The 70,561-nt window shown below is 31.8% G+C and overlaps 9 protein-coding genes across 13 annotated transcripts in view; 3 read left to right on the top strand and 6 right to left on the bottom strand.

The window, feature by feature from the left end:
• Positions 1-5,552: 5,552 nt before the first annotated feature.
• LOC113873178 (biotin--protein ligase 2-like) lies at positions 5,553-11,411 on the bottom strand. Of its 2 annotated transcripts, none has more exons than XM_027511197.1 (10): positions 11,241-11,411; positions 10,797-11,055; positions 10,514-10,575; positions 10,265-10,413; positions 9,567-9,687; positions 9,210-9,365; positions 7,418-7,463; positions 6,396-6,462; positions 6,046-6,122; positions 5,553-5,806 (listed from the first exon to the last, which is right to left on the bottom strand). In XM_027511197.1, the coding sequence occupies exons 1-10, from the start codon at positions 11,341-11,343 to the stop codon at positions 5,764-5,766; spliced, it is 1,083 nt and encodes a 360-aa protein (XP_027366998.1). In that variant the 5' UTR covers positions 11,344-11,411; the 3' UTR covers positions 5,553-5,763. The 2 variants fall into 2 exon arrangements, 1 of the variants encoding a protein (XP_027366998.1); XR_003505930.1 differs by having other exon boundaries at positions 5,582-5,806; positions 7,394-7,463.
• A 304-nt stretch (positions 11,412-11,715) lies between these two features.
• Positions 11,716-18,205, top strand: LOC113845927 (histone-lysine N-methyltransferase ASHR1). Of its 2 annotated transcripts, none has more exons than XM_027473650.1 (14): positions 11,716-11,933; positions 12,010-12,152; positions 12,281-12,415; positions 13,169-13,223; positions 13,336-13,454; positions 13,540-13,628; positions 13,719-13,800; positions 14,477-14,581; positions 14,697-14,787; positions 15,002-15,121; positions 15,295-15,401; positions 16,283-16,362; positions 17,429-17,492; positions 17,944-18,205. In XM_027473650.1, exons 1-14 carry the CDS (start codon positions 11,834-11,836, stop codon positions 17,971-17,973), a joined length of 1,320 nt encoding a protein of 439 aa, XP_027329451.1. In that variant the 5' UTR covers positions 11,716-11,833; the 3' UTR covers positions 17,974-18,205. The 2 variants fall into 2 exon arrangements, with proteins under 2 accessions (XP_027329451.1, XP_027329441.1); XM_027473640.1 differs by having other exon boundaries at positions 16,283-16,352; positions 17,944-18,184.
• Positions 18,206-18,545: 340 nt separating this feature from the next.
• On the bottom strand, positions 18,546-25,602 carry LOC113873584 (probable serine/threonine-protein kinase mps1). 2 transcript variants are annotated; one of them, XM_027511779.1, is made up of 6 exons: positions 25,459-25,602; positions 25,179-25,382; positions 24,088-25,046; positions 23,430-23,630; positions 20,427-20,588; positions 18,546-20,017 (listed from the first exon to the last, which is right to left on the bottom strand). In XM_027511779.1, exons 1-6 carry the CDS (start codon positions 25,541-25,543, stop codon positions 19,442-19,444), a joined length of 2,187 nt encoding a protein of 728 aa, XP_027367580.1. In that variant the 5' UTR covers positions 25,544-25,602; the 3' UTR covers positions 18,546-19,441. The 2 variants fall into 2 exon arrangements, with proteins under 2 accessions (XP_027367580.1, XP_027367571.1); XM_027511770.1 differs by having other exon boundaries at positions 19,024-20,017; positions 24,088-25,106; positions 25,459-25,593.
• Positions 25,603-31,396: 5,794 nt separating this feature from the next.
• LOC113852749 lies at positions 31,397-33,542 on the top strand. The gene is made up of 2 exons (XM_027483110.1): positions 31,397-32,397; positions 32,549-33,542. The coding sequence occupies exons 1-2, from the start codon at positions 31,725-31,727 to the stop codon at positions 33,157-33,159; spliced, it is 1,284 nt and encodes a 427-aa protein (XP_027338911.1). The 5' UTR covers positions 31,397-31,724; the 3' UTR covers positions 33,160-33,542.
• Positions 33,543-36,386: 2,844 nt separating this feature from the next.
• Positions 36,387-39,911, bottom strand: LOC113853275 (pentatricopeptide repeat-containing protein At4g08210). Its single transcript, XM_027483826.1, has 2 exons — positions 37,181-39,911; positions 36,387-36,787 (listed from the first exon to the last, which is right to left on the bottom strand). Exon 1 carries the CDS (start codon positions 39,583-39,585, stop codon positions 37,516-37,518), a length of 2,070 nt encoding a protein of 689 aa, XP_027339627.1. The 5' UTR covers positions 39,586-39,911; the 3' UTR covers positions 36,387-36,787; positions 37,181-37,515.
• Positions 39,912-40,479: 568 nt separating this feature from the next.
• LOC113852884 (O-fucosyltransferase 10-like) lies at positions 40,480-45,099 on the bottom strand. The gene is made up of 10 exons (XM_027483279.1): positions 44,661-45,099; positions 43,962-44,046; positions 43,660-43,727; positions 43,455-43,543; positions 43,128-43,325; positions 42,708-42,912; positions 42,293-42,460; positions 41,855-42,022; positions 41,374-41,564; positions 40,480-41,008 (listed from the first exon to the last, which is right to left on the bottom strand). The coding sequence occupies exons 1-10, from the start codon at positions 44,994-44,996 to the stop codon at positions 40,837-40,839; spliced, it is 1,680 nt and encodes a 559-aa protein (XP_027339080.1). The 5' UTR covers positions 44,997-45,099; the 3' UTR covers positions 40,480-40,836.
• A 3,610-nt stretch (positions 45,100-48,709) lies between these two features.
• Positions 48,710-51,197, bottom strand: LOC113852627 (ubiquitin-fold modifier 1-like). 2 transcript variants are annotated; one of them, XM_027482944.1, is made up of 4 exons: positions 51,048-51,197; positions 50,870-50,967; positions 49,280-49,312; positions 48,719-48,945 (listed from the first exon to the last, which is right to left on the bottom strand). In XM_027482944.1, the coding sequence occupies exons 1-4, from the start codon at positions 51,113-51,115 to the stop codon at positions 48,878-48,880; spliced, it is 267 nt and encodes an 88-aa protein (XP_027338745.1). In that variant the 5' UTR covers positions 51,116-51,197; the 3' UTR covers positions 48,719-48,877. The 2 variants fall into 2 exon arrangements, with proteins under 2 accessions (XP_027338746.1, XP_027338745.1); XM_027482945.1 differs by lacking the exon at positions 49,280-49,312 and having other exon boundaries at positions 48,710-48,945.
• An 8,961-nt stretch (positions 51,198-60,158) lies between these two features.
• Positions 60,159-63,367, top strand: LOC113863493 (auxin transporter-like protein 3). The gene is made up of 8 exons (XM_027497097.1): positions 60,159-60,402; positions 60,513-60,698; positions 60,815-60,927; positions 61,018-61,201; positions 61,327-61,424; positions 61,668-61,875; positions 62,036-62,293; positions 62,947-63,367. Exons 1-8 carry the CDS (start codon positions 60,247-60,249, stop codon positions 63,139-63,141), a joined length of 1,398 nt encoding a protein of 465 aa, XP_027352898.1. The 5' UTR covers positions 60,159-60,246; the 3' UTR covers positions 63,142-63,367.
• Positions 63,368-70,477: 7,110 nt separating this feature from the next.
• Positions 70,478-70,561, bottom strand: part of LOC113863504 (glycine-rich protein 2-like) — a 1,774-nt gene continuing 1,690 nt past the window's right edge. The window contains exon 2 of the mRNA XM_027497109.1: positions 70,478-70,561. This exon is cut by the window's right edge and continues 418 nt beyond it. The gene's annotated coding sequence lies outside the window, so the exon portion shown is untranslated.

The following is a 70,561-nucleotide window of genomic DNA, read 5'->3' on the forward strand; positions in this document are numbered from 1 at the left end:
ACAGGCTAACTTGTTTAACTATAGATACATGGGAGTCAAACTACGGATGAGCATGTTAGCATGGTCACAGTTTTATAATCTTAATTGTGAACTGAGACGGTTAAGTCACGAAGTTTGAATTAATGGTGACATTGATGAGTATTGTCAATAATTAACACAAGGTAGTAAGGCAGTTAAATCTTTAAACTCCATTATTTAGGGACAAAGCTCTTCAAATAATGGAAATTCTGTGGATTAATTAGTACATAGCCTTCACATATTCTTTATTCTGCCTGAGAGAATTAGTAATCAAAGTTTGATTTATTAGTTCGGATACCTCCAAATCGAATAAAAAAAATAGATCGTATGTTTGAATTATACTAACTTTTATATATTTTTATAAAATCCCTTAAAAGAATTTGATTATAAACTATTTTGAATGAGAAAATGAAGTAATTAGAATACACAATAGAATTTTAGGATTTAAAGGGAAAATGAAAGCTTAGCATGTTAAACTGGCTAAACTATTGGGGTTCATATGAGGTCCACCGCTACTCTAGGTTGTTTCTAGAAAATGTACGATCTCAGATAAAATTTATGTTTGAGCTCTCTTTTAATATAACTTGTTAATCTTCATGTTACTTTTTTTAGTTTTAAGTTGTAAAATTATTGATTAAATTATGTATTTTTTTCATTTTTCTCTTAATAAATGATATAATTAAATGCTTTATAATATAATTAAATTTAAATAAAAAGTTAAATAATTTTCATTTTGAATAACTTTTTTCAATTGTAGTATAATTATAAAATTTTTCAATAATGTTCTATAAGTAATACACTTTTTTAAAAATAATCTTTTGATGTTATTTAATACTTTTAATATAGTATATTAATTAGTTTCTTTTGTTAATATTTCTTTTAATACCTTTGATTTTAAAAGTAAATAAAAAAAATTCAATTTTAGAATGTCCACAAATTAAACACTAAAACTTAAGATCAAGACAATTTATTAAATGCATCTTCATCCAAACGTTTATCTTCGTGAGATTCAAATAAAAACTAAAGCATGGTGCAATTTCAAAATTGATAAAAGTGATTTTCAAAAGAAGAAATATATCATTCTAATAAGTATATAAAATATTTTAAGAAGGTCACGTAATAAGTGCTATAAAAATGACAATATTTCTTAGACACGTCTCCTCTATGTATTTGCATTTATATAAAAAGGAATCCACTTAGTCCGAAAATAAAATTGAATAATTTATTCTATCTAATAACTTTTTTAAACATTAAACTAAGAATTCAATTAAGATAATAAAATTTTATATAATTTTAAAAGTATTTGATACTTCATCAAACAACAAATATAATTCATATTGACATAAATTAATTTCCATATATAATAAAATAGTAACATAATTAACGGACAACATAATACCATAATAAAAAATGTGAAACATATAATAAAATTTTGAAGATAGGATGACATATAATGGTGATGACCAAACATAGATAGATACCATATATCTGATGCAATACCAAAATGATGAAGAATATGAAGCAAATAAAATCACAGGTAAAAAAGAAGGCACGATATTATACAGAGTGGCTTTCTGTCTTCTTCCAATATTGCCTCACAAGAAGCCCCGCTAGTGCCCAGAAACAATAGTTTCATGTGACCGAATGGTCCAAAATGGTGCAAAGAGCAAAAGCCTGTCACCGTCCATCTTCCAAATATAACTGCACATTTCAATTCTTTTATCACACAAAGGACCCACAACCAGCTTTTCATTAGTAACGTTCATAATAATCACTTTGCCCCAATCTTCAAATTCCATATGCCCAACAAGTTTTCCACTACCCTTCTTTTTAAAGCTCTTCCCTCGGTCGTTGCTTACTTGGGAGCATGTCTATGCCAAACGCAACGCGCCTATACTAAAGAAGAAATAAAGTTAAAAATAAAGTAGTTGACGAAACACCCATTTCCACATTTCATGCGTAGAAATTAAATATATTGTACCTTTTTTAGCTACTACTATTATTTTGGCCCTGGCTTATCCGATTCTGATTATTTCACTTTAATGATTCAGTTAATCATATCTACTTCGATAATAGCAAGATTATCATTGGCTTCCATTGTACATGATGTGGAATATATTAGGAAAATTACATTAGTCATGTATCGAAACCATGCTTAATATATAAATAAAGCTAAAGCTTGAATGGGAATTAAAATAACATATTTTATATGTATGTATATAATTAAGCTTGGTGATGAGCAGTGTCTTATTCGGCCTCCAACTTCTTACCATCAACTTTTTCTCTCTGTTAGTCACAACTAGTTTGGCCCACCAAGCCTGCTTCCCCATGTGATCATCCAAAGGATCTTTGACTAATCTTCTTTTCGTTTCTTTTTCCATTAATCATATGTAATTATGATTCACGAATTTACATACACACTGCAGGCCCTGTCTATGATCTCAACCAATATCCCATCCCTGTTGTTTGTCTTCGAGTCAGATGCTTCTTAACCCTTTTACTTTATTTCATTCATCATTTGTCGTCACTCACAATCATCAATTGCAAGCTAGAAATTTAAGTAGTTGTACGTACCGGGTGAAATTCATGCTTTCTATTATTCCATAATGTTGAAGAATATTATTTGCACAAACTTGTGAAAATTTGTATACAGTTACTCGTTCTCTTTTTATCTTCCTGTTTAGGAGAATAAAGTGTACATGTTGAAAAGGTGTAATTAATATCTTTATTTATATCAAGATTATTCTTAACTTCTTAATATAATCTCTTCTATTACTATTCTCTCATTAATAATAAGTATGTAAAGTATTTTAATATTAAATTAAAATAAGGTAATAAACAATTATAATATTGTATTGATCTTTAAGTGGATGCATACATAGAAACGAGATTTTGTTTTAGGAGTGGATAGATAAATAAAAGAAAAACAGAATAAATAACTCGTTCAAATTTTTAAGTGAAATTTAGTTATTAACTATATCTATCTATACGAAAGTTGTGAAGAAGAGATTAAAAAAAAAAAAAACTTAGATAAATATATCATTATGTTACACAGGTAATTGAAAAACAGTAGGTAGGCAATTTTCAATTGTGATTTTTTCACTTTGACAACTGTTTAACCCTTTTTTATTCATATAATGATTGTCGAAGACATCATCCACATTCAACATCTTAGGTGTGTTTATAGACTAATTATTCGAAAATAAGACCAACCTGGAAAGCACAACACCATCTTCACTATTTTGAGTATTTTCACGTAAGTTTTCTTTTGTCCACATACTGAAGATTTACTGTATACATATTCTTTTGTACAGTTAGAAGCCTCTAGTAACAAACTAAAATACGGTTCTGTCTCAATTCCGAACCTTTGGAATTGCGCCAAGAACCTTATTCTGTGGACAGCTAGATTAATTTAGGACATTCCAATTATTAAATACTAATAATTTTTGGTATAAACATGATCAATATTTCAGATGGATGTTTGATCGTGACGTATACCAAATTACCAACTATTTTCCTTAATTGGTGATGATTAAAAGAATTCTATGGGGCTCGAGACATGGTGACATGCAATAGATGCCAGCAATAGCATGTCACAAGGGCATTGTCTTCTCTAGAGACCAACACCCATTCACCTAATTAAATGTTAAATAAATAAATCACATTTAGCGGAAGAATTCAGCTTTGCTGCTAATTGGGTGTGTTGGCATATCCAGTTTTCAAAAAGAGAACAAATAAAAGGCTAGAAGCTCTCACTAGCCTTTCACCAATGACCGAAGAGATGAAAACTGCCCATTGAGAATGACTCAACCACCAATGATTACACATTATGATGTAGACATTGGGTGTTGCATGGACATGCTTCATGCCTTTATGGCCTTAACTCTCATACAACTAAGGCATTTTTTGAATGTAAAGATAGCTGTCCATGTGTTGTGGGTGGTGTGGTGTCTTTCGTTCTGCTACAGAAATACAAGCATATAATGCCACGGATCCTGAAAGAGAAATAGCAACAAGTACCCCTCTACCATTCAACATGCCACTTCTAAGGTTTTCCTTCAAACGAGTCCCTTCCTCTCCAAACATTAATTATAATTCACAAAATGAATTGATCCAACTGTGATAGCCTAATTGTGCTAATTTAGAAGAAGAAAAAAAGAAAGATAAAATCTTCATCCATTCATGCTGATTCTTTAGTGGCCAATTTGACATGTGGTCTATCTTTCTTTTTAGACTTTTGCTAATCTTGAAATAGATAAAATAAAAAAGAAGAAAGCCTTTTTTCAATGGCAAGAGAGATTATGCTTACTGTGTCGAATTTTGAAGTTTTAAGAATGCTAAATTAATCTAGATACTGGTATGGATGCTTAGTTTTTTGCGTACATATCGTCCATTGTTGTAATACTCTCTTTATTTAGCATTCTTGATAGTAAAGTGTTATAAACATTTTATGTGTGAACTTTTAACAAAAAACTAGGATAGCTTAATATATACTATTTATATTTTTAAAATTTTTGATCTGTATCGATTTCAAATTTTTTTAACTTGGTCTATCCAAATTTTTCTTTGATTAGATTTGAACAATACTGATCTATTTAAATTTAAATGCAAATTTGAATGTTTTTCTTTTCAAATTTCTTTTCTTTTTTAAAAATGGGAGTTTGATTTAAATTTAAAATTTTATTTTTTGTGATTAGAATAAAATGTGGACGTTTTAACCCAACCCAATAAAACTCAAAATCTCAATCGAGTCACGTAATCTATTTTGACAAAAGACAAATCATATATCATTAAGATAATGCTCTAATTTTAATTAATAAACAACACCTAATTCTTTTTTTGACAAACTTAAGAAAATGCTGAATAAGTGTTGATCACTAACTAGCACAAAACCACCGTCTGTGGAATAAATGCAAATTCTCAGCTAATTATGGGAAAAACAAAGTAAAACGTAGAGTATAAATAAGTGCAACTAATATCTTGTTATTTGATACTGAGAAAGATGTGTCAACATGGGTAAGAATTAGTACTATTTAAAGCCACATGGCAAAAAAGCAGTGCATGTTTATGACGAAATCAGATTTGTCATAATGGAGGATAAGTCCAATTTCAAAAAAGCGACAGGCCCTCGAACTCGCAGAATATATATGACACCTCGGTCATGATGAAGTGGTAGATGGATGACAGACAGTCAACACAATCTGATTAAGCATCTAATTCGAGCACACTTTATTTGGAACCAAAGATGATTATTGAACACAACAATGAATCATAGTAACGTTTTTTTCAAATCATTTCATAGCTGGCCAGGAAGGACCACCATATTCCTTACAAATGATTGAATATAGCAATCATGAACTAGGTCCTATCCAGAGGAAAAAAAACATTTATTTTGGACGCAGCAGCATGATGTTTTTTACATGCCATAATGCAGAGGATCTTGCTTGACCAGACAAGGAAAGACCATTATTAGTTTGACGGAAATGCATAAATGGCATACAAAAGCTCAAATTTTCTAATGTCAAAATATATTAAACATATTTGATTTATTGGATAAAATTTAGCTTTGAAGTCAAAACCTTGAAAATATATACAAAGTTTGTTAAAAGTTAGTTTGTGTTTAGAAACACATTAAAAAAATCTCTAAACGTGAATTTAATGAAAAAATTTAAACTAATAGCATTGAAATAAGTGTGGATAAATGGCCATTCCAACTTGGATCCAACAAGGGTAAAGGAATCTGCTTCAGTCCAGTTTCCTTCGGACCAGTCCTTTGAAAAAGTCAAAGCTGTCACACAGTAGAAAATTATTTTGAATTTCAGTTTATTATAATCATCATGTCACGCAATAACATAATTTGAAATGTTTATTTCGTTTATAAATGTAGCAGATGAGATTGTTGACTGTTTCTGATGACTACATGCGTGCTTCAAATTTCAAAAGTTCAAACTAAAGTTGATTGTTTTTACAAGTATTTTGTCACAACTTAATCATGCAGTTAGAAGAAAAGATATCTTGTTCCATTACCTATTACCATCAGGGTGGAGCTCACACATTTGATTATCATCACCGACAGCCAACAAATATCCAGAGGATGTCAAACCCTACACATTTTAATAACAAAAAAAATAAAAATTTCAGCAATAAAGACAACTTAAGTTAAACCATCAAATTGGAAATGATTGACACACATTTTACTTTTTCTTTCACTTGATGTAACAACTTCAGTTTTGAAAACTAATAACCTCATCACCGATAATCAATAGCATTTTATTGCCTATTCAGTCATACTATAAATTTTAAATTTAGTGTAAACTTTATCAGTTCTCTATCCAAATTTACAGTAAGTCAGGAGAAATAGTTTTCATCTGCCAAACCTGAATAGTAACCACATGTTCAATCATTTTGTCATCATTCTTTTCCTGTACAATAACTCTCTGTCCACTGCATGACATTTGAATATATTAATGACTGTACAAATAAACCATTCCACATACATGCATAAACAGGATTTGTTTAGTCCATATAAAAGGATGATGAATGGAACATTATGTTTCAAACTTCAGTTAAACTGCTAATTAAAACCAATGAATTTAAGTTCAGTTATTAGTATTATGAAAACATGTTTGGAATTCAGAATCGACTCCTTCATGAATCAAATTATCGATTATTAAGGGTAAAAGGAGGTAAACGATTTGCCAGTTTTGGTGATTTAGCTTTCAAAGTGAAAAAGGATAAGAATAAAAGGATGATAAAGAGGACAAACACACATATTTTGGTCCTTTTTTTACAGGGACAGGTGGCAAATGCGAGTTGGAGGCCCAAAAATGAAAAAAAGCAGGAAGTAGCCAGAATGGAAGAGGTCCCGCTTAGTTTAATCATGTAGAAATCAGTTCTCTCGGACAAAGAATAAACAGAACCTTTATTTAAAGCTAGGATGTGATGGAGTCAAGGGCGCTCTTCTATGTCAAAATATTAATGATAATGACTTACAACATATTATGGCGCCACACAAGATTGAAATTTATTCACTGAATGATACATTAGTCACCAAAAAATAAGGGAAAAATAGTCTCCACTGTAACAAGGATTCCTGATTTTAGGTAGGCAAAGTAAGAGGAAATTCAATCACCTTGTTGTTTGTATGAGGAAATTCAATCACCTTATGTTAGAGAGTGTGTTCCTAGCATTACTCTTGTTTGTATACTTCAAGTTTACAATTACAATCATGAACCCTCATTTGTCCTTCAACTTTACCCATGCCATAGGTTCACATTCTTTGTTCATTCAGAATGCATGTCAATGTGTCTTATAATTCAAGACCCCCCCTCCCCAAAAAAAATGAATCCTTGCCAAATATGTATAAATTACATACTAGAGTTTTTGAAAATCAAGTCACCTGTGCAACCATGTCTTACAATATAGCTCCTCTAGTGTTTGAAATCCTGCATTCAAAAGAATAGGGGAAGCACAAAATTACCTTACTCATAATCGACATATACGGTGATGTAGAGTATAGGGTGCCATTGTAACTAATAAACATAAAATACCGTAAGTTTAAGAAAACTTTGAAGTGTGGAAACAAATTAATTGCAAAGTTTTAACTGAAAACTATGTCATTTTGGTTGATTTATTTATTTATTTTTAATAAGTGTCCGATTTTTTCTCAAAAGATGTATGTATCATCACATTGGTCATCTGTTATCAGAAACATTTAAATTGGTCTTTCGTCATGTGAGTGTCTATCACCCTTTTCATAGATATATATTATTTAACGTTGATGAAGAGAGAGATAGATCATAGATAGATAGATAGATAGAGAGAGAGAGAGAGAGAGAGAGAGAGAGTCATGTGAAAATCTAAGATGGAGGGGTCCCATTCCTATTCGTTTTGTTCTTCTAGGGACCAATTTGATGTCACTTCAAGAACCAATGTGATGAATAAGTTGACATTGAATTTGATGTATCTATAAATGGATGTTAAATCTAAGGACATATATTTTTGGAGGACCAAAATACACAGATTTTTTGTTTCTTTTTGAGTTCCTAACTGACAGAGCAAAGGCAAAGAATTTATAAGAGATAAAAAAAAAAGAGTCAGTTGTAAGGGGAAAACTGGGAATCACTATTATTCCAATGAACCATAAAGAGAGATATCTTCTTACAAGGGATTCCCCTTCTCACACAGCCTTTGCTCAGTTACAACAAATCTGACTTTTTCTATCTTTCTTTCAACCCCTTTCCCAATATTTAAGCTAGGACCCTTGTAAGTGTCTTAACGGACTAGCTCTCTGAAAGATGTTCCTCTAACTAACTAAAATAACCTCTAAAATCTCACTAATTCTGAGTTTTTCTCTGCGTCTTCCTCCTGGAGTACACCTTCCAAATCTTTGGATCCAGCTGGGTCCCATAAAAAAATGTATATGATTCTGATCTTAAAAGCCAAGAGAGTCTTTTCTTCTTCTTCTTCAGTCTTCACTTGGATACAAACCAAGGTACAGGCAGCCTACACTAGGCTCCTTTCATTGTAGGGTTTGTGGAGAGTTGATTGTACTAAACCTTGCCTTGTAGGCAGAGAGGCTATAACCGAGAGTATTAAGATTAAAAGTAAGCAACCTTACCATTATGACAGGTCTCACTCAGTAAGTTATCAGTACATGCCCTTAAAAGAAACAGTAAATCCTTACAAAGGGGAAAAGAATCACCTTGATAAAAGGAATAGAGGCTAATGGAGTTTTGCACTTGCAATGGTAAACAAGCAAACCACTTTCAAGGTCAATTATACACATCATTGGTGCACCATATGCTTTATAGTGATATCCCTCTCTCCTTCCTTGCCTGTTTCTCCCCTTCCCCAAATTTCCATCTCTATATACAACAAGTAGCTCCATCAATTTTAGATATAAAAAGGGTAGGTTTCCAAGCATCATCCGTACTCAAACAAGACATTTCTTTGTAAGGCAACCGTACTCTTGCAATGTGAGTGATACACCAGGCTGACAGAAGCATATGTTTCAGAAGTTGATTTAACATGTTTGAAGGTTTTATTTATCCATGAGTTTTTCAGAGAAAGAGAGAGGGATGGAGGAATGAACAAAGGTACAAGATGTTGAGATGATAATCAGAACTGGGGTATGATGTTAGAGATGATGCTAACAAGTAATGTCAACTAATGAGATAACAGAACAGTACCTTGATTCACAAATAAACCATAAAATTTCTCAAATTTGTTAAAAAAGGCAGCCAGAACGTCTTCCCTTTGAAATTGGTAAGCTCCCATAGATAACTCTCTCAGAATTGTGTTTAAGGATGTAGTTGGCTTCTCATTATTGACATTCAGGCCTATTCCTGTGAAAGCATGGGATTTGTTATGACCTTCATCATGAGCATAAACTTGAAAATCATTTTACTCTTACTTTGACAGCAAGGAAAATTAAATTCTCTACAGAGAACAGCGATTTGATAGACAAGTTTAGCAATAAAGTACAAGGAATGGAAGAGCTATCAGTCACTATTGAATGGCATAGCTACCCAAGAATAATTTATTACCTGCACTAACATTGAACTTCTTTGATTTATAGGTTGAGGTGCAAAGAATGCCTCCGACTTTAGAGCCATTTAAGTAAAGATCATTTGGCCACTTGATTCTAACATCTATACAGGGTAATCCCTGGAAAGGAAAGTGTTGGAATAAAATGTGCTTTGGGCCCAAACAATCAAAGAATAAATAATATCAAAACAAATCTTGCATGTTGGTTTGGAATAAACCAAATTCAAAGAAAACATCTTCATTTAACAATACAAAGTAAACTATTCAGTTTTTTAACTCTATGATGATGGAGGTTGTCTTATGTTCCTCTTCCTTTCAGAAAATTTGCTGCCATATATCCTCAATGCTTAACAGGTTAATGATCCCATTTTTAATATCCGTAGCAGCAATACTTGACCAAACAATTTTTCTATTTAGCAAGCCAAAATGCATTTTTTTCCTTCGTACACCATTCTTACTGCTGCCTACAATTTCACAGTTATTACAAGAATCACATAAAGCACCATTAGTTTCCACGAAAGTATTACTTTTCAGCTTATTTAGTTGATAACTTCTGCACATATGCATTGTGTAAATAGAAAAAAATAAAATTATATATATATATATACTTAAATCTGTTAACCTCACTACAACTTTGCCTTATCAAAATCACAAGCAAGCTAGGTATCAAGCCAAATCTTCAAAACAAAGCACTTACATTTTTGTCACAGATATCCTTGATTGCTTCTGTGATAGCCAAGGAAACCACGTACTGAACTAAAGGAACGATTCGTCCATCCTCCATTTGCAGAGTAAAAGAAAACATGAGGCATCCTAACGGAGACTCCCATACATTCTTTGACCGACCTGAGAGTTAAATTGTTCAGTTCCAACCAACTTTGACGTAAACTAAAATAAAAGTTAAAAAGGACAGAGAATCACAATAACACTAAATGTCATATCAAACCTCGTCCCTTGGTCTGAGCATCAGCAACACAAACAGTACCAATGGGAAGTTCACAAAAGTTGCTACAAAAAAATAATGACAGACTTAGGATAATAAGATCTTAAACATGATGAGAGTGAAAACAGGTAAGTAGAAAATGAGAAGGAAAATAGATAAGGCATCATTTTAGGCACAATGAAGTTAGACAAAATGATCATTTTTCAGCTGCATCTTCTGGGTCCAATCCAAACAAAACATAGTCCAAAACAGAGAGCATAGAAAAGGCAACAGGTACAAAACATACTGTGAAACAACATCATGCGTTGAAGTTAACCGTGGAGACCATATGAGAAGCCTTCCAAATTGACTGGTGGAAAGAGAATCCATAAAAGAATGAACTTGGAAAGACCCTTGCATAACAGTTTGATCCAGCTCCGAATGCAAAACAAGGGAGAATTCTCCGTTGTTAGGGAGCTTGAGTGTGTTATTGGTCTTAATAGCTTTAGCACTTTCATTCTCAAACACTGATTTGCCACATAAAACCAGCAAACTGCGATCCACAACTGATAAATAAAAGGGAGGAACAACTATTTCATTTTGAAGATTCAAGCTTTACCCAAATTGTTGAATAACTAATGAACCGAAATGCATCAGTTAATTAATATTAAAGCTTTAAACTTGAAATAGCCCACTCAATTGTTCAGCTAACATATTATAATATCTGAGCACAAAGAGGTTGTGACCGAACCTGTAGACGCCATGAATGTAGATGTAGAAAGATGGCGGAGGTAGAGCCTCCTTGTGGTGACCACTAACAACGATGCTGTCAACGCAGGGTTCCTCAACACCATTAACGTTTCTTCTACAGCTTACAAAAGCCTTTACCCAGGTCGAAAATAACAAGGTTTTTACTTTTTCTTTTCTTTTTTGCAATTGAGTCATCAAAACATAGAATAATTGCAAGTAAGTAACCAACAAATGTATAATTCGACCACTAAATGAAAAAAAAAAATAGTTACAGTATTACATATTTTTTTAGATTTTTTTTATCATTAGTGTTGAAATTTTACTTTAATAATATATATTAACCTTTAATTTTAATTTTTTCATAAATTATCAAAAAAACTTTTATTTTAATTAAAATTTAAAATATTTGTAATATTACATTTGTGATTTAACTTGAGAGAAAATTAACTGCATGGTGTGCAAATAGGACAAGTTAGGAATTTTGAAAATTGAACAGAAGTAAAAGCTACCGAAGAAGTTGCAGGTGATGATGGGTCGGGTGGAGGCAACCCATTAATAACGAAGTGTACAGAGTCCAAAACAGACACTACAGCAATGGAGGATTTGCAGAGTGCCCTGCAGGATCGTAACTTGTCAGTTTCCACTATCCCAGAAAAGGGTCGTTCTCTCTTTGCAATAAGGGATTTCAATCCAGGTTTCTCTCTCTCTCTCTCTAATTAGTTTCAACTCTCTTACTTGCAAGTTAATGATAAATGGGTACGGTGTTGCAGGCGAGGTTATTATAAGTCAAGACCCTTATGTTTGTGTTCCAAATAACTCCGACCAAAAAAGGTGTGATGGATGTTTCGCCACAACTAACCTTAGCAGGTGCTCAAGTTGCAAACTTGTATCCTATTGTGGAACTTCATGCCAGGTCTTCCGTTTTTCTCTCTTGTGTAGCCATTTTTGTTATTTCATTGCTTCACTTTTCACTAAGTTAAATAAATGCTGATATGGGTATTCAGTGAAAAAGTAACTAATGGGGTTAATATATGTATTCAGAAGTCAGAGTGGAAGCTGCATCGTCTTGAGTGTGAGGCCCTCTCGAGGTTGGACAAGGACAAGAGGAAATCTGTCACACCATCTATACGGTTAATGGTGAAACTTTATGTTCGAAGGAAGTTGCAAAATGACAAGGTATATAGAAAGTTTTATTTTGAGTAGTGTAATGGTGCTAATAAGTAAGGATTGGTTTTTACATTGCAAATTTTACGTCCTTTTCTTGTTGTATGAATATGCCTATAAAGTCAATGCGAACATTTGTTAATGCAGTGTATTAAAAATGCAGGTCCTCTCATTTTCAGTCAATTAACAAATTTCAATATTTGGAACTGGGATTGGGAAGGAATTGTCTATGTTACTGAAAGATCAATTTTGCTAAACATAATTGCTTTTGATTTTTCTTTAGGACCATTCAATTTTCTTTTAATGTCAAACTTGGGAAAACAATCTTTTTGTTGGTTACTGACTCTTGTTTATATACACCTGTCATAACTTGCATTCTAGAAATATGTTTGATGCTGTTGAAATATCCCTGGAAGGGGGATGCCTTAGTTATTGACTGTATTGTTGACTTAGCAATCACTGTAGCACTAAGACGATTAACATGGAGGAAGTTGATATTCTTTGTACAAAAAATTGGTAGTATGTCAATATTCTTTATTGACCTGTCTGTTGAATGTTTACCTTCCTCGTTCCTTTGTTAATTTCTATATTCAATTTCACTCACATTTGAATTCATAAACTTGCTTTTGGTGACCTAGTTATCCTTAAAATTCCTTTTTGTGGCTTTGAAAAGTTTCTTCGGTGTATTCTGAAAGCCTTCTTCAGCCACTGATCTGAACACTGAGTTGCCATAAGAGAGAGTTTTATTATTTATTTTGTTGCCAGGTCATCCCAAGCACTGCTACAGACAACTACAAATTGGTGGAGGCATTAGTGGCTCGTATCCTTTTTGTTATTTTTGTCTGAAGGTTTAATGAAATGAACGTATATTTTTGCTCCATTTTCTTACTTTTCCATGATTATTGTTCTTTTTAACATTCACTTCCATGTAGACATGTCTGATATCACAGAGGAGCAGCTGGTGCTATATGCACAGATGGCTAATCTTGTAAACTTCATAGTACAATGGCCTGAAATCAATATAAAAGAGATTGCAGAAAATTTTTCCAAGGTCTTATGCTCCTTCCTGTACCTAAATCATTTAATACAACCGTTATAAAATTTTCCAAGGTCTTATGCTCCTTCTAATCCTGCAGTTTGCATGTAATGCACATACCATTTGTGACAGTGAGTTGAGACCCGTGGGAACAGGATTGTATCCTGTTATTTCTATCATCAATCACAGGTAACCACTTAACTTAACCCCCACCCTCCCCGATATATGTATTTATTTTCCTCTTTCTAGCGTTCTAATCTTGGAACTTGTACCATACAGTTGCTTGCCCAATTGCGTATTGGTTTTTGACGGAAGGTCAGCATTTGTACGTGCTGTGCAGCATATACCCAAAGGTACTGAGGTATGTATTTATATTCTTCATGATTAAAAAGAAATTATAATTTTCATTTAGTTCACTGGTTTTAGAGCAAGAAATGTTGTTTGATGATTATTTTTGTAAATTCCATAAAAGCTTGGGCAGAAAGTTAGGATTTAACCATTTCGGAGAGAACTGCCATTTGATTGTAGACTGTAGAAGATGCAAATGGAAGTCAAACTACCAGAGGTGCAATTAGTGCTTCTACAAACTGTTGAAAATTTAGTGACTTTTCTATGGTAATTTATGGCCAAAAGTAAAACTCTGCCAGCATTATACAAGGAAAAGTAGATACCTTCCTAAAGGAGTTTAATATTTCCAGATTTCCTTGTCACTGTGCTATCAATGGAATACCTACTGGATTTTCAGATAGAATATGTATCAATGTGATGGCCAGTTCTAAGATACAAATGAATTCCTAGATTCAAATAAAGAGTGGTTGCTTTTATGGATAAATGCTAAATGGCTAATTTAAAATTATCCATACACTAGCAACTGAGGCCTTTTCTACTATGCTGAATAAAGCTGTCTTATCACCCCTCTTGTCCTCAGTAGAATAATTTAAAAACTTTATAGTAATTTTGCATTATTTATATAACACAGTTGCATCCAATAGGTGATGATAGTTGTCAATTTGAAATTATTTTCTGTATTTTTTAAGGTAATGATAAGTTATATAGAGACTGCTGGAAGCACTATGACACGACAGAAGGCTCTCAAAGAGCAGTACCTATTCACTTGCACATGTCCCCGGTGTTCTAAAGTGGTACTTGCTATATTACATAATCTGGGATATCTTCTGGTTGGCTTTCATTATGTGGGATATTTTAGTAAAAATTGGCATGCTTTCATTGGCTAATTTAGTTTAGTTAGTTTTGAAGGGTCAGTATGATGATATTCAAGAAAGTGCAATTCTAGAAGGATACAGATGCAAAAATGAAAAATGTGGTGGTTTCTTGCTTCGCACATCTGGTATGTGACTGCATATAGCTATAGTGAATGTCAAGTGACTGGATAGGAACATTATAATCTTTTATTGGCTATTGATTTCGTAGTCTGATGGAGTGATGGTACATCCTCCCTTATATGACCAAGAGTGAGATCAAAGATACACAACCTGCCAGGTGCTTTTATGTCTTTCTTATCAATGACCTTTTTGCTTGTTTTTAATCTGCTAAAATTGCAGATGGAAATGGATTCCAATGCCAAGAATGTGGAATGGTTAGGGACAAGGAGGAGGTAAAGAAAATTGCAAATGAAATAAAATTGCTATCTGAAGAAGCTTCCAAGTCTTCCTCCGCTTGCAGTATCCTTTAACGTTTCTGACAAGAACTTATAATTGCAATAGCTATCACCTGAACTATTTTCCTTTTGCATTCAAATCTTCTCTTCTCTCCCCCCATGTCAGCCTTGATCCATGCGCAAATGAAATGGATTTGCAGTTTATGTCCATGAAGTCAAACCCTTGACCATTTGTAGATTATCAAGGAGCTATTTCCACATATAAAAGTATTGAGAAACTGCAAACAAAACTCTATCATCCTTTCTCAATCAACTTGATGCAAACTAGAGAGAAGATTTTGAAGGTAAGCTCCTCCTTTTATCTCTCTATCTAATCTGCTATTATTCCCTTCTTAATACGTCTTGCTTGATGATATTAGACTCAACCTTGTCTTACATGCTTTACTTAGCACAACTCCTATAAGAAGCATGGACACTTCTAAATAGTAGCCATGTTGGACACATTAATGTGACAATGCATGAATAGTTAGAATATTTTTTGCTGCTTTTTTATAATTTTTTTACTTTGTTTTTTAAACTTCTAATATCATAAGAATTTGATAAATTTAGCATTATATTATGTCTAAAATAACTTATATTCATTTTCAAAGCAAGAATTCTATGTTGTGAATTAAGATTTTTATTTTATGTTAACTTTAAATTAATCTTACACATTTTATTATAGTCACGTGTCTTATGATTTTAAAAATTTTTAAAATATGTCATATCTCCATATCCTTGTTGTATCCATGCTTGCTATGGAGATTTGTTCAGGGCATGTAGATCTTATTTGTGCCTTTTCTTACAAACAAATTATTTTTCTGTTGATTGGTCACTTAAATTTATTAGATACTAGTTAATTAATATGGATTGGTTAACATTCTGTTTTGGATGACCCTGCAATCAGTGTACCACAGGTCTTAATGACAAAAGGAGTTTGTCTCCTTCATATGTATCCAAAGTTTGCATAATTGCTTGTCCTATTTCTATTTCTTTTTTTTTGAAGACTCATTTAGTCATTTATCAATTAAAACTTCTTGGCTTGCCATCTGCTGTCTTCTTTCTTTGTATCAAAGGGTGGCTCTCTGTGCCACATGTAAAAACGAAGACTATTAGTCAATTTATGCGATAATATATTTTTCAACTCTGGAATAGAGTCTAAAGATATGATATTTGTCCTCTGCAGTCATTAATGGAGCTGGAACATTGGAGAGAAGCTTTAGCATATTGCAAATTGACCATACCATTCTATCAAAGTTTGTCCAAGTGAACTTGGATCCTTACTAAACGACATAATAATGAGCTTACTTAGCTTTGATTTTTTCATCAGTTTGAGTTATTGCAAGCATTTCAAAGTTGTATATGTTGCTCTTCAAGTATTTGTTTTCCTTTTCTCATTCCTCATTTAATGGAACAATGAATATTCCTGTTGTAAACAATAGTGATGTAAGGTATTCAGGAAGCAAACTTAGCAAAGCAGATTAAATCTACAAGAAAAAGGTGAAGATTGTAAATTAGGTGTTGACTGAATATCCCAGAACATTCCAATCACATCAGAGATGTACACATAATATTGTGATGAAATTTATCAGAATATTTTAATGGGGGAAAAAATTAAGCAGTTTGAAGCATTATGGAAGACTGATAGACTATAAAATTTAAAGAAACACAGGTGCCTTCCCACATTTATGGTGCATTTCTGTTCACATTGAGTGCTCTAAAACGTAACAGTGTCCTTCGTCAACTTTAAATTCTTAATTTACTGCCTTCTAAATTGTGTGTTAGAATATATGAACATGCATTAATATCTAGGTTAATCTCAGGATTATTTACAATATCTTAGATTATCTCTTGGAATAACTTTCAATATTTCCTACTATTTCGTGATTTGTTTCCTTATTTAGATAAGATTGTGGTCTAGTATTAGTATAAATGAGGGATAATGATTTATGCTTTGTACCATTTCAGTCTCTTTTATCTCCCTTTTCTACCTATTCCTAAATCCCCATAATTTCAACAGAGCCTACAAAAGGTCAAGTCACTAAACTCTCTCAATCTCCATTAGAAATATTAAATAGGATTTCATTTAAGTGGTCATGGAAAGTTATGCCAGACACAATGTGACAAACTTATGCATGTACAGTCTTACATCAGTTTGATGTATATATATACCAAAGACAGAGTTAAACCAATCTTAATCATCTTGTAGTTTACGATCATCTCAATATTCACTTGGCCTTTTGTGCTGAAGCTTACCATTCATTTCTTTTTGAGAAAAGAGTTCATAAATATATTGCTAATATCCAGTGGTGGATGTTTTACTTCATCGCAGGAGTGTATCCGGCTGTTCACCCTCTGCTCGGTTTGCAATATTATACTTGCGGAAAACTAGAATGGTAAGCGTCTCTCAGCTGTAGCCTTTAGTCTCGAAATGGACAAAGGCTTTTGTTAAATTCTTGGACTAAGTGAAAGCATTTGTGGGGACAAAATGTCATGCTTTTCTTTTGTAAAGAGTACTTAAGTGTTTATCTGTAAATATGCATAACATATACATCAACAAAAAACTGAACAAACTTATGACTAATAGTAAGTGTATAAAGATTGCTGTACTTTTACTGTAGGCAGTGAACAATTTAGCAAGATGTGATAGTGGAACTTCTTTAATGATCTAGCAATACATATTTGGATGACAATTTTAAAAAAGATGTATACTAACAATAATAATCAAACTAATCTTAAAAAATAAATAAATAATTCGAGTTTAATAGTTTTTTATCAATGTAGCTGATCCTCATAGTAAAAAGGGACATGTATTTTTGTTGTTTGAGCATAATGGTTTTGATATAGGTATCTTGGAGACACAGAGGAAGCTGTTAAATCACTGACCAAGGCTGTGGATATACTACGGATTACTCATGGCACTAATACACCTTTCGTGAAGGAACTCTTGATGAAATTGGAAGATGCCTGTGCTGAAGCGTCTTACAAACTTTCCTCTAGAGTAGTAGAAAAGTAGCATGTTGATGATTACAATTTTTGCTTCTTTGTAAAACCAAGATATTGATTAAAATTGGATTGAGGAATGCTAGCAATATTCTAACACACTTTCTAATACACTTTGGTATTAATTAAAATTTATTAAAAATTACAAAATTATATGAATTTTACTTTTACTTTAATACTTCTTTCTTATATTTCTTTTAATTTTCAATAAATTTTAATCAGGAACAAGAAATTTATTAGAGAACATGTTAGCATTCGCCAACCTGGATCAGACAAATGGGTTAGAGAACATGTTAGCATTTGCTCAGTGCATCACAAGAATCGCAATCAAACAAAATTGTCAGTAGCCACTACTTTTCATGGTCCGTACGTATTCCAATATATCCTTCGATCTGGAGGTTATATAATCATTCTTTACTTCTTTTTTTCTTTTTCTTTTTTTTCGCAGTGTTTACTGTCTCGTAGTAGGAGGAAAGTAAGGGTAAGAAGGGGAAAAAAAGTAGGTGCTGCCTGTTTTAGAAGAGGGATTTATTTTTCTTATTTTAATTATTGTCTGTGCGTGCTAGATTAAAGCAGTTTTATTTTAAAGGAAAAATGTTTTGATCTTACCTAGATGTGATGAAAATACTCTTGTTGCCTCAGTCCACGAAATTACAATCATGGACTTTTATTTATGCGGAAATAAAAAAATAATCAAGAAAATTGAACACAATCTTTTTGTAAGCTTTTCACAAAAAAATCTTATTTAAATAAGATTCACATAAGCTTTTAAAAATAGGTTAAAATATACTTACACAAGCTATAAGCTATTTTCACAGACCCAAATAAACTCTAATTGCTTTAAAAAATCCCAGTATAACTACATACACTTCTATAGCAGTAACAAATGTCTAAAACTTGAAAAGATATATGCATAAAATTTTAAAAAAATCTAGACGTATAATTTGCTCATTAAAACATTAATGGAACCTGGCACTTGTCTAGCTTCACAAAATTTATACAAGACCTGTACTAAATTGATTCACTTGCTACACATTATAATCCATCTGAATAATGGGAAATACACACGATGCCACCCAGTAAACTGCTAACCCATGAAAAATGCTATGACGATTATTACATTTACTACAACTAGATCGAAGAAGTACAAAAGATTTTTTCAATCACACTTCGGGAGGGGCCAGAGGAGGGTGGAAACATGATAAATAGGATGGGAGATGTAATGGAAAAATGAGAACCATAGAGGGTATAAAGTGAGTGAAAAAATTAAGTTGAAAATATATTGCAAATAGCCCAAAAAAATTATACACCCACTGATCAACTCCCTAGCTTTCTTCCTCACCTAGTTGTTTTCAGTATTTGTCAAACAATCCTGTAGCTGAATACAGAGTTCTGACATTTGGGAGAGCAGTTTTAGTTGTTGATCTCGTGAATTTAGTGAGTGAGGAGATGTTATCTTGAATGGATCAACAAGAAGCTGCTGGAGCTGAGTACAGAGTTGGGATGCTTCCGGGTCATATGTACAAGTTTCAGCAATGAGTTGTAGCAGTTTACAGCTATGGTCTTGGGACAAAGACGGATAAGATGGTACAGGAGGAACAAGAAAAGGATGTTGGAGTAGCTGGGGAATTCTCCACCTTTGATTGCGATCCCATGCTAGACACCTCTTCATAAGATCCATAAGCCATGGGTTTGAAACTGGCTCATACGTAATTTCATGATTTGGATCAGTTATAACTTTGAATTTGGCCCAAAATGTCTTATACTCAGAGAAAGGTGTTCTCCCATATACCATTTGATAAAGGATGCAGCCCAGGGACCAGATATCTGATGGCCGACCACACTTAATTACATTTCCATTCGCATCAGTCTCATTACACATAAATGCCTCTGGAGACATGTAACTTAGCGTACCCACCTACAAGAGTTTAAAGCACATTTTAAGTACAAATATAATTACACCAAGACATTATCAAAAGAATTGTGTTTTCTTAAGACAGAATCCACAACAAAAAATCTGAAATTGTAAATTTTATAGAGCTGAACAAACCAATTATGAGTAAGGCCCACTAAAATATAACTTAACCACCCTCACCAAAACCACTTAATACAGTTTGTACACCACTTATATGCAACTATGCATCACATTGCGCAATGCAAGAAAAACATGAGTAAGGCATCACTGTACATCCCAATTATGAACAACAAAAAACCGTAAGTAACCTAGGGTATAAAGCAGCATAGAGCCTCAGGAGAAACATGCATCTCAATCATAGCATATGTACAAGTGAGTCAAAAGGAGAGAAGAGGTGGAAAATAAGCATCACCTGTGAATCTCGTTGGATGTTGGTTGTATCGTTCATTATTGCTTTTGCTATACCAAAATCAATCAGTTTTAGGGAACCTTTGACAAGGAGGAAGTTAGCTGGCTTCAAGTCTGAGTGCACAATTCGTTCCTCGTGAATAGTGTTGACAGCTAGAAGAATTTGCTGCAAATGTGTCAACAGAACAGTCTCAGCTAATTTGCATTGACAGAAGCAAGGAAAAAAAGTGTTCCAACAACTACCTTACCCTACTAAATGAGATCAGCTACATAGATCATACGATACCATTGAACTTGTCAAAAATCAAAATTTTAAAAATATAATTAGTCAAAAGGTTTTTTATAATTTCTTCTAAAGTTCTTTTAGGTCTCATTCTACCCTTTTTCTATAGGACTAAAAGTCATGTCATCCATTCTTCTTATTAGTGTCTCTAAAGGTTTTCTCTGCACATGACAAAACCACCTTCAATAGTTTCAGTCATCTTTTTCATTATAAGTGTTACATTAATATTCTTACGTATTATCATTTTTGATATTGTCTTTTTTCATGCAATCACTCATTCAACTTAATATTCTCATTTCTATTACTCTCACTTTTAAAAATGTTCCAGTAAAAAGAAAATGAACAAGGAAAAGAAACAAAAGTTCATAGTTGTATAATGGAGGAAATTGGCAACAAGTGAGAAAACATAATTTCAAATCTGATTATGATAAATGATATTGAAATGCACAATTTCTCAAAAAGAAGAAATGGCAGCGAGTTCATTAAAAAAGGACAGAGTGGGTCATTTAAAAGAAAGAAATGCTCATGCATGCTACACCGGTACACCCAAAGGCCCTTCAATTCCTTCAAGCCTTTCTTTTCATTGCAAGATGCACATTGCCTCAATTGTTATCACCCTCAATTTGGTTCTTGGCAGGTTCTCTCATTTTTTCATGTGAATATTCATTTTCTTGCTTTAACTCATCCCTTTGGGATTCTAGAAAAATCCTTTTAACTCATTTAATTTTTCTCTTTTACATAGATATCTTTGTGTGAATTTTTAGAGTTAGAGATAATGCTCTAAAGAAAAAGGGGTGTTACTCACTGGAGAAATTTTCTATTTGAATTCTTAAGGCATGTTCACAATTTGAATACATAAAAATGTTGGGTCTTGGCAAGTTCTTATTCTTAGGAAATGTGTATTTTAGAGCTTTGGGTATAAATTTAAGAATTTTATTATTGAAGTTAGTTCTGAATATCTGTTAAATATTATTAGTATTCAAAATTGTAGACTTACACTTTTCTTATGGTTCAAGAGTAGTCATGTGACGCAAATTAATTGGTCTTCATTATGTTATTATTGCCATAAAATTATTAACTTGAAGGAAAAAATCTTAAATTTATTTCTTGATCATATAAAAGTTTATTGAGATGTGTACTTTGTTTTAGTATATGAATTTATTTTAAAAAGTGTGAAAGAAATAATTATTTTGATTTTATTTGATGGTATTTAATTATGAGACACATGCGTTGAGACTTCAATTGTTGAAAACAAATCTGATTTATGTATGAGTATGAATTTTTGTCATATAAATATTTTGGGAGTAGTTATGTTAGAACCTCGTGACCATTAGCAAAAATAACGGTTTAGGTCCACCTAGTTATACTGCAAGAAAAGAGGGCTACTCATTAGATGAAACCACCGGTGCACAAAAAGGACTATCAACTAGGTGGAGCTGCCTCCTGTCAAGATTAATTACGACATGATAGATGCCAAAAGAGAACTACCCATTAGATGGAACTATCCCTAAAAGAGAGGCTACCCTAGAGAGGAGAGGGCTATCAACGAGATGGAACTATCTTGGACTTTAATTGTAACTCTTATAGCATTATATTGACGCCTACTTTGATGATGGTTTAGAAAACTAATATTATTTAATTCTAACATATGTATATTTTATTATAATACTCATGATTGAAATGATATTTTTTTAACAGTAAAAGTTTATAAACTCTTAAGGGATTTTAAGTAAGTTCTCTAATTGCGAACTACTCGTGATATTTATTTTTCTTTCTTGTTTCTTGTAGTTATTATGTCCTCTTTGAATTTGTGTGACTCACTCCCTATTTATTTAATATTTACAGATCATTAAGTAGCAGAGTTGCAGGTTACTAGGAACATCAGTCTATCCCAATAGAATTTTTATTGGTAGGTCACCACTGTTTTGGCAGCTTTGACACTTTTCTTTTTATTTTATGTTTTGGACATTTTGCAGCTATTTAGGGGATAGAATTTTATTTTGGATGTGTATTAACAAATGTTCTAGTTTTGATATTATGATATGTTGAAATTTGATTGGTTTTGGTTGAATTATAAATCAATCTAGAAAGGTTATTATATTTTGAGATAATGAAAATACAGAGGAATCTGCCAAAATTTTGGCAAATTTGTTATATTATGTGATTGAAAGAGGTTTATTGTCTCATGTGCTAGTTTCTAAATAAACTTGCCAAGTTAAGTGGTGTTTCTAGATAACTTAGTCTGTGCACCAGTCACAAACCCATTTTCGAGTCATGGCAGATATTTGATTGATAGGCGAAGTTCTGTATTAGACAGTTATTACGCAGCTCAAATTCCATCTTAGAAAGTTATCAAGCAGTTAATCTTATATTAATATCAAATTAGGCAGTTGTACATTATGTGACAATTATACCTCGTGTTTGTTCATGTTTCTACTTAAATCTATCCAAAACAACCAGATTATTTCTACCACTTATTCATAATTCAGTGTTCATTTCCTAATTCTAACTACTACTTTTCAAATGTTATATGAAATATGAAGAAATGATTGAACATCCAGAACCCATAGAAGTAGCTATGGATATAAGCATGGAAGTGTTATTTACATTCTTTTAGGATAACCCAAGCACTAGGAATTTCAATTATTGAATCAAGAACGCAAAAGTACTGCAACATGGAGGTTCAAAGAAATGACAAAATATTCTCAAGGAAACATTTGAAACCTGCCAATAAAATCGAAGCCAGTTCTCATCTATGGTCTGGTCGTTTCCATCCAGCTCCTTCCACTTCTGAGACAACATGTGAGCCAAATCAATTTCCCCATATTCAAGTACCATGTATATATATCCATCATCCTTGACCCGGCCATCTTTATTACCGCAGGATCCTTTCATAACTTCCTCAAGCAAAGCTTTGTCAGTCACCTAATTACAAAATTGATTGATTGAGTAAAAGTAAATTACACTAGAACATAAATATTTTTTATACACTATAGACATGAAAACGAATTCAAAAGAAGATCCTTTTTCTAAAAGGAAGAAGAGTATATACACAAAGTACAAATCTTAAGTGAGGATGACCCAATTTGGATAAACTTCTCAATAAATACTTATAGGAATATTTTTTTTATATATAAACTCTTTCATCTAACTTTTGTAAAAACTTGAGGAATCTGAGTTACTTTCAACTTATAAGAGAAGTTTTATTCATTTTTCATATTGAGTATTTTTTCTCTTTTCTATAAGGACTTATCAATAAGATTACTCAAACTGCACCTATATATTGTATCCCCATACGTCTCTAGGAGAGATATGAAGCAGAAATAACTAAAAACATGAACTGCTAAGCATCATAACAGAAATCAGTTGTTGAGCAGAGTACCTCATAATCTGTAAGCTGTATGATGTTATCCTTTCCCTTCAGCTTATTTAGATATTCAATCTCTTGACAAAACCCACATGCAGTAGCATAATCGCGACCCTTGAGCTTGATCTTTTTAAGTGCATAGATCCTACAGTCTGATGAAATCACTTTGTGTACCTCACTGCTTCCACCACTACCTATCTTGCCAAGACGTTGATATAGCTTGCCATTGACTTTAAAAAACAAATCAGGATCATACATCCTTTTCCGAGCAGTAGATGAACCTTTACTACTTGCAGCCTTCTCTTGTTTTTCTAATCTAGAAGGCTCCAACTTCACACCTGAAGATGCAGTTGAGGGCAATGTAACCTGCGCTTGTATGTTGCCATCATCTGCAGGTTCTTTCCCTTTAGTGTCATCACAAGTATATTTGGAATGCCCAGTTTCCTTTAACATCCATCCCTGTTGCTCCTTAGATTGATCACTCTCTTTAGATGCCAACTCTGTATCAATAACAGGACCAGCCACTCGAACTTCAACTTCTGCCTGATCAACTCTATTGATTTCTTTTATTGAAGCATTTAATGATTTCATAACCACTTCAGTTGTAGGATGAGGATTAACATTAAGCTTCCCCAAAGGTTCGGCAGCCACACGTGAACCACCATCTTGATGCAAATAAGAATAACGGGTGGTTGAATTTAACATGGGAGCTGAAGTTGAATGAACCGAGGTAGTTGTAGCACAAGAAGGTCCCATAACCGAAGATTGCGTCGCTGGCTGACTCAAAAAACTTCTGAATTGCTGCAGATGATCCTGCATAACCACAGTTCCCTTCGGCAAAACAGAACTTACTCCACCATCAGATCTCAAACTGGCATCAAACTCTGCCTGCTGAACATTTTGTTGCTTCGAGTCTTGGTTGAATCCAAGCGACGACGACGCTTCGAGTTGGTTGCCTTCAACCCAATCCATTTCTGCGAATCCAAGCGAACTCATATGAGATGATAAATTTTCCAACTCAGTGACCTTTCCATCTGCAAGTTAAAAGACGAGAAAAATATATCGCATTCGGAGTATGCAAAAATCACAACATCATAAAACTTTACCCTGCGGAGCAATGTTGGTTTGAATTGAAAAGTGAACTTTCTTCTGAGCTTCTAGGTTTTGAGAAGAAACAGCGACGTTGCTGTGAACTGAAATTGAGTCCTTAGATGAAATTTCTAGAGAGTTGTTGGATTCAGTGGGATTGGAAACCCTTCGTTGAGGAAGAAGAGTGCGTCTTGGCCTTATGGAATTGGACTGCATTGTACCTGAAAGTGAAACCCTAAGTCAAGTGTTGAAAGCAATTTAGAAGAGAGAGGTTGAAATGAAGAGTAATGGAGCTACCGAGAGGACGGTGTCGTTTCAAGGCGGCTTGAACGTGGCGGAGGAAGTTCGGGGAAGAGGAATCCGGGTTAGGCTTCCCATCCATCGAGCATTTCTATCGCTCCTCAATTTCCCTTTTCTCCAAAACGCAAATTGAAATTCAATTCTTCCTTTCGCGCTCCCCTCCCCCACCTTTCTTGTGGGCTTGGGCTTATTTTCAGCCTATACACCCCACTTGCTCCTCCAACAACCAAAAAGCCATGGATTGATCAAGTTTGGGCTTCTTACTCGTGAAAAAAACTTGGGCTTGTGCGTAATGTATACATTGACAGATGGTAGTGTTGTCAAATATAAGGAATTTCGAGTATAAGTGGAGTTTTTGACGTGGTGAAAGATATTTGAGTTATCATTTAATGATGATTTAAAAGAAATAACATAAGATGCTCATGCTCTAGAAATGACTGATGTAGAGGATGGAATTGGGCTTGACACAGGATGTGGAATTGGACAACAAGGAGATGGAAAAAATGAGGGTAGGGCAGAAACATAATGTAGATACTGTAACTAGGCAAAATGAGTATGTGCCAGATTTTGGATCAGTTGAATGTTATGCTAGTTGACAAGAAAATGAAGGAGTTGGTGATGGATTGTGTGAGGAGTTGGGGACTGGTGAGCATGATATAGATAACGATTATCATAGTGATCAATTGCATAGTGATATTTGTCACACAATGAAGTAGATGATAAACCTCAATATTAACCATTTCAACTTGAAAAATGTAGAAATACTTTAGAGTTTTAACTAGGAATGAAATTCATTTCAACATACCAATCTAAGAATGCAATTACATAGCACTATGTTTTAAATGGTTAATAAATTAAATTTTTAAATAATGATGACAGTGGATGTAAGGTTAGGTACAATATTCTAAGTTGTGATTGGATGACATTTGTTAACAAAGTTGACAATACAAGTACCTATAGGTTAAAGACCTATGTTTCAAAGCATACATGTGCAAGGATATTTGACAAAATTGAGAACTTTTCATGTAGATATATTTAATTTTTAATTAAAAATCACATAATTGCATTTGTAACTTGTGATTTAGTGAACTTTTCATGTAGATATATTTGTATTCTAATGTCATATAAGAAGTCAATCTAATTCATTATATACACTAATATTATAGTAGGCAAGTGTAACAGAGATGTTATAACTATATTATTAATCCAATTAATAGTCACAGCTACAAAAGATAATTATATTAGCACCTTCATAGAAAAGAGGACCATGCAAACCCAAAAAAAAATTGAGGTGAATGAATTATGTTGAATAGCCAAACTTTACAAAGTTAAAGATGTCACATTTTTATTACCAATGCATGAAATATATGGGCTTTGAATATAATATGGTTACTTCTCCAAACTTTCCAATTCATTAGGTAAAATCTATATTTTTCATGGATAAATTGCAACACATTATAGATACTAATTTACCAACTATCATGTTATAAACAAGAAACCATAACTATTAACCAAATACTGTCTGATGTTTAAAATAACTAAAACACACTAATAAGTAATTTATTACTATGGTTACAAAGTAATTTATTATTTTTTTATATTAATTATTTTCTCAATGTCATTTTTATCTATAAGAAGTTAAGAACTGTCAAACCATGTTCCTGGAAAACAGATAGCAAGAGAGAATTATTATGTTATAATTATAAATAAGATTTAATTTCATCGTTTGAAGTTATAATTTTTATACAAACACTTGCACTTACTAAAATATCTGAAGCCTTAAAATTTTAGGTACTAATTAGAACCGATCATTACGAGATCAAAAATTTAGTTTTGATTGTCCTTAAAATTTGTAAATAATCGCAAAATTCTGTGTCTTGTGATAACGTGTCTTTGGTCGGAAATCTGATAAAGTAATCTGCTTCAAAATTTGACGTAACACTTATAAAGAGAAATTTTTAAATAGCTGACATGTTAAGTCAATAACACACTAGACTTAAACTAGTTGTGAGGAATTTGAGTAGTTTATATGAAATTACGATTCAAATTTCATTATCGCATCTTATGTCAATAAAATTAGTAGAAAATATAAGTGTGAAAGTGCGTTTTTCTTTTTCTTTATTAATTTTTCACAAATGAGGGACACGTGAATGTCTGACGAATTGGCTACCATTCTTGCTGTCTAATTTCTCTTTCCTATAATGATCATTTTTTCACAAATTCTCCAATAACAGAAGGTCCTGCTTTTAATATACAAAACAAAACACATCTAATTTTTAATATATACTTTTGAAAATACAAGAACACTGACACCCTTGCCTCATGGCTTGCAATTCGAGCTCCAAGTTACCAAAGAGAATCTTTTTGACTTGGTAACATTTATTTCCTATGGCCTTTTAAACCCAATTCAAATTGAAATATTAACAAATTTTTTCTGACATCTTTGTAGGGCAACTTGAAGCTGAAAGAATCAAATTTCAAAAAGAGATAAAAGTAAATTAGTAAATGCCTGATGAGCCGCAGCTAAGATTTGGATTTGGTTATTTACGTAAACAATACAACCTATTATTGTGGCAATATATTATTTCAGGAAAGAACAATCGTGAATCGTCCACATGAAGAATGATTACTTTAAATTTGGAGGTTATATGCTCTCGAGTAGTAAATTTATACTTTGTAATTTTTTGAAGAGCAAGTTAGACGTTTTAATCCATTAAACAAACGTTAGAAGAATTATTATTTGAATATATTTTTAACCTTTATATCTTAAACAACTTTTTGTTTTAATTTTTATTTCATTTGATTTCATTAATACAGAATTACACCTTTTATTTAACTGTTTTATCGTATATGTCAATCCATTTTACTTCATCAGCAACGTCAAACCAACGTCAATGGCTTCAGATGATTTCGCTGCTACTCGCTACTCACACCCATTCCAAAATGAGTTTCAATGGCTTCGTCAGCTTCTTCAAGAATTTAGCATAAGATTTTACTAATTATCACTATGTGCATGATTTTGTAGCTTTGCATGCTGTCCAAGTTTCTCATATTCCTTTTAGTCACTAACTTGTTGACTAAGCCATTATCAGGACCTAGATACTCTCATTCCTCGTGCCTAAGATTGGTTTATTTTCTTCTCATCATCTTGCCCGACATATACTGGAGTATGGATCATTGGATTGAGCCAAAAAGATCTTCCGATTAAAATTTTATAATTTAAATTTCTTGTTAAATTATGTGTATCTTCTACTTATAGTTGTGTATGAAAAAAATTGTATACCTATTTAGAATGTACAGACCCAATTAATTGAATAAGAGAGATGAAAAAGACAAAAAGAGGTTTTACAAAATAATAAAAGTAACTATAAAAAGGAATACGAAAGAAAAAGTTGAATATAATATACGTATTTAGACTCAATTCAGATGTTAAAATTGACAAAAGATGTGAAATTAGAATACTTTTACCACTTAATAAGTAAGATTCATCTAATCGTAAAAATATTTTATATAATTTTTATAATTATGTGTATTAAGTTTTTATATAATTTAAATGTTTATAAAAATATAATATAATATTTGATAATTATTTATATTTTAAAAATATATTATATATTAAAATAAAACAATACAATAAAATAATTAATTATTTAATTTTTATATAAAATTAATCTACTTATAATATTTTGAAGTCACACTTCAGTTGCCATCAAATATCCGAAAATCTAGTAGCCGTAGTTTGTTATCTTTAGTTGTTCATTTGTCTGTGGAGAGGACAATAACAATCAAATGGTGGCTTCTCGTATTTATTATCTGTCTGTTTTTAAAGGTTCTTCTATTGTCCTTTGTTTATCACATCAAATTTCGTACTCTCTTCTGTTTTTGGAAAAATTCATACATGGAGTTGGAGTAACAATTTTCTTATTCAAATAAGAGATCTTAACCATTGATTTCTTCTTACTCTCTTTTTCATTTATTAAACCAATGGATATGATATGCTCCTAGAGCTACATGAGTACACAAGAACTTCTCAGTTACTTTAGTAAGCTGTAGCTGGCACTTTATCATATGATCACCACAAGGGCCCAGCATTACAACAAAGAACAAAAGCCCTTTTTAATTACATGTACTAGCCTGAGTTGAACTTCTCTATTCAGTTTTTTTTTCTTTCTTTTTTCCATTTTAAAATTGCAAGTGCACTTTAACTGATGATACTCATATCACATGCTAATTTAAAATTTAAAATATGCTTAGTGCCTGCACTGCTACCACTGTAATTAGTGTTGTTACTCAAGACTCAAGCAAGCAAATGATGAAGTTCTTATCTTAATGTCCCACTGAAAGAAGTAAAATTTAAAGATATATGTGACTGGCTAACATCAGCTTTTCAGAGCAAAGAGATTTTCATTTCCCTAGCGTGAGTGCAAATCAAAAGCTTAGTGAACAATACTTGCTCTATTAGACTACAAAACCTTTCCATTTGATAGCTAAAGAGTAATCTTCACACCTCTTATAACGGTAAACAAGTGATCAAACCTCAGAAACTTTATTCACCAACGGCTATGTTTTGTGCCAATGCTTTTTGCAATACAAATTATACTATGCATTATGTTCATACAAATCCAAGATCGAGTTAGAATAGTAGTAGAACAAGTTAGCGGTTAAAACAAAAATTTTGAGGGAAATTTCTGATTTTTATGATAATTAAAGTACGCGGCTTTATTCCATAGCATATGGGCTCGCATGATTTTGAGGCAAAAAAGGAATCAAATAAGCAGCTTTTCTCTATAAGAGGCACCATTATGGGGTAATTAGTGGAGTACCTTGCAAACGGTGCAATGCGTTTAGCCCGAAAAAGTCCACCTTGGGCTTAGAATAAAGACAAGCCTAATTAATTATTCAACTCTCTCCCCATAAGCTGTGTTGGGTTGAGGGGTCGAACGGAACCAGTTGGTACTCTTGGATGCATATTCTAGCTGTGATGTGTAAATGTTTTTGTCCTATCCAAAGAGTATTAATCGGTTATCTATTAGATTTGTTAAGATATGGTCCTTAAGTGAGGTAAAAGTGTTCATTTTATATTCCAATAATGTCGAGAAGCGGTTTTAAAAACTCATAAACCATGTTATTTCCAGGACCAGATTTGCTCAAGAATTGTGTATTAAATGATGGAAAAAATGTGGTAGTGACAGATTTCAAAGGAGGGCAAAGACAACCCAATGTATACACACATCTTAATTTTACATGATCCACTTTTTATTGAAACGTGATTTTCTGTGGATTAAATATTGGAATGGAATGATATAATTCTGCCGCGTTATTTAAGCTTTTATTTTTCCCTTTTGGAGTTATGTCATCTTAGGAAAACAAAAAGTCCGAGGGAGTCGGGGGACCATTATATCTGCAAATAATACTAAACACAAATGTAAATTTCCTCGAATTTTCATGTTTCATATCTTTGCAATCACTCAACCCAAACCACAACTACTCGGCGGGGACATATGGAGAGGAAACAGAAGAAAAAAAAAAGGAAAACTTTACAAGTTAGTGAATTAAAAGAAAAATTGGTGGTTAAGGTTCATTTGCAAGGCTAAACTCAATATGTGGTCAGAGCAATTGTAAATATTTATTAAACTACCATTAACCATGAAAATGTTTACAAAATGAACCTTAACCACCAATTTCAGGGCAATAAAGTAGGTCAGTTATGATATTTGCAAAATGTTTTATCCAGAGCATAAAAAGGCGGGGGACCCGTAGGCCAATATCTCTTTATTAATTATATATAAACAAAATCTTAATATATATTTAAAGAGACATGATAAAAAATCATAGATAATAAATATTTATGAGAATTGACATATTAATAATATTAAAATATATTATATATTAATTTTTTTTGGTTATATATCTTTATGTACACGCTAAAACAAGTAATATAAAAATGACTCTTCAATCTAAAACAATGAGAGGTGAGAGACAGTGATCATAAAGTCTTACATCTGCCCCGGAGGAAACTCAGCTATAGGTTCCGGAAAGCTTCAGTCTTGAGAGCCCCTCTCACACTCCCAAGTCCAAAATGACCCCAATTCAGAATCTTATTCTAAGTTTTTATATCGACATAGCTCTGCTTCAAGAACCAAGCCCTGTCCCCTGCTACTAAATCTCCAATCCTCCATGTCACATATTCAAGTCTTGTGAAATAAAAAGGCACCCCCTTAGCCACCATTTGCTAGGCTGAAGAAACTTCCATCCTTTCTAAAATGAGCAAACCCAAAACCCACAAAAAACCAACCATTACCAAGCATCACCAAAACCAAAACCAACAGCCACAAAAGACTGAGAAACAACCTTCATGGGTTGTAAGAGGGCTATTAGCTTGTAGAAATGTGCAAATCCAACAGCAGCAGCATCATAAGGAAGCAAAACCGCAACCTCAACCTCCACAAGAAGCAAAACAACTAAGGAAAAAACAGGAACAGAGAAAGCTGCAAGAGGAACGAGTCCCAGAAGAAAACAGCAAGAAGAGCAAGAAGATGAAATGTTCAGGTTCGCTTTGTAACAACACCAAGATCATGGCAAAACCTGAAATAGCAACCCCAGATATCCACAAGAAAAGGTTGTCCCTAAGTGGATTAAACAACAACGATGCTTCTAGCAGATCCATGAAAGTTCCTCTGAATGAACTCAATGGAACCGTGGCTGCCTCCTCTTCTTCTTCATTATCAGCATCTTCAAGTTCTTCTGGCGGTGGATCTTTCAGAGGAATGCCATTCAGAAGACTCTCCGGTTGTTATGAGTGTAGAATGGTGGTAGACCCAGTTCTTGGTTTCACTAGAGACCCTTCTCTAAGAACTACCATTTGTTCTTGCCCTGACTGTGGTGAGATCATGAAAGCTGAAACTTTGGAACATCACCAAGCTGTCAAACATGCAGGTATCATATCACATCACAAATAATTTATATATATATATATATATATATATATATATTTTAGTTTATTTTAATATATTTATTATCAAAAAAAGCTTTTTTTTTTAATAATATTAGCAATGCTTTATTATGTTATCTTTGTTGTGAATTTCAGTTTCTGAACTGGGTCCAGAAGATACAAGCAAGAACATAGTTGAAATTATATTCCATTCAAGCTGGCTAAAGAAGCAATCACCCGTGTGCAAAATAGATCGCATCCTTAAGGTCCACAACACTCAGAAGACTATAAGCAAATTCGAAGAGTACAGAGACTCAATAAAAGCCAAAGCCACAAAGCACTCCAAGAAACATCCAAGATGCATAGCAGATGGCAATGAGCTACTCAGGTTTCACTGCACCACTTTTGTGTGCTCACTAGGCCTAAATGGGTCCTCCAACTTGTGCAACTCAATACCACAGTGCAATGTGTGTAGCATAATCAAGCATGGGTTCAAGGTTACAGGAGGAAACGGTATCTTGACAACGGCAACAAGTGGGAGGGCTCATGACAAATTGAGTGTTTCATGCGATGAGAGTGACGACAAGAGAGCAATGCTGGTTTGTCGGGTGATAGCAGGCAGGGTGAAGAAGAATGCAGAGGGTGGTATGGAGGAGTATGATTCTGTTGCTGGGGCTGTTGGGGCTTATTCTAATTTGGATGAGTTGTTTGTGTCCAACCCACGAGCTATATTGCCTTGTTTTGTTGTAATCTATAGAGGATTTTGATGTGTGGTGTTGGTTTTTGTTGGATTGGAGGCTGGTGAGGAGCACTTAGTTTCAAATTATATCCATGCTTTTTTTTTATTAGGCTCTTTCATTAAGTTTTAGCATCATTGGTGCTTTGTGGGGGAAGTATGGATCGGTTTTAGATAATTTTTGTATGCTTTGGTGGGTATCACTATTGTCTCCCACTCCAATCCATGGCGGAATTAATCTTAGGACTGTATATTATTACAGCAATTATTAGCCTCATAATAAGCATACATATATGTAGCTGTAGCTGAACTAAAACTTTTGTCTTATACGTTGTGATTATTTAAGAAAACTATTACAGGAAGTTGTTTTCTTTTATCCATTCAATACATATGGACAGAACTTATAACCTAGCTTGCACCCACGACTCAGTTTGCTTTCTGATTTTGCCATACTTTTTGAGTCCATCAAACTATTTGTTTTCTGAAACAGTAAAATGGGAAATTTATATATATATATATATTTAATCGATGGAGATACTAACTTTTCCGATGGTTTTAAAATGATCTCATTATTAAAACCATTTCATTCAAACAAATAAATTATACTCCGTTCTTTCCCCTCTCAATCCATTTCTCCCAAACAAACACACATTTGATCAGAGTCGTGTGCACTGGCTATCCCTTTGTCAATGCCTCAATGGCCAAATCTGGATTTAAAAAAAAAAAAAAAAGAGCCTGCGAGACAATGGCAAAGTTATCAACCTTGTAAGACTGAGGACACTTTTATATTCTAGCCGCCTCTTAACGAAATCACATTTTGTTTTGGCTCATTAATTTGCGAGATTGATTTTAACCATTTAAAAATGATATATTTTTATTTTAAAATATTTATTACATAAAAAATATAATAATTTTTAATTAAAAACTTACCAATTTCAAGTAGTTAAACCAAACTTAAAAATTAATATTAACATTCGGCTTTAAGACTAATTTTATGAAAATAAAAGTAATAAGCTTTTATTTTAAAAAATATTCATCAGTTCAAAAAATAAGAATAAAATGTATTATTTTTATATGTCTAAAATCAATACTAAGAACTGAAATTAATAAAATCATTTTTATGATAGTACTCTTTTTTTAATTACAGGAACAGCTTCTAACTCTTATAACAGCTCGAAATATGCAGAAACTTTTTACAGTAGGCTGGTATAGTATTATAATGGAACTGAAGTTGTCCATGTTCGGAGTTGAAGCATCTAAACAATCTTTATTGTCATGCGCATTATCATAGTTATGCGGTTTAACAAGGCAACCACACGGTCGCGCGTGTGATCTAGTTTTGTGTGGTGCGGTTCCATCGAATCCGGAATAAATGGTGCCGCTAGTTGACTCTTGTTTTGTACTCATTGTATTATCAATAAGATCGCCTTAGCCTTTGTTACCCAAAGTTAAAACAACTCGTCATGGGCTTGACAATCGCTAACAATATCAAGAGTAGTGTGAATATTAATTTTTTTTTATTTCAATTATGACACAATAAGTGATATACTTTATAATAGCTCAATTTGTATACACATTTAAATAAGTATTTATATGAATACAAAAAATCCAGTGATAAAATATATGGAATTTCTTCTTTAAAGTATTTTCATTTACTTTTTAAAAAATTTAAAAATTATAATTTATTTTTAACTATAAACAAATTATTTTTATTTAATTTTCTTCTTTTATAAGTAATCGCCTAGAAGTTTATTTTATATATATATAGATTTTAAAAATACATCATGCAAAATAAAGAGACACTTAAAATGTCGCAATTTAAAAATTTAAAGACTATCGAACATTAGAATTAATTAGTAGAAGATTATTGAATTCAAGTTTAAATAACGTGATTGTGATAAATATTAGGATTGACACGTATTCTGGATAAAAAAAATAGATGTTCAAAAAACATTTTCCATATTAACACACAAGCTACTAAGGCTTGTAGCTAAAGATGTGTACTTGAGGATGATAGCTCATCACTGCATAGTGATCACTAGCTATTTATCTAAATGTGGCGCGAAAAGAGTGGGCAAAAAGCAATATGGCGTGGGAGTTTCGCGGTAATTTTTGCAGTGTTTCCTAGTTATTGGAAAGTGTGAAGGAATCATAACTTGACGAGCCATGCTCGTTAAGATCGAAACAAAAAGAAAAGCTTGTAGGAAGTCAGAATAAAGCTTGAGTGGCGAGACAAAAGTGGGTGCAATGATTGAGAGAGAAATAAACGTAGCATGAGAATAAATTCCATGGAATGGAAGACTTTAAAAATTACATTCCATGGAAGACACTGCGATTAGCATGCATGGTGGAGACGTTTCACAACAATGAGTCGGCCTTATGCAGGTAGCTTACAGGGAGTCATAATAAGAAGGTGGGGTTCACCATTTCTTCTTGTCTATTGGGACCCCCACCCATGTTCCCATGTTTGCCTAGTGCCTGATGTTGAGTCTGCCTCATATGGTTTGGCCATGGCTTAATAGCTTATAGCTATTAGCTAGGACCACTTTACCTCTTCCTCTTCCACCCTTTATCCTAGATCATCTCAATTTGAGGGAATTTAAGAAACATCAAATTCTTAACCATTTTATTAACGCGTGGACACACAATAAATAATACATTTTTATCGTAATTTATATGATATTACTGAATTCAATGTGAGACTAATAAGTGTGTATGAATCAGAATTGTTGACTCGTTAGTATGCTTTGGAAAGACCAAAATGGGTGCATGATACAGTTCCAATCACGGCCAAGCCTAATAGATAGTTGCATGCCATTAAAAATTCAAAACATAGACGGACAACAAGTACAAAGACCGTAGTAATGGTTTTGAAAATTGTTGCAAATCAAACAAAGAGCGAGGTTTTTTATGATTGTTTCCCTGTGACCAGATAGTCAGAATTCTCTCTGATCAAATAATAAAAAGCGTGGTAGAGATAGATTTGAGAGGTTCTTGTCCACCCCCAACATGTCACCGGGGTTGCTTAGTGGTGTCTCAATCTGTTATCAAACTCAGGCAAATAGGACAGACGAGAAAAGACAAAAAGAAGAAAAGAAAAGAAAGCGATGATATTAGTCAATGGTGACATTTCCAAATTACAGAGCGATTCATGCAGGATAGGTCAACTCCACCAAGCCAAAAGTCAACTTACTGTTCGGTTGAGCTTTAATCCCACCCACCCCCACCCCCTCCAAAAATAAAACCTTTAGCGATAAAAACCTAAAAACTCAAAAATTGGCATTAAAATGTAGGCAATTATTATGTTATTATATACATCAAGCCCTCTTAAAAGTACTTACTGAGATAATTCACTGAAAAAAGAAAAAAAAAAAACAATGGCAATTTTACCACTAAACGTGCAAAATAAAACGATGAATACTAGCAACATAAAATCTTTATTATTTAGTTCATTCTCTAAAAATTCAACACTCTTTAAAAGGTGACGTGCTTACAAACTAATTGACATTTTAGATTATTAACCAATAACAGAGTATATCTTTAAAAAAACAAAAAAACTGTTACTGGAATTTCTCAAATAATATAAATCAATCTTACCACATGCCAAAAATGTGAAGCGGCTCAACCACGCTAAAAGACGAGATGAGCCCTGATGACGTCTGCAAACAGCAATTAATACAACATCAACAAAGAAAGGGAAAATCTGTTTAATTAAATTACCAGTTTACAGAAAGATTAAGTAAATTTAAAGAGTACAAACATATGGCACTGATATAACTACTAGAGCTAAGGCAATTTTTAAGATGAATTTGCAATTTAAGAGGTAAGGGTACACTGTCACCAAATTTTAGCCGAATATGAGTTCTTAAAAGAGTGATTATCACAAAGAACATTTGTTTATTTGAATTAGTATGTGGTATATTGTTAATTATGAAGAGGTTAATATGAAACTGAAATTGATTCATTAAACTAAATATGGTTAAAACTACAAGTGGCATAACCATATAAATACTATTGAAAGTGCAAATTGTATTTACCATTTTAGTTTTTACCTTTTCCTTCGGTGAGGCAGACGTAGGATGTGTGAAACCTCATGGTAATAGCCAGTATAAATGCTTATCGGATTGAACTGCCTGCAGCATTCCTTGTACTTAATCTTCTTTGGTGTAATATCCTCCATCTAGATATCATTTAAATTTTAACATTTCTGTGCTTGTACCTTTCAATTGAACTGACACGGTTACCCAAACATAAAGATTCTCTTTCACAGTTCAGATTTCAGTCAAGAAATTCCATATAACCATGAACAATCAGTGACTCGTCTGGAAATGTCTTATGCATGAGGAATTAAGTTAGCTGAACCGAGCCATTCACAAAACCAGCAATCTCAATTAGAGATCTGGATCCAGCTTTTTCCAGCTCCTTTCATGCCTACTTTTTTTAAAGCTTCTCTTGCTTTGCTTAAATTATTCCACATTCCAAGAGCCGCATAAACATTTGACAGCATTATATATACAGAAGCATCTTCTGGTGAGGTGGTAAGAAGATGCCTGGCAACAATATTTGCAAGATGTCGGTTCCTGTGAGTTCCACAGGCACCAAGCAAGGAGCACCATATGGTTTTGTCAGGCTTAAATGGCATGTCGTTAATCAATTTTCCTACTTCTTTGAAACGTCCTGCTTGAGCAAGTATATCAACCATACAATTGTAATGCTCTGGGCATGGTGTCAATCCATGCTGTGTTTCAATGGACTTAAACAAAGTCCATGCCTCCTCAACTAAGCCAGCATGTCTACATGCTGTAAGAACACCTAGAATGGTGATTTCATTTGGTTTTGTATCAGATTCTATCATCTTATGCAAAAGACTAATTGCCTCATCTGCTCTTCCATTTTGTGCACATCCCACAATAATCCCTGTCCAACACATGGTATCTATTTCAGAGAGACAATGAAACAAAGCTAAGGCATCCTCAATCTCACCACATTTTGCATACATATCGATAAGAGCAGTTGTAATAATTCTCTCTGATCCATACCCTTTCTTAAGACAGACAGAATGAATTTGCTTACCACTTTGAAGAGATGCAAAACTTGAAGAAACTTTTAGAACAATTGAAAGGACAAAATTATCAATCTCAAGATTCAAATGAACCATATCCATAAAGAGGGAAAAAGCTAATGCACCCGAACCAAATCTAGCACAACCAGCAATCAAACTAGACCAAGCTACGACATCTTTATCAGGCAACCTATCAAACAATCTTAATGCTATGCTAATATTGCCCTGTTTCACATATAGATCAACAAGAATGCTTCCAACTACATAATCTAATTCATAGCCACTAGCAGTGACCAATCCATGCACTTGAGATGCCAATCTCAAGTTATGGAAATAGATGCAGACCTTCAAAGCAATACTAAAGGTATAGGAATCAAAATGTGCGCCAGAATGATGCATACGAGCAATCAGACTGAGAGCCCTTGCATAATCTTCATTGGCAACATACCCAGAAAGCATAGAATTCCAAAGTGCCAAGCTTTCAGCAAGAGAAGAGTGACAGAACAATTGATCAAATATTTCCATCGCTTCATCCAATAGCTTGCAATTTGAATACATATCAATCAATGCTGATATACAATAACGGCTGCACTCGAACCCTGACTTGATAACACAACAATGAATCTGTCTCCCCATGGTTAACTCGCCAAGAAGACCACAAACTTTGAGGGCACACGGGAATGTAAATTCATCAAGTTTAAAGCCCTTCATGTGCATCATGGAAATAAATTGTAAAGCACGAGGACTTGCATTTTCTGCAAGACCAGTAATGATGCTGTTCCAAGACACAAGATCCGGTTCCAGCATTAGATCAAACAGATTCAGCGCATCATTCACCAAACCATTTTTAGCATGCCCAAGTATAAGGGTGTTCCAAGAAGTAGAATTTTTACACGGGATTTCATAGAAAACTTGTTTTGCCTCCTTCAGACTCCCACATTTGACGTACATATCCAAGAGGGCATTCATCAGAACAGTGTCAAACTCTAACTTAGCCTGAGTTATATGTCGGTGAATCAACTTGCCCAATTCAGCATCTCCCACAAGACCACAAGCCTTGAGAACCGCAGAGTAAAGAAACTGATTGGGTTGCAGAGTTTTGGATTTGAGCATGTGGGTGTAGAGTGCGAGGGCCTCGTGGGCTCTCCCAGAATTGGTGAGAGCAGAGACCATCGTGGTCCAAGAAACTATGTTCCTGTGAGGCATTTTGTCGAAAAGGGTTCGTGCATCATCGAAATGGGAACACTTTACATAGACAGAGATCATGTTATTTAGGAGAAAAAGATGATTGTGAAGGCCAAGTTTTATTATATGAGAATGGACTGATTTGGCATGTTTGATAGCTTGAAAGCGTCCACAACAGCGTAAAACTAACTGGATTTGGTTTACATTCATTACTGCCCATCACGCACTGAATTACAATACTGTAACCATTGCTGAGGCCTCAGAGGACGACAGCTTCGACTACTTTGATACTTTAATTTGTAAAATTGTTAGAAAAATTGTGAAGAATGGTCTTGCTCTAACATTGCAAAAATTAGTCTTTAGTAGAACAAATTACTACTCTAGTCTTCAGATTGTACGTGTTATTTATATTCCTTTACTCAGTATTACACTTCGTTTGGTGATCCACGTTCACGAAATAAGAAGAAACGAATTTAGAAATCAAAATAAGCAAGTTAAAAAAAAAAAGTGTGTGCGTTTAAATTTAGGCGAAACCCCGTTCTTAAATGTAGGAATATCGTCACATTCAAATAGTGTTGACGGAAAAAAACATATTTTTTTTATATTTTAGACTATAAATATCATTTTTTTGGAAAGTAATTCAATTTGAGTGCGTTTTTCGCTTTGCATGAATAAGATATATATATATATAGTGTCAGATTTATTAACATTAAATATTTACACAGCTTAAAAAATTAATAGCTATTTTTTATTTTTTAAACTTTTTAATTTTTTTCAAAAATATATTTTAGCATATACTATTTTTAAATATTATATATAAAAAATAATTTTATATATCATAAGTTTTTATTTTATTTTAAAATAATTGTAATATTGAGATTAAATGAATCTTATATTTAAATGAATAAATATATTTTTTTAAAATAAAAATTAAATATTTTATTAACAAAGATCTTACAATAAAAAAATATAAAAAACTTGTTAATTAATGCAATTAAAAAAATCTATATTTTTTATATTTAAAAAATGGTAATAATTTTTTATAAACCAGACATAAAGTAGTTTACACTTATCAATGCTCTATTCTACAGTTTTAAATATACAAAAGAAAGAAAATAATGGAAAAGAGACTCGTCAGTTTAAAGAGCTTCTGAAAGGAAAATAAAAATACAACTCCATGCTTGCTCGTTCGCATCGTACCATTCCCATCTAAGCATTGCAAGCTAAAACTATCATGCTACGTAAAATATGGAGTATGCATTTAAAAAATCTTCATGCAGTGGAGGCTACGATATCCAGTTACCCACATCTTGCGACCGTAACCCAGTCAGGAGCATGATGTATTGCTTCACATAACCTTAGGCCAGGAAGTCGAAAATTCAAAGCCGTGGACATAAATTAAATCTGACGAGAGCAGATGCATGAGAAGTTGAGAATAAATGATGTAACTGTCAGGAATGTCTAGATTGAGACATTTTGGGTGGTATGAGATTGCTGTAGACAGCTACATTCCGGTAAGGGGTACATGTAGACGGAAGTTTTTCTGTTAATTTTTCTAACTCTGGGTACCATGATTCCTTTGCGGTCACTTTCACTAAGCATAGTTTGCATCTCCTCCTTGAAAGCTCCCCAACTGCAAAATCAATGTGCAAATTTTTCCTATCATCTAGTGTCTTCAAAGTTACACCATATACGAAATACATATGACGAGTATTAAGATGTGTATTGTGTACATGGTTAGGCAATAACCAGTAACAAAATTGTTGGCAGAATGATCCAAACCATTCAAATCAACGAGAAGAGGACATAACAAAATCAGACAAAAGAAAGCAAGCATAAGCTGCAAAACTGTTGCTGGGATGCAGGAAAAACGTGAATGATACGTGGAGGGAAAAAATTAAATATCACTATTAAAGGTTCAAAATGTTTTAGTTTAAAGTAGTTTAGAAGGAGGGTAAAAAGAGGATGAGTAACAGCGAGAGAAAAAAAGGACTATACCTAATATTTACATCCTCCAACAGAACAACAAGCTTGCGCTTATCTGGGTTGATGGTCTTAGCATGCCCATCATAGAAAAATCGTCTATGGCCCATCAGAAAATGAGGGAAGTTACCACCCTGAGTTGTCACAAAAACTTCACTGAACAAGCATACCGTGTAGTCCAAAGCTGCTAATTGGGAGGAATATCCCTACAAAAGAATGATAAAGAGAATCAGAGCCTACCCGAAAGCATAGTAATGACAACAAAATTATCTTAAAATTAAATTGGGCATAATCAATCTCTTTTCACTTTTAACTTAACCTCCATAAAATTGTTTTAGAATTTACTTACAAGATATCATCAAAATTCAAAAGAGAAAATGAAAAACCATAATATAAAGACAACTGCATCCTTGGTCATTATAAACTTGCGTTCATGTTGCCTCTCCAATAAGGCAGTAAGGCAGTGTAATCATTATCAAATAGCAAGGATCTTTACCTTAAAAGGAGCAAGTTCATCTGATGTTGCAAGAGAGTCCTTAGTATGCAGATTGGGAAACATCATTTTTAAGGGTGCCAAATATCTCTCTTCGTGATATATTTTCCCAGAAGCCAAATATATTGATGTTTTGTTATCAAATCCCATGCCACGTAGCACCATCCCAACCTACATATTGAAGGAAAACAATGCAGTAATCATGAGCCTCTTCCATGTAACACGAGCTTTCTGAAAATCTTAAATTTGCACACATAGTTGGTTTTCTCTCATCGTTCCACTGTTCCATGACAATCAACAACCCCCCTCCCCCCCAACTATAAGGAAATAACTATGAAAGTTCATTTAGAATAACAACAGTTTAGTGCATAAAACTGGCAAATTTAAAATTAAGGAATATCCATAATTTAAGATCTAAGAAGTGTTAATAGTTAATAATACCTCTAGAGGAGTTAATGGGCATTTTCCGTCAACTCGATTGATATTAGGAACAATGATGCGATCTTTCCGTTTAAATTTTCCTCTCCACCCTTTTTCTCGAACTGAATTCATTTCCAACTTTTCTGCCTCGCCTCCATCATATACACAACAGGAAAATGCCACCATGTCCTGTACGTTGAGAAGATTTATTTAATCATTACGAGATAAGTATTAAATACTTATAAAATTTTATTACTCATCCAACGGGAAAACAACATATTGCTTATTCTAATTACTTAAAGATGAAAATATTAAATGATTTTAAAATTTTCAAGATATTTTCATCAATGGTTTATAATTTTTATTTCTTAAAGATGTTAGTTAGCAAACTTCTATATGTATCAACACGAATTACTTGCTAGCTTCAACGTGATACCTCCTCAAAGCGAAGATGCACAGCAACATACTTCCCATTTGTCCTTGAGCTCTTATCAATCATCCGGTCAACCAATTTTTTAGCTAGTGTTGAAATTGAAGAAGAGAACCTCAAAGACTTAAAATTAGTAAGACATCTTAGAAATTGAATATGAGGAGGGACATTCATTGCCAAACGGTTGGCAAATGGTGCTATACGAATAACCCTGCATAAGGTTAGGAAAGCAGAAAATAAAATTGCTTATTTTTATCAAATTGTCTGTTTAAATTCAATTTTGATTAACAGCTCAATTTGGAGATGGAATTCAATTTTTATGGGAAAAGAAATGAACTCTGAAATTTCAACAATTTTTTCATTCCAAAGAATATAAAAGGATGATTGGATGAATGCCAAAAGAAGAAAAATCGATAGTATACCTACCCTTCCTTTTGCAAGACAGGATAAACATCTCCCAGATAATAACTGACCGGAGCCCAAGCTTGAACTCTGATATTTGTTATATTACTAATATTGTAATTATACCTCTCCATTAGTACCTTAGGCACTTCTTTAACCACCTTCACATAACCTTCAAGTGTGGATATAAAATAGTTTTCATCATATATATCCCCAAATTCACTGCGAGACAAATAATATTATTTTAAAAAATATTAGAGATTTCAGACATAAAATCAGGAATAAGATAAGCATAAGAAGCATCATAATGCTCATTATATCATATTTAGAGAGAAAAAGTAAACTTCTGACCTTGAATCTTTCCAAACATTGTGGTATTCAAAGTGAGGTATCACTAGTATAGCATTCAAGAGTCCAGCCACAGCTACAGCATTGCAAATCTGAAGAAGGAAAATTTAAGCACAATGGTGGAAAAGTAACATTGTCTTTTATAAAAAACAAAAAAGAAAAGAAAGAAAACTACTGAAAATATTGAAAAGAAAAAAATTCATCATACCGCAGAGCGTTGCTGGTTAAGACCGCCATTAACCTCCACAACTAAAAAACCACTATGGCCAGGGGTCACTGAAATTAATAGAATCAATAGTTTAAATTCCTACGTCATGTATAGTTTAGTTTTCCCAAATTTCACATAAGCAGCATAAAGTTGTCCAAGAATAGATACATGACCTAACAAGAAATTAGTTCAAACAAACCTTACAATTTACAGCAAGACACATGAAATGGATGATGGAATGGTTAACAAAATCCACCCCAAATGAAATATCATACTATATATCATGTTATCTGAAGGCATACCAAAACGCTCATGTTGCACCGCAGTAAAATTCAGACAAGGCTTCTGCTCTTTCAACTTCCTTTTGTACTTCCACACAGAAGATAACTGCAAACAATAAACAAATCATAACAATAGCATCAGTGGTTAACAATTAAAATAATTGAATTAATTAAAGAATAGAAGCGTGAAGAGTGAAGAGAAGATGATGCAAAATTTCATGCAGCCCCTATCATGAACGTAAGATTTAAGCTGCTACTTCAAAATTAGCAATGCACCCGTATCAATACTTGATTTGCATATCATACGCCTTCATATCTGAGCTTAATTGCATTATTTTTAAATCTTTTAATATGCAATTTATTCTTTAATAATAAAGAAATTGATATTATTACTTTAATTTTTAAATAAAATTTTCAATATATTAAAAAAACAATAATAATACAATGATGATACCAAATTAATATATATATTAGATATATTCAAAAAATAAAGAAATCAATAAAAGTAAATTAATAATTGACAAGTCATTTATAAAAAAAATATATATTCTGCTTAATATATTTTCACCGTATCTCAATTTATTTTTTTTAAATAGCATCAATGTGTCATAGATTTATGCAAAAAACGAACATTTGAAGAGAAAATGCTAAACAAGAAACAGTATACTCCGCGTATTTTCTTGGATTTGGAGGGATGAAGATGAAAGAAAGAAAAATAACCTGAATGGAAGAGGAATTATCAAAATGAATATCAGGCCAAAGCATGTGAAAAAGCTCGTGGCTGCGGTAGCGAGAGCCAGGGGGAAGAGGAGGGGCAGAGAAGAGGCCCACACACACGAGTAAAGCAGAGACGTACACGAGTGGCAGCAGGAAGAAGTAACGAAGATTCCGGCGAGCAATGACGCCGAATCCCTTGGGGCGGAGCCGCCTCCGGCGAGTAGAAATGCCAGAGTGACGGCGCGGTGACCGTGGCGGGCTCGGCGAGGTGCTGCTGCTGCTGCTCTCGCTTGCGTTGCCGTTTCCGTTTCCGTTGAGGACATGACCCTTCGATTTCATGGCTTCACTCTCTCGCACACTGCACTGTACGTGTAGTAAAGTAGTTCAAGGAGAGCCATGGAAAACCACGATTGAATAAAATAAACGACAAAAAATAACGTATCTGATATTTATCTTTTCATTACATTTTATTTTATTTTTGTATTCATAAATGTGAAGCATGCACTGTGGTGCGGTTTGTGTTTCATTTTAAAAGGAATATTTGTTGAATGAGTAAATTTGACGAACAAGGAAACTGCAAGATTCCTGACAGTCCCATTTTTCGCTCTCAGGTAGATGACACCAATTAAGCAAGAGCGAGCCCTCCCAAAATAATTAAAATTAAATATAATTTTAGTTTTAATATTTTTGTAATGTTTTAATTTTCATTTTTTTTAAACAGCTTTATTTTATTTTTTAAAATTTGATATTTATCTTTAATAATAATATAATTAGTTGTTATCATGAATTAAATTTTTTTTGTCATATCATGCTAATAAAACTAAAAGTATTTTTTAAAAGATTAAAATAAAAAAAACATTTAGACCTAATAATGATTACTATAGTCGATAAATAACTCATCTCACTCTTTACAAAAAAATCGTTAATATTAGTCCTTATGAGTCCCAAATTAATCGCTAATAAAGTTTTGTACTTTCTGACTGTTCGGTTCAATCACGCTCACCAATGTACTTTTTTTGTTTTTAACTTTTCGAGGTGAACAAGAATAAAATAATTTTTTTAATTTATATTTGATATATATCAATATAATAATTTAAATATATTTTATTATTATATTTTGTTTCTTTTGAATTTAGACGTTTATATGATAAAAACTATATTAAAAACTGAGATGAATTTATTAAATTTTATTAATTAAACTAAATAGAAAACAAAATAAAAAAATTATATTGTTCTTTTTTTTCCTCTTTACTTAAGAAACGCTTAACTTACCTGTGAATTTAAAGCTGTAATTAAAGATGTGTAAACGCCAAAAATACTTGCAATTAACAAAAAAAACCATTAAAGCCACAGCAATTTAAAAATCAAGAGACCAAAACAGATAAATAATAAGAAAAACTAATATTTATTATTACATTTCAACTGATTTTTATATTTGAAAGCATATTTTGTTCCAAATAAATAATGGTATAAAGAAAACTAAAAACCGTGTGAAAACAATGAACGAGGTTAATGGTAACTGTCGGGGAGTTGATCAGTTCTGCTGATGTGGGCCGAAACCGTAATCTCTCCGGCGAGACTTGCGGAAGTGCCCTTCAATTATAACATCGTCACATTATTTCTATCCACCTGTGTTTCACTTGATGCATGGAACAATTTCTGTAAGGGTGTACTATTTGAAAATAAAATTTTATATTTTTATAAATAATTATATAATAATTTATTTTAAACAATATAAAGATAATTTTAATTAAATATTAATAACTATAAATTTAAATAATTAAAACTTTTTAAAATAAATTTTAATTTTAAAAAATAAAATAAGAATTAAGATAATTTTTATAAATTTAAAAATAGATATTTGTAAAAGATTTAAAAATTTATATAAAATAATAAGAAAAAATATGTATCAATTTTAATTTTCAAAGTATAGACTATAATTGATAAAAATGTTGATAAAAAAAAATTATTACAATAAAAAATAATGTAATTTATATATGATTTTAATCAATTTTAATAAAAAAAACATATACATAACGAATTATACATAGAGTAATTTTATTAAATTATTTTTAGATAATAGATTCTTATTTATATACAGAGGTTGATATTAAATTGTTTCAAAAAAAGTTTAATTAAATTTTATTTTTTAGTCAATTATATTTACAAATACTATACAAATATTACAAGGTGTGTGAATTATTAATTTTCATATCATAAATAAACTGTTGTGTAAAATTATTATCTTCCACAAATTATTAAGTATATTTTAAAAAAAAATTAAAATTATATAATAATAATGTTACACTTAGTCCATTCATTATGCTATTTACTTCCACTAACATAGGTACAGCTAAACTTGACATGACAACATGAATAGTTGCCAAATACGTAAAGTCAAGTGTTGTTGGACATCTTTCTCCACCTTGTTTATCTAGAGTGTATTTGTTTTAAGGGTTTTTAATTTTTTAGAAAGCCAAGATACGATATTTTATTGTAACTGTTTATTTTTTAAAAAAGTAGCATGAAAGAACTTGGTTGAAGTTCGTTAAATTCAATAATTTGTTGCACCCTAATTTTCACACATGCACTGTACTAATATCTACGTACTTGCGTCATGGGAACATTTATAGAGTTTGCTTTGATACATTTTTTTACATAAATTAACTTATGTGTTTCAATTATTTTTTTAATATATATAAATTTATAAATTTATTTTTTGTTAATTATTAATAAAATACTTATTTCATTAAAGTCCTCCACAACTTAGAAGATAATTCAAATTAGACCATAGTTATCTTCACATTGTACTTAAGAAAATATTTTTTCATGACCATAGTTATCTTTGCATTGTAATTAATAAAATATTATTTTTATCGTTACTTTTATTTAAGTAAAGTGTCACTTAAAATAATTATTAGGTAGTTTGACATAGTGTAATTTTATAACTTATATTTTCATATGTGTCAATTTTTTTATAATTTATAAAATTTATACAGGTGACATAATAAAATAGATTTAAATTATCCATACAAAACTTTTTTCATGCAAGTGAGGTCAGATTTTTATTTCACATAGGAGTATTTTCTTTCCAAACCACCTTTTAACTTGTATCTCGCCCATTTAAGCTCCCTCAAAAATTGGGTCATGACCCAACTTATTAATCCTTTATCTTTTTAAGTGTTTGCACATAAAATTCCTTGATCAAACATAAGATGAATGTTACGACCAAAAGAAAAAAAGATGTGATGAATCTAACTTAGTTAAATTAGAACAAAATTTCATAACAAAATCACATGTACATGAGCTAATAGAGCTGTTTGGTTAGTAGCAATTATGAACCCTAAATACCAATACCTGGAAACGTCATATCATTAAATATTTTTTTTAGTATCAAAATACTCCTAATTTTGTTCCTAACTTGAGCATTGTATTTTTTATGGACAAAAAGCACATAATAAAATAATGGGAAAAATAGACTTCACTATTAGCAATCATAAGATATGGGGACCCAAACCCCCTGTATATATCTAGAGATGTCACATTATGAAAGTAATTTTTTCTTCATGCCAAAAAATACACTAATTTTAGAATCATAGTATTTTTTTCCTCCTGTTTTACAAGTCTCACTCTGGATTAGTGGCAAAACCTTCCCTCTGAGAAGTCAAAATGAAGCTCATTATAAATCGGGTTCCTATTATTATGCATACCATTTTTGTGTGCAGGTTGATTTTGTCTTGACTAAAAACTCTACTTTCCCATGAATTTGCGTTGCGGGCCCCCTAATCAATAGCCTTAAATCTAGTAACAGGCTTTCCTCAAATTCCTTATTTATGAAAGCCAATCTCTAAAATGCCAAACAATGAACTAGTAATAGGCACTGCCTGGGGATTCAACAACCGATAAGATCGTACATATAACAGATCTGATTTATCTCAAATTCCACCACAGTTTTGCTATGTTTTCTTCAGAAGATGGGTGGCGCTTGGAAGTATTCAACGGAATGAGCTACCTTAAATTTAAAGCTGACGAATTATAGCAGTTAAGTCCATATTTCAAAAATTTATATAATTGAAAAATACTTATCGGTTAAGGACACCGTTGATTTCAATTGTATGAAATCAGTAACAATGGTATTTATTGTTTACTAATTACTATGACCTACAAGAGTCCACATACAGTAAAATGAGTGAATATTTCACTCAGACGCCCCATATCATCTAAGAAGCACCAACCCTATCACGCGGAATCAGGCGCAATTCTGAACCATGCTTAAGGAAGACATTACCTGAAGAAATGAAATATACAGCTTTTTAAATGAAAGATAACAACTATCATCAACCTCTATTATATAATATTATTCAATGTCATAAGTCCATGGTTGCAACTCCAAACCATGCGAATCAAGCAATCTTAACACAACCATTTCAAGTATATCATTAAGTTTAATCAGAATAACATTCCAAATGTTTGGGTAACACTTTTATTTTTGCCTTGTCTAATAATTTTTAAAGATATTAAGGAGAAAATTGTGATGGTAGATCATATTTGAAGATGAAAATATGATGATTCTTGAAACACAGTGGTAAGTTAAAGAAACAGATGATAAAGCATTGCCATACCTGCACTCTGCTGGGGATTTATGCCAACACCATCTGCATGTATACAAAGAAATAAATATGAATGTAGCAAATCTAAGATGGATATTACTAACACAAATAGGCTTTCATACTGAATTAATGACAGACAATAATATACATAATGAAAATACTCTTAAATTTTCTAGTTTTGCATTCATTGGATCGATGTTAGTACCGGTGCCTTACTAGCTTACCTTTCCCATATTCCTTTTCCTTCTTAATGGCAAGTATTGCCATTTTAGGGCCTTCCAATGCCAAAGTCACAACATATAATGAGCTCACTATGTCAGTTCAAATAATTAATTTGTCAACCAGCCCCAATAAAATCTCAATCCACTTGAACTTTACACTTTTTGAAGGGGGTAGATCCCCCATTTACACTGTAATTTAAGATCTAAGAGGGTAACACAGCTGAGTTGAAGATGCAGTGCTCAGATATCCCATCACTATGATGCTACCACAAATCATGTGAATTTTGACAATCGTTACCAGCAAATTAACTAGAGAATATAATAAACAACCTAAAGACCACTTGATTCAACTTATTCTAATCCACATAACACAGCAGAAAGAAGGTGTTACCAACTAAATTCCAACAACAAAATTTAGAATATTATGAGGATTGCACATTTCAAAGAATATCTTAGTTTACAAATATGCATTAAATGACTGTAACAAATGTCAAAAACAAAGAAAAAGAAAAAACTTCAAAACTGTGCTAAAGGAGCAAGCCAGACACTACTTATCCTGTAAAGGAGCCAACCCCTAAATTAAGAGAGAAGAATACAAGAGTATGAATGGGCCAAACATTTCAGAGATTAGATGCACAGAGTTTTGACTTATCTAATAATCGTGTTGTTTTCAGGTGCATTCAAAACCCAGAATGGTATAAAACCGGCCATTCCCTCAATTCCTTCCGTAACTTTGTTGATTTGGTACCTAAAAGTTTGCAAGTATATTGTATACAATTTTGTCCCCGAATTTGTCAATTTTAAGACAAATCAGTTGGCCAATTTTGCAAAATCTCACGAAATTGATAGATTCAAGGACTAAATTGTCCAGCAGTTAACAGATTTGAATACTAAATTATATATGTACAAACTTTATGAAACCAAATCAGAAACCAAATCAACACAAACTGCCATTTTCGGGGATGAACACAGATAACTGTTCATCCATGGCTTAACACAAGGGATGAGCACAGATAACTAATACTCAAGGGGGAGTTTGGTTCAACACTTCCATTTGTTGTTTTCACTGATAATTATAAAAATGTTCTCCTATTTAAACCTTATTTCACATACATGACACTAATATAATTAACAAAAAAAAAAAGAATACCCAAAAACAGGTATGGGTGTAGCTAGGCAATTTTAATCCCCCAAAGGCCAGAAAGGAAAAGCATGGGATATTAGCGAAAGGCATACACCATTTATTCAGTATCCACCACCACACAACCAAAACCAGATTCCCAAATCACAACAAAAAAAAGCTGAATATCCTAAAACTTGCAACATGCACATCACTGACAAATCAAAAAAGAAAAATGGATCTATCCGATGAAACAGTTACCGTTGGTGATAATAGCGCTGGTTTGCGGAGGGACTTTGAATTCTTCGGCGGCGAATTTGAGAACGGCCGTAAAAGGTGCAGCCTCTGGAACGCTAAATCTGAAAGAAATTAAGAAAATTGAGATTAGGGATAAAAAGAGATTAGAGAATAAAAATAAATTGAGATTTAAGAGAAATACACTTTGAAGGGTAACTTCGGATCGGAGGTGAGTGTCACTTTGAACGACACCTTTCCACCACCCGCCATTTTCCAACTTCTTCTCTCCCAACAAGGTTGTCCTCACTCCTGTCCCAGATTATACTCCTCAGCGGAGTTCTGACGCAATTGTCGTTTATGTTCAAACGACAGACTGTTATGGGTGATGGCTTTAAATTGAGTCAAATGAAATTATTATGTGATAATTCTTCAAAAAAAAATTAACACATATTTTTAAGGACTAAAATTTAAAAATTATGTTTAAATTAGAATATTCATTACTATCTAATTTATGCTTTTAATGATATATTTGTTTTTTATACGTTATTATGATATAAATGTATTTTATGAAAAGTTGTTGCATTCTATCAAAATTCTATGAAATCTTATACATGAACAACGATATTTTTAATAACTATGTTAAGAAAATATAGTTCATTTTCTTTTATTTCAATTAACTTGTGTAGATTTTTTTTGTTACTCCTGTTTTTTTAAATTTATCAGTATTTTCTAATAATTAATGATTAATATTTAGTTCAATATTTTTTAAAAATATAAATGCGATTATTTTGTTAGTCCAGACGAGTAACATTTAAATGTTAGATATAAAACATTATAAGTATGTTTGGGAAAGGGATTTAAAGTGAAAGAAAGGAAGAGTATATTTTTAAATTTTACATTAAAAGAATTACATATAATTTATAATGATAAATATATGATTAATATATTAAATTTAGATTAATATATCAATTTATATTTTTAATTTTAAAAAATATTAATTTTAAATATATTTATTTAAAATTTAAAATTTTTCTTCTCCTTCCTTCTCTTTTAAAACTTTTTTTTTTTTTTTGCAACTCTGTCTAAAATAAATAGTAATGAAATCATTTTATGTAATATTATTAATTTTATTAAAGCATTTTTTTCAGAAGACCTTTTTAAATAAAATTTCAACTATACATTTTACTTTTAATTTAGATGTTTTCAATTAATATATGTACTGAAAATTTGTTTAAAAACTAACAAGTATTGTGTATAGGCATTTATTACTACAAATAAAACAAATTAAAATAGCTTATCAACATTAATTAATTGATAGAAAGATATAATTACATGCATTTTTATTTAATTTTTTAATTAAAACTAGTATAATTGATAGAAAAACTTCTTAGTGGTAACAACGAATATTGATTTATCATTATGTATAATATTGATAAAAAAACCTTGATTAATAATTAAATAAAAAAATAGAAAACACTAATTTTATTTAGACATAGATATTAAAAAAAATGGATCATAAAATTGAGAGCAATTACCAAAAAAAATAAAAAATACATGTACATATTAGATTTTTCTATTTAGTCTAATTTTTTAAGATGATTATATATATATATATATAGTCTTTAACCTGTGTATTGATATATAATAATATTAACGTGATAATGTAATGCTATGTAATTGATTTATTCTCACACTTTTAATCTTTTCTTATTATTGTAAAAAATTGTAAAAGTTTATCGTAGGAATATCTTATCAATTACAAAGTCTGTAACTTTAATGTACAAATATTTAACATTTTATGATAAAAGCTTATAATCTAACTTTTCTAAAATTTAACCTAACTTAACTGGCAGATTTAAAGAAAAAGTATAATAGAATGATATAATTTAATACTTATAACATTTATAATAATATATTAAATAATTTTATTTAAAAATTATAATGTTATATTAAATAAATTTATTTTTTTAAAAAAAAATATTAAATTAGAAATATTAATCTTTTTTTTATTGAGATTAAGAGTATCCTTCTTACATACTCTCTTGCTAAAAATTTTTGCATTAATGTTGTTTGATGCATCTTTTTTATTAATATTTTCATACTTTATTTTGAAAAAAATATTTTATTTGTGTATTTTAAATTTTTATTTGATGTATTTACTAATTTTATGTCTAAAATATATTTAGTTGTATTATGTTTGTTGAATTAAGGTATAAAATTTTATGCTATTAGATTTGCTTAATAATTTATAGATTGATGTTCATTTAATAATGTTTGTTGTATGTTTAGTATTTACTTATTTAAATCAAATATGTAGTTTAAAAATAAAAATATGTAACTTTTTTACAAATATTCAAAGTATTAAACTATTTTTTATAACTTATTTTAATATAAGTTTATAGTTTTTATAGATATATACTTTTTTAGATGATTTGACTGTTTGAAGGTGTAATGGATTATTAAAGATTTTAATATAAAATAAGTCATTAAAAAGATTAATAAATTAAAATAAATTTAAAAAAAATTAAATTTAATAAAAAGTTCATAATAAATAATTAATTAAATTTAAATTTTAAAATATTTAAATAAATTAAATTTAGTATAAAATTTAGCTTAACCTCGACAAGTTGTTAAATTTGCTAAAGTTAAATAGTTAACAATTTTTTTTATTGGTGATGATGAGAATTTTCAAAAGTATGAAACCAAAATAATTAACACTCACAATTTTAAGAATTAATATATGGATTTATTCGTGCTCAAAATAATATCCGCACGTTTACTTTCCATTGTGACTTTGGTGAAAGTTTTTAGGAACTGTGCGCGACCTTGAACTCCCAAGCCAATAACAGTGTAAATACAAAAGTAAAACCAGCATCCGGTGATCATTTTTTATACCTCGGAACATTACATCTATATTAATAAGAACTTTGTGAGCTCATAAATATTTATCAAGGATCCATCAGCTTAAAACTTCGCTTTTACAACCAATCTCAACATTGACAGGTCAATCTCCTTTTAGAGTAGTAAATGCATTATTTCTCTGAATTGTTAACTCCTTCGCTGTAAGAAAATTCATTATCTTCAAGATTAGGAGATTGTCATGAAACCTCTAAGGTTCAACCACATTAAGTACCAAAACAAGATTTTGCCTTGTCTATTTTCTGTGTGTTAATGTCAAAACCTTTTGTCCAAACAGGTATGCAGTATATTAAGATTCCTAAAGCGAATGACACAAACTGTAATAATAGCATATGCGTATGCTCTCCAAGGATGATTACTTTCTCTCATTGCATTAAACTCAGCAGCAAAAGTAGAGACAGTAATCAGACACCCCATTAAACCAAATTGTATTCCTGCTACAACAGTATCACAATCCTTGGCGTTCACCTGCATCAACCAAGTAAATGATGGTCATGACCTTCAAAATTGTGATGCAAACTCGCGTCTTTTTAGTTTTGGGATTGGAACATGAATGATGAAAAAGAAACTTACTGCATTCTTTAGGATTTATGCCAACATCATCTGCATGTATACAAAGCAATAAATAAGAATGTAGCAAATCTAAGATGGATATTACTAAAATAAATAGGCTTTCATACTGAATTAATGACAGACAATAATATATTAAATTTTCTAGTTTTGCATTCATTGGATCGATGTTAGTATCGGTGCCTTACTAGCTCACCTTTCCCGTATTCCTTTTCCTTCTTAGTGGAAAGTATTACACTTTTAGGGCCGTCAAATGCCAAAGTCACAACATATAATGAGCTCACTATGTCAGTTCAAATAATTAATTTGTCAACCAGCCCCAATTAAATCTCAATCCACTTGAACTTTACACTTTTTGAAGGGGGAAGATCCCCCATTTACACTGTAATTTAAGATCTAAGAGGGTAACACAGCTGAGTTGAGGATGCAGTGCTCAGATATCCCATCACTATGATGCTACCACAAATCATGTGAATTTTGACAATCGTTACCAGCAAATTAACTAGAGAATATAATAAACAACCTAAAGATCGCTTGATTCAACTTATTCTAATCCACATAACAAAGCACAAGGGGGGTTTGGTTCAACACTTTCATTTGTTGTTTTCACTGATAATTATATAAATGTTCTCCTATTTAAACCTTATTTCATATTCGCGACACTAATAAAATTAACGGAAAAGTTCTTTTACCCAGAAACAGGTATGGGTGTAGCTAAGCATTTTTAATCCCCTAAAGGCCAGAAAGGAAAAGCATGAGATATTAGCGAAAGGCACACACCATTTATTCAGTATCCATCGCCACACAACCAAAACACAAATACCAAATCACAAAAAAAAAAAAAAAAAAAAAAAAAAAAAACGCTGAAAAACCTTAAACTTGCAACATGAACATCACTGACAAATCAAAAAAGAAAAAAAATGGATTTATCCAATAAAATAGTTACCATTGGTGATAATAGAGCTGGTTTGAGGAGGGACTTCGAATTCTTCAGCGGCGATTTTAAAAAAAATTAAGATTTAAGAAAAATGTAAGTATTTTCTAATAATTAGTGATTAATATTCAATTCAATATTTTCTAAACATATAAATGTAATAATTTTTTTAGTCCAGACGAGTATCACATAAATATTAGCCATGAGATATTAAGAACATCAAAACTCTTGTCTAAAACAAATAGTAATAAAATCTCTTATAAAATATTATTAATTTTATTAAAGCATTTTTTCCCAAAACCTTTTAAATAATATTTCAACTTTACAATGTACTTCTAATTTAGATGTTTTCCATTAATATGTGTAGTGAAAATTTGTTTAAAAACTAACAAGTATTGTGTATAAGCATTTATAACTACAAATAAAATATAAATTAAAAATAGTTTATCAACATTCATTCAATTGATAGGAAATATAATTACATGCATTTTTATTTTTTTAAATTAAAACCAGTATAATTGATAGAAAAATATTTTAGTAGTAACAGCCGAACTAATATTGATAAAAAAAAAAGTTGATTATTAATTAACATTTAAAAATAAATAAAAATGATAATTTCATTTTATATAAATATTGAAAAAGACGTGGATCATAAAATTGAGAGTAATTACAAAAAAAATTAAAAAAAAGGTAAAAAAAAAAAAACATGTACAGATTAAATTTTTCTCTTTGTTCATGATTATATTACTTTTTTGGTTTGGTCGTGATGGTTATATATATATTAACAATCATAAATTTAGAATTAATTAAAAGCTTAACGACAATTATAAAATAAATAAATTATATTAAGGCAATACTGTGATGTTATGCAATAAAATATTCTAAATTAAAATATACTCACTTATTAAAAGCTAAACAAATTCGAGTTGCTCTTGAAAACAATATTGGTTATGTAGTGTTTTGGGCTTGGACGATGACCCAAATTCAAATAGCTTTAAGCTACAGTTTGATACTTTACGTTACTGTGCATGCCTACCTCACCCACAGGACACCACGAAATAAACATGTCCACCATAATGAACTTCACATCGTTTTCTCTTCAAAAATATTTTTAAATTATGAAATTATAAATCTAACGAGTAAATTAACGTTAATAGTACTATAGTATATGTCAATTAATCTAGGAAAAACAATAAATTAATAAATATTTAAATTTTATTAAAATTTATGATATTTTATGTTAAGGTGTAATTGTTAATCTATTGAATCTTATGTTTTTTTTAATAATATACACCAAAGGCGCACATTTAAAAACATCTAACACTTGCTTTATACTCCATCTAGATTTTTTATAAGAGATGTTTAACTAAATTATGTAAACTAATAAAATAGTTAAAATTAGTCGAAACTTTTTTTATTTTTTAAATATTATAACTTGATAATTTTACCTTAATTTAATTTTATTGTCAACATTTATTTTTGTTTATTTTAATTTAAGTTTTTATCGTATAAAATATAAAAAATACTTTATAATAATTATAAAGTATCTTATGATAAGAACCACTAATTTTTTAAAATATCGTATAAAAAATTTTAAAAAAACTATTAAAAAGATATGTAAAAAATATATAAAATAATTCGTGTCTATGGCAAGAAATTACTTAATATCAAGATATTTATTTATTGTGAAATGAAAAAGAAAAAAGGGCACAGTTCAGTGTCTTGCAGCAAATCTTGTTTGCAGAGCAATCTTCCGTATCCAAAAGCGAATTTGGAAGGGAAATTGGAACTCTTTTTCCGTATAAGCACTTCTTTTCCCTTTGGATCTGACAATGACAGTGCGATGATGTAGTGAGTGTCACTCCTAAGGAGGACCCATGTCTAATGCACAGACACTCCTTTCATTGTTAACACTGACAATTCATCGTGCCATAACATTTTTTAGATCTCAATGTTTAGCATCAAATTATTTCCTGTTCTTAATTATCTTTCACAATTTCACACTAATGTTACCATTTAGTAACTAGTGCCTCATGCCTAGGTTGACAAGGCTTTTTTCTCCGCGTCCAATCAAGAGAAAATAAAATCTTATTGAAGATAACATGAAATTTTTAAAGGGGGAAAGTTGATGTGTGTATTGCAAGCACCAAAGTCAAAGAGGGGTGTTCCCTGGCTTTTGGTTATTTATTGGTCCCTGATCGTCTAATCGATGTAATCCGAGTCAGAATTCAAGAAAGAGGGTAGTGAGTGACGTTCTTATGCCTCCATATGCAGTGTGGGGTAAGGTCCTTACTATTTGCTCCGTTTAAAGTAACGATTAGGCTATCATCAATGCCATCACCATCAAAATCAAGTTTCACTCACTGAAAATGACCATCCAATCTTTGATCATTACTTCGTTTATAAATTTTAAATAAAGTGATTGTTTTAACTTTTATCGTTACTATCTAATATATCAAACAAAGTCTGATTCATATGGTTTTCATGATCAAAGGCAACTGGCAACCATTTGCTTGATGCGTTAAATTCAATGATTGCGAATATAGGGTCGGAACTTCCTATGCCGAATTTAATAGTATTATTAGAGAGAAGGAAATAAATTATTAATTATATTAAAACTTTGGCTCCATACTAAAACATTTCATGATTTGTTTATTATGAACTCACTCTTAATTTCCACTTTATTTGGGTGCTATAGTTTAGAGTAGCCAAAATATGCAACCGAAAAAGTTCAATGAGACATTATAGGTTCTGAAAAATGCCCTTTAATAATACTTTTATGGATTTATTTGTTTTGAAAGTACACTTTTAAAAATGTATGTACAAAAAAGAAAAAGAGAGAGAGAGATAAAAATAATAATGTATGATATCACATCTACAATCAATTTTTAATTGTTCGAATAATGAGAAATTATTGTTCACTAAATTTTTTTAATGGTAATTTATTTTTAAATGAAATATATTTAGCTAAAATAGAGTTAAATTAATTTTTAACTCAATCTTAAAACAATTTGAAAGTAAAAAAATAATTTTAATTTTTAGTTATAAAACATATTGTTAAATTATTATATGTCTTGAAAATATATAACAATTATTACTATCGATACTATTATTATTATTATTAATACTCTAATGGTCACTATCATTTTTATTATTATAAGGTTATTGCAACTATATTACCTTTTCTTGTCTTTGGGTTTATCATCGTTTTATTCCTGAACAAGTTTGACTTGAAAAATAAGAAGTAATATGTATAATTTAAAATTAAGATTTGATATTAAAAATTATGAAACAGTAAAATTAATTTGAATTTTTTTAAAGCTAATGAACACGATCTTAATTTCTGTATAGAATACTAATTATTCCACGGAATCAATGATAAATGTTTTAAAAAATTTTGTCGATAATAATTAAAATTAAGATTTCGTTAACCTTAATTCTTAAGGCTTAGTTTAAATATTTATAGATAGAAAATTTTTATTAAAAAATACAATTATTATATTAAAGTTATAAAAATATAATAAATACTTATTTTTTTAATAAATTATTATTATTATTAGCTACTTATTTTTTGCCTGAATTTAACAAAACCTTTAAAATTAATAAGAAATATGCAAAACTATTATTAATATAATCTGCAGTGTATTTTTAACTTTTATTTTTATACTTCAAACTGATTTGCCATTTTTTTATAAAATAAACTGATTAACATTTTATTTGGATCACCACCACCTATAATTTTTTTTCCAACTTTGGAAAGATGACTAGAAAAAGCTTTGACATAAATCATTGCGTAAATTAAAGTTAATTAACCCACTCCGAAAAAAGTAAAGTTTTGAACTTTTAACAAGAGAAAAAAGTCTTATTTTTAGCTCATCCAATGATCCAACAAATATCTGAGACTGGGCCTAATGGGTTGGTAGGTATTGGGCCATCCTGGAAACTATAATCATATCTGATATAACACCCATCTCAAGATACTTTCTCCCTTTCATCTTCTCTTTTCTTTTTTTTCGTCACCTTTTTTACTACAAGATAAGGATGTCATACCTAAGGCCTCATAATTAGAATTATCCTTAATCATTAATGCAGTAAACCAATCACAATATTCATTAATAACTATAATTTTACTAATTGTTTGACTCTATCGTTGTTAAATAATGTTGAAGAATTCCAAACAAAGTGTATATACACTTTTAGTAGAGAAAATTTTGCATTATGACAGATAATAATGCCTTATATGAGAAAACGGGAATACTGAAATTTTCAAATACTTTTAACTTTATAGAGCACTTATAACATATCCACTTGCATGGCCCAAATGTGCAAAACATTTAGATAATCTAAATTAGCTAACCAACGAAAAAGTGAGAATGAGAAGAATAGAGATGGGGTTTTGATAGAATTTTCTTTTGGTAAAGCCAGTTGGAACACGTGTGGTACTAATCATGATTAGCACTAAGCCCCTCTTGAGAGCAATGATTCATTCCATCTTAGTCTCCCCCACATAGACATCTTCAACACTCACACTCCAAACTTTTTCTAATCTCCTTGCGCAGGAAATTTATCACTTTTTATTGCTTTTATCTCTACATTCATAATCAATCAATGTGCATGGGCTCTTTCAGATTAAAGAAAAAAATAGGCCAATGGTGGGCCACCCCGCTCGTGCACTGCAGCTAGCTATGGCCCATTAGAGCCTACAAAACTGATGATGAAATTGAACCTTCACAAAGGCAATTGGTGAGAGAGAATTATTAAGGAAAAAGGCTGATTACATGTGAACTAAGCAAGGTCCCCACCAAGCCCAGTCACATTCAGTACCTTGCTGACAAAAAAGTTTATATAAGGAAAGGGAAGCTACATAAGAATGTGAAAGAGTGAAGGAGGGAGAAAAGAAGCACTTCTCCTATCTATCTTTTCTTCACTTAGCTGCTCTCTTTGTTGTCTTCCCCATATCACTTGAAGGGAGATAACAATGGCTTCTGAGAAGGTTGAGACTGTTGTTGCAGGAAATTACTTAGAAATGGAGAGGGAAGAGGAAGATTCTAAGTCCACTGCCAGCAAATTATCTAGGCTCTTCTGGCATGGTGGTTCTGTGTATGATGCATGGTTTAGCTGTGCTTCTAATCAGGCACTTATTCATAAAATCATCACTATTATGTTTTTTTTCCTATAGAAGCATCATCTTCTTTTGGTGTCCCAATGATCTCATAATTTACTTGTTTGTTGGATTTAATACAGGTTGCACAAGTGCTACTGACATTACCATATTCCTTTTCACAACTGGGCATGTTATCTGGGATCATATTTCAGCTTTTTTATGGACTGATGGGAAGCTGGACTGCTTACCTTATTAGTGTCCTTTATGTTGAGTACAGAACCAGAAAGGAGAGAGAAAAAGTTGATTTTAGAAACCATGTTATTCAGGTAATTAATTATACTCATGAATCATTCTTACCCTTGTACGAATCAGTATGTGTGAGGCTCATCATAACCTTACTTTAGATTCTTCTATAATCTTGGTTTCTTCTGACTGTTCGCAGTGGTTTGAAGTGCTTGATGGACTTCTAGGCAAGCACTGGAGGAATCTTGGTCTTTTTTTCAACTGTACTTTCCTTCTTTTTGGATCAGTAATTCAACTAATTGCTTGTGCAAGGTAGACACTTGATCATGGTTTTGTATTTATTATCTATATGTATATATACATCATTAGCTAAAAGATTAATATATATGACAAATGTTTCAGTAACATATACTACATAAATGACAATCTGGACAAGAGAACTTGGACTTACATCTTTGGCGCCTGTTGTGCAACAACAGTTTTCATTCCTTCTTTCCACAATTACAGAATTTGGTCATTCTTGGGCCTCATGATGACCAGTTACACTGCATGGTATATGACCATAGCTTCCCTTGTCCACGGAAAGGTAAAGAACTCACTATTTACGAGCCTCATCATCAGCAGAAAAGCAAATTATATAAGGAATGCTAATACTTGTGATATACTATTATTACTTATTTGTGTTCTTCAATATTCTCTATGTTTTTGAAGATTGAGGGGGTGAAGCACTCGGGACCAACCAAATTGGTTCTCTACTTCACTGGGGCTACCAACATTCTTTATACTTTCGGTGGACATGCTGTTACAGTGTGAGGACTCAAAAGCTAAATCAACTTAATGTGTTTCATTGGATTTATTTTAGTTATAAAGGGTTTATTTTCCTTACGAGTAACATGGTTATGAGAATTAAAGAACTTTGTCCTAAATTTTGGTTTATTTTGGGATTTCATGTTGTTATTTAAGAATCTTCATTTCTATATGCTTAGAAAAAGTTATATATCTTCACGTGTCATGTAAGAATCTAACAGACATGTAATAATTTAATATTGTAGGGAAATCATGCATGCAATGTGGAAGCCACAGAAGTTTAAGATGATATATCTGATCGCAACTCTATATGTGTTGACCCTAACTTTGCCATCAGCGGCTGCAGTCTATTGGGCATTTGGGGACATGCTTCTCACCCATGCCAATGCCCTTTCATTGCTCCCAAGGACAGGGTTTAGAGATACAGCCGTAGTTCTCATGCTCATTCATCAGGTTAATATATCCTTCAATAGATCTTCTAACACAAATTAATTTTAGTTATAAGACATTTTAATAAAAAAATAGTTTTGACTTATAAAAGTGCCTTATGTCTTATAAACATTTTTAAGTTCTCATTTAACGAAAATAAACACTAAATTAATGCTTTTTGCAGTTCATAACTTTTGGATTTGCTTGCACTCCTTTATACTTCGTGTGGGAGAAATCCATTGGGGTGCATGAAACCAAGAGTTTGTTCAAAAGGGCGTTGGCTAGACTTCCTGTTGTGATTCCAATATGGTTCCTAGCAATCATATTCCCTTTCTTTGGTCCCATTAACTCAACAGTTGGATCTCTCTTGGTCAGCTTCACTGTTTACATTATTCCTGCTATGGCACACATGGTCACCTTCGCTTCAGCCCCTGCTAGGGAGGTTAGATATGCACCTAAAACTGATTTTTTCAAATACATATTAATTACACTGTTTTAAGTTACAAAAATAATTATACTGCGTAATAAAATTTTTTTGAATAATTTATTTTAAATTTAGCTACTAAATTAAAAACTTATATCACATGAATTATATTTATAAAACTTTTTAATGCTTCATTCATATACATTAAAATTAATGTAATATATACTTTAAAAATATATAAAAATAAGGATCTCTTAATTATATTTTTGTAAGTATTTAATTTTGATAAAATTTAACCTAAATGATTAAAATAATATATAATTATAATTCAATGGTTAAATTAATACAATTTATATTTTACATAAAGTTATTAACAATATAAGTTTTTTATGTATCTTATACCAATGTGATTTAATTTCTCTATGTGTGTGTGGAAAAGTATTTATTTATATTGTTTAAAAATATTATTTTATTAATATGGTTATAAGAGAGAAAAATGAAAGTGTTAATACATCCTTAGAAATGAAAATAGGCATGTACAGTACACACCCACGCTTATCTTGGTGTTTATTATCTGCCAACCTAGTTATATCCTCTCTCTCTCTCTCTCTCTCTCTCTCTCTCTTTAACTCTTTTCTTTTCTGTTCATCTTTTATTTTGTTTCTTGACAGAATGCTGTAGAGAGACCACCATCAAAATTAGGAGGTTGGGTAGGATTGTACTCCATGAACGTGTTTGTGGTGGTATGGGTTTTGGTGGTAGGATTTGGGTTGGGAGGATGGGCAAGCATGATTAATTTCATACACCAAATTGACACATTTGGACTATTTGCAAAGTGTTATCAGTGTCCTCCTCACAAGGCTTAATTAGCTTCTTTAGTTTCTTATGATACTTTGAGAGCATACGTGTGTGTAAAGAGATTGGCTTTTGTACCTTTTTTCTTTATTTTTCCTATTTATTCTCTTTATTTTATTTTATTTTTACTGTAATGAGCCAAGTCTTTTAATGGTGTCAGCTAAAGGTGTGATGGCAATCACCGCCAACCCCTATACAACTTAGGGTTAGAATTTTGTGTGCTGATTAATATTTTCTTATCGTACAATTACCTTGTCATATGCTATACTTGCTTTGTGTTCTCTCCCTCGATGAGACCCTTTCTCTGTGTTTTACGTAACTAAACTAAATTTAACTAAAGGAGTCCAAAATTGCCTTTCCCCATTTTGGTTACTCTATTATGAGTATTTAAAGAAAATGTTAAGTGAACAGCAAAATAAAATACTATAAGTTGTTTTTTATTTTTTGAAAAATGAATATGCATGTTATACGACTGCATGAAAAGATAAAATAATTATGTATAATATTATATGTAATATCAATAATTTTTATGTTCAAATGACATAATTGATATTTTTTGTGGAACGTAATTGGCACTTAAAAGGAAAAGATTGATGAAAAAAAAGGGGGGGGGGGGTGAGATTCACGTACTTTTTTCCCTGTACAGTGATAGTAACGAGGTTTGAAATGTCTTATATCTTGCAAATTACTGAAATCCTTTATAGGTAGGTCAATCTTATTCAATTTCTACATTACAAACAGTTGCAAAATAACCATAGAATTATTAAAATCTACCCCTCTTTGATGATTAGTAGGAGTTTTACTTTTCAAAGTACACCAATTTCGTAATCAATGAAAAAATAGTACACCTACTATGAGGTTTGTTAAGGATGGAAAATGCCATATAAGAAGATGGACAACGACAAAGACAAAGACCCAAATGGAAATTGCATGCATGATGTTGGAAAGGCTAGCTATAGCTTTAACCTCAAATCTCATACTGATTATGGTATCATCTCATCATCTAATCTCCGAACCTTTTTCTAAAATCGTTTGCTTGCAAAATTAAGAAAAGGGGCATTTGTCCCTTGATAGATCTCTTCAAATTGATAGCCTAGCTGTCTTGAAAGGTGAAGTGTGAGAAATTAGGCATTTGTAAAATGCAAAATCTAAATAGTGCATTATGCACCACAATCTATTCCGTCATACCTATCACAGTAGTATTCAGGCACTAATCACTTACACTTAAATTGGCTATTGCCTAATTTGATGTGTCTTCTTTGTGTGCTATGCCACATGACAAACATAATGAACAAACAGCTGTTTGGAAGTTTACCAACTAGTGATTGTCTTCTTCTTTTTTGACCTTTTTTAGGGACAGTGATTATAAGAGTACCGTGGAATATAAATACATGTAGATTGTTGATAAAGATATTTCAGATGGATTATTGCAAATTAAAGAAAAAGCCTGGGAAGAGGGTAACTTGGCTTATTTCAAAAGTAGACCCATAAGTTTCAGAGGATTTTCCGTGATAACTACATACATAAGTAAAAAACACTGAATTCCAGACTTTTCTCGTTAAAATTGAATCCTCTAGGTAATATAAATAATCATATTGATTGAATAAAGATTCGTTATGAAAAATTATATAATATATTTATTAAATTTAATATTTTTTGTTTTTAACATATCAAATTATATTACTCAACAACGTATAAGGATACAAAAAATTATATCCTTAACTTAAAATAAAAGAGTAATTAACTAATGAGAGAAATAAAAAGACATAACATGAAATCAAATATTTCAACAATTTTTTTTAATTTATTTATTATTTTTTTATCAAAACTTTAAGATAAAAAATAGAGAGAAATACTTTAAGAAAATACGACATTGATTTTAATGGATTTTAATTAATTTCGTATTTTCATGCAAATAAAAGGAATCAAAGATAGTTTTATTTCAAGGGTACTGATTAAGAATTTGTTTTTATTAAGAAATGTGAATGCTGTTTCGATATTAAATTAACTCAATTAAATATATGTCGCGGGAATTATTTTTTTTTAACGAACAAGTCATTATTTCATTAGAGAAATTAATAATAAAGATATATTGCCTTCATTTTTTTCTTTATCACTTTAATGTTTTTCAATTTATTATTGTAATTTTATAAAATCAATGAATAAGTATTTTACAAAATAATTCTTCTCTTAATTATCAATATTTTTATTAAAATAATAAATAAGTGAAATGATTAATATAATAAATTTAAAATAGAATAGAAAGTTAATAAATAGATTTTTACAAATTTTAAAATTTTAATGTTTTTATCCCAATAAATACTACTAAAGTTCTAATTTTTTTCAATTTAAATAAATCAACAAATTTATATAGGTCTTATTAGCTTTGGCATTTATGTGTATGATTTTAAAATATGAAGAAATAATATAATAATAATAATAATAATAAAAGTATTATTATGATCAAATGGGCCTATGCAAGAGAGATGGGCCCAACTGGCGGTGGGCCTACCATATCGTCCTTGGTTTCGTGCCTAAAGTTATGTATAATGATGAAGGAAAAAATGGGCACAACGTGAATAAAAGCACAGATAGCAACCTCGTCCACATGCGATGCCCCTCTATTCAGCCTTTCAAATCTGAGTCTTGACCTTACACAAGGCTATGAAGCATAGAAAACACCCTACATTTTCTCAAGGTCTAATCCAACACAGAAAAGAGGTGTCACGTGTATGTGTTAATCTAAAGCCTAAATGGCTAGAGAAAATAAAGTGCTAGGTCCAACATGGGTATTGTTTAGCCTTAAGAACATATACAAGAGTGGAATGGCAACCTGAATTTTTTGTCACATAATACAAACGATGGTAGTGATTGCGTGGTTTGAGTACCAAGGATGGTAGGAAAACAATGTGGTGGGGATAATCCACAAGTTCACATTTTCTCAAGAACTTTCCAAGTCAAGGATTGTCAAGTAGTTCTCACAGAATGTTTCAATTATTTTTCTTGTGGCCTCACCAAAACGGATCATTGAATCTGGTGATTCAAGAGAGTTGGTGTTTCGCTTTTGACCAGCCATCTAATCAACAAATGTCAATGGGTGGACCCTATTCTTTATGTGCCAGCAATAAAAGTCACTTTAAAAAAGAAAAAGATGGTTCTATATACATGATCCGGTTGGGGGCAGAAATCAGAAAGATAAGGTAAAGTAAGGTAAGAATACCTGTGACTAAAAAAGGTTCATAAAAAAAGTAGCATCTACGGAATTCAACATATGGCTCAGCTGTAACAAAGTTTGAGTAATTTACCGTAATGTGTTAAAGCCAATCAGGATATGACCTGGCTGTAACACAATGCCTCATTTTTATGTGAAATATGAACCATTGCGTGGGAATGTTTTTTGTTGCACCACTTCCAAAACAAAAGAAAAAATCAGGTAAGACACCCATATGAACCATTGGAGGCTTATCTTTTTAACTTTTTCCATTTTAATTTATGATGACTAATATTGACACATTCTGGTGGAATTGCAGTTTGATCACATTCTGGAAGTTGAAAGTAGATATTATTATATGTTGATTACTACCTTGGTTTGGCAACGATAAATACTAGAATCCAAAGACTACTTGCTAGACCTTTAATACTTTGATACTGTTTCGAGTTGTTGGGATGCAAAACGTGGATCAAAATATTGATCAGAGCCAAGCATATCAAACAGCACTGCAGAACAAGAAACACATGTGCGGGTCCGAATTGTCACCTTGTCAGCAAAACACAAATTGCGATATCATAATACGTGTGTTATCTGGGTGGTTCGAAAGCCTTTAGGTAAAAATAAAACCTTCAAATTACCCTTGGCTTAACTTTGAAACGTTTATGGGTACATAGGATGTTTCATTTTACCAACTACTAATTCATGGAATTCGACCTCTCCCATGTCACACAAGTACTGAAGTGCCAGCCTAAATTTCTGTCTTCTACACAAAATGGTTACCTCCAGATTTTGGACTTTGCTTTCTTAAAGAAAATTCAAACTGTGCAGTTGAAGAATGCATAATGCATTGCAAATGAGAGTGACCTTACTGTGGGTTGCTTCTTAACTCAATAATTGTTTGTGGATAGTAATGTGTAAGAGTTGTGCTTGAAATTGACCATAGGGATCCGGCAAGAAGAATTAGATGGGACTTGCATTGGTTTGTACTAATAAGAGTTTTCTATGTTCATCATTGTAGAATATCATTATAATGATTTGCCAACTACTCACGCGTCGCAACTGCCCATAATGTGGACACTAGCAAAATGATGTTGAAGAGCTTCCAACAAAGTATACTATCGCAGGATTGGCCCACCATCTATCTATCCCTGAATTTTGAAGGGAAAAGACAGATCAATTGAAAGATGGGGCATGAGTCAACGGTCAAAATGCTAGGTGGTGTCCATGGAAATTTTATCTACAAGCCCACAAGTTGAGTGGTGTAAAGCTATGTGTGAATTATTTCAAACTGATATTGGTTCTCTACGATTTGTCTTTGTCGACATAAACCTAGCGCTCCAAATTCCCATATTTCATTCCTTATTTCTTTGTAGTGTAGTTAGCTACGTACATACAGCTTGAACAGTCATTATGATACGAATCTAATCGGTTAAAAGTGTCGTGTGCTAAGTAACATGTTGGAAAGTTCTCAAAGCAAATGAAAAAAATACAAGCTGCTGCAAAATAATAAACAGTAATTATAAAACATCAAGAGGTGTATGTGCATTCGTTATTGCTTCTGCCCACACTGAACCAGAAAGTTTGGTCATGTGGTATAATTTTACATCGATATTCATATAACAATATTGGGAGCACTTTCCAGTTACGTGCCATTGCCAGGACACACAACTCTGGTGCCCATCCACCCCAACCCCCTTCTTCCTTTTTGGATGTAAGTGGCTTTTTTATACGCGCTATAATGCTGCTTCATGCTTCTAAATCTTCATGGGTCGTAAAGTTTTATACGATCCTTTTTATCTCTTTATTGCTACTCCTTCCTTTTTTAGAAATGGTACTCAATCATCCTCCGGAAGAAAGAAATAACTAAAAATGCATTTAAATTTAATACCTTTTGAAGATTTAACATTTCTCTGTTTTTACCGAGGAAACAAACCAGCGCCCTCCGAAACAAGGATTGCAAGTTTTTCAAAACTATACTTATTCGAAGTTTTTGCTGGTGTTTTTTTTAAAACACTTAATATAAGTTGGTTGGCTTTAATTTGTATGAAAAGAGGTAACACCATTTTTATTCAATTTCCCCCAGCTGATTCAATTACATATAGAACCTAAAATTACACAAGGAAGAGGATATTGGTCGAGGTTCCTATATTTTTTGGTCTGAATATATTCTCTTTGCTTAAAACCCAACTACACCGCAGGCCATCCTTGAAATTAAAAGAGACATTAATTCAACTATTTGTTAGTCTTCGGGCTTTTTAAAATCATATCATTGTTGACCCAAAATAGTATTATTGGACAACCCAAGACCCAAACAAATGCCCCAATAATATCCAGACAACACTCCAGAAAATAAGAAAACGCTCACTTCATAAATGCACAGCTGTCAGTTGGAGACGTGCAAACATTTTTCAATTATAATTTCTAAATCAAGCGTCACTTTAGCTAAAATATTGGTAACACAATTTAGTATAATTTTACAAATATGTTATTTAAGAAAAAAAGAATTTGCAAGCACTAAATTAAAGTCAGGGTGTGCAAATTCTAGTTCTAATAAAGCATGCAAAATTCCCAACAAGGACGACAAAAGTTAAAGCACCATTCTGCATAGACATTGATGATCAAACCCCAGTACCCCACCACCCCCTCCCTTTTTAAGCTTGTTTTCTTTCACTATTTGACAAGGAGTTACACATTGTCCCGCTTAGATTTCACTAGCGCCGGAAGTAAAAGATCTACTACTCTATTAAATCCAGTATACATCATAAAAAAGAAGCATTAGAGCACTTACACGGTAATATTTACTCAGTCACGAGTGAAATTTCATATACAACAAGTGGTCAAGACTCTAGCCTCTTGATGTGATCGCAAGCAATCAAGTGGAACTTCAATAGAGTATCTATCGTATATTTGGATTATTAAGTATAGAGAACAAGAAATTATAGCGCACAAAAGAATAACTCGTTATGATTAGAACAAGAAATCACCCAGTTGATTGAATCTTCAATATTGAATTAAAACCTCTAAAGAAAAGAAAAAAAAACGTAATACCCATTGCAACAGAAAAATCATTAATGTGGATTTGTTACGCACGGTTATAGAAGGAGAAAATGTCACGGTTCTTCAAAGTGTTAACAACTAAATCAGAGCGTTCACCAAGGTAGCCTAATTAACATGAACAATATCAACCATAAATTCAAAATCAAGACCAAAGAAAATTCATAAACAGACGGATATTCAAAAAGTTCAAAGCGATGGATAGATGAAAAAGAAGAAGAGAAACGACGATATTTGAACATCAGGACCACTTATCCTTTTGGCCATTACTTATCCGTCATTTACGAAGCAGGTTTCCATTCAGATGCACACTTATATTAATAGGTTATCACAAAGTCGAAAATTTCATCAAGTATTCCCAAATCTCGGATTCCTAATAAACAAAGAATTAATCTGAGGATGATATCTTAAGCATCATATGTATCACAATTGCAAGATTTAGAGTGATAAGCGATCTTCAAGAGCCTAACCTCCGATTCAATGTCATATCAAACACGAGGAAAATCATTAGCCACTTCTAATTAAACCATGCCAAGCTGGCACTATAACAATATTATCACCAACATACTTCCCGATGTCTCTTCAAATAGGTGGACGAATATCACCATCAACCTACTACTACTACTACGCATTCTCTTTTCACGCAAAGGAAAAAATCATTAAAGGGTAGTCACAAGTCACTCGTGTCTGTTGGCACTAAAAATCTTAAGTACAGAATCTAACGCCTAACTAGTATCATAAACATTAAACAACTACTAAATTTCTATTTTAGAATCACCTCAGTTAAGGACAAAAACAACAATTATTAGCTCAGATTAGTTTAAAGAGGAAAGTGGAAGAAACAAAAGAAGGTGAAATGTTAAGATTTTTCCAACAATTATCAACAAACAAGGGGAGGACGCAACACCCAGTGCTCTCATGCAACCATCAGTCGCACAGATAGACAGAATGTGTGAAATGGGAAGATATCAACTTCTTGCCAAACAAAGATCCTAAAACTTTCTAATAAGTTAAAAATCACACATGGGATAAAGCATATTTATCACGATTTTTAGTAACTGATCTGATCTTTAAATATACTTACTATATAAATATATTGTAGTATAACACTTGGAATAAGAACTCAATTATCAAGGTTTTTAATTCTAGTCACAATATTAAGATTT

The sequence above is a fragment of the Abrus precatorius genome, unplaced genomic scaffold, assembly GCF_003935025.1.
Source record: "Abrus precatorius isolate BTA unplaced genomic scaffold, Abrus_2018 Scaffold10, whole genome shotgun sequence".
In the NCBI taxonomy this organism is placed as follows: Eukaryota; Viridiplantae; Streptophyta; class Magnoliopsida; order Fabales; family Fabaceae; genus Abrus; species Abrus precatorius.

Coding starts and splice junctions, on each gene's coding strand:
- LOC113873178 (XM_027511197.1), bottom strand. CDS start 11,343: ATGGTGTTGAGGAACCCTGCGTTGACAGCATCGTTGTTAGTGGTCACC. Junction 6,463..7,417: donor TGTAAGACATGGTTGCACAG/GTGACTTGATTT, acceptor AATGTCATGCAG/TGGACAGAGAGTTATTGTAC. Junction 6,123..6,395: donor AACATGTGGTTACTATTCAG/GTTTGGCAGATG, acceptor TAAAATGTGTAG/GGTTTGACATCCTCTGGATA.
- LOC113845927 (XM_027473640.1), top strand. CDS start 11,834: ATGGAGGATTTGCAGAGTGCCCTGCAGGATCGTAACTTGTCAGTTTCC. Junction 12,153..12,280: donor ATTGTGGAACTTCATGCCAG/GTCTTCCGTTTT, acceptor ATATGTATTCAG/AAGTCAGAGTGGAAGCTGCA. Junction 16,353..17,428: donor GACCATACCATTCTATCAAA/GTTTGTCCAAGT, acceptor ACTTCATCGCAG/GAGTGTATCCGGCTGTTCAC.
- LOC113873584 (XM_027511770.1), bottom strand. CDS start 25,543: ATGGATGGGAAGCCTAACCCGGATTCCTCTTCCCCGAACTTCCTCCGC. Junction 25,383..25,458: donor GAAACGACACCGTCCTCTCG/GTAGCTCCATTA, acceptor TTTCACTTTCAG/GTACAATGCAGTCCAATTCC. Junction 20,589..23,429: donor GGCTTCGATTTTATTGGCAG/GTTTCAAATGTT, acceptor ACACATTTGCAG/CAAATTCTTCTAGCTGTCAA.
- LOC113852749 (XM_027483110.1), top strand. CDS start 31,725: ATGAGCAAACCCAAAACCCACAAAAAACCAACCATTACCAAGCATCAC. Junction 32,398..32,548: donor CCAAGCTGTCAAACATGCAG/GTATCATATCAC, acceptor TGTGAATTTCAG/TTTCTGAACTGGGTCCAGAA.
- LOC113853275 (XM_027483826.1), bottom strand. CDS start 39,585: ATGAATGTAAACCAAATCCAGTTAGTTTTACGCTGTTGTGGACGCTTT.
- LOC113852884 (XM_027483279.1), bottom strand. CDS start 44,996: ATGAAATCGAAGGGTCATGTCCTCAACGGAAACGGAAACGGCAACGCA. Junction 44,047..44,660: donor ATAATTCCTCTTCCATTCAG/GTTATTTTTCTT, acceptor TATTGTTTGCAG/TTATCTTCTGTGTGGAAGTA. Junction 41,009..41,373: donor TTGGAGGATGTAAATATTAG/GTATAGTCCTTT, acceptor TTGATTTTGCAG/TTGGGGAGCTTTCAAGGAGG.
- LOC113852627 (XM_027482944.1), bottom strand. CDS start 51,115: ATGGCGGGTGGTGGAAAGGTGTCGTTCAAAGTGACACTCACCTCCGAT. Junction 49,313..50,869: donor CAGCGCTATTATCACCAACG/GTAACTGTTTCA, acceptor GTATACATGCAG/ATGGTGTTGGCATAAATCCC. Junction 48,946..49,279: donor AAATCCCCAGCAGAGTGCAG/GTATGGCAATGC, acceptor TCATTTCTTCAG/GTAATGTCTTCCTTAAGCAT.
- LOC113863493 (XM_027497097.1), top strand. CDS start 60,247: ATGGCTTCTGAGAAGGTTGAGACTGTTGTTGCAGGAAATTACTTAGAA. Junction 60,928..61,017: donor CAACTAATTGCTTGTGCAAG/GTAGACACTTGA, acceptor CAAATGTTTCAG/TAACATATACTACATAAATG. Junction 62,294..62,946: donor CTTCAGCCCCTGCTAGGGAG/GTTAGATATGCA, acceptor GTTTCTTGACAG/AATGCTGTAGAGAGACCACC.